The 72,089-nt window shown below is 45.8% G+C and overlaps 1 protein-coding gene across 1 annotated transcript; it reads right to left on the minus strand.

The window, feature by feature from the left end:
• Positions 1–7,375: 7,375 nt before the first annotated feature.
• LOC138525573 (histone H2A-like) lies at positions 7,376–37,016 on the minus strand. Its single transcript, XM_069635617.1, has 2 exons — positions 36,917–37,016; positions 7,376–7,852 (listed from the first exon to the last, which is right to left on the minus strand). The coding sequence occupies exon 2, from the start codon at positions 7,842–7,844 to the stop codon at positions 7,431–7,433; it is 414 nt and encodes a 137-aa protein (XP_069491718.1). The 5' UTR covers positions 7,845–7,852; positions 36,917–37,016; the 3' UTR covers positions 7,376–7,430.
• Positions 37,017–72,089: the final 35,073 nt, after the last annotated feature.

Genomic DNA, 72,089 nt, shown 5'->3' on the forward strand with positions numbered 1-72,089 from the left:
CCTTATGGCTGTCTTTTATAGACAGCTTCAAGAAATCGTTCAACAATATAACCCCATATCAAGGGGGGGGGGGGGGGGGGTGGAACCAGACATGGCCAGTAGTTGCCTGCTAGCCTGAGCCTAGGCAGGCCAGAGCAAAGCAAGTTCCTCAGTGAGGGCTGTTACTGGCCATGTCTGACCCCAGACAAGAAGTTGATCATTATGCACTCCAGGGTTCAATCAGGGTGAGCTGGTTCAGAGAGAGAAGAAAGAAAAAACAAACACCAATTTCTGCCATTGGTCATGGGCAGGAGCAGCACCAGGTCCAGAGCACAAAGCTCCTGGCCAGCAGGGCGGCGATGGGAGCTAGGTACGCCCTTAGAAACGCTTCAAGCAAGGAGCAGAAATATTCCCCACCAAGGAAATCCTGTCTGAGGCACTGAGTTTTAGGACCACCAGACACAGAGATCTATAGGTTATGTCCAGGTGCTACCTAGCCAAGTTAGTTATGGCCTAGCTTTGTGCTCAGCACAGTAACATTAGTCTAGCTCTAAGTCTATCTACAATCGCCAAAATTATAAAGCCAACAATTGCACAACTGAAAATCCTGTTGGACATTCATGTAAAAAGCCACAAGACCCTTCAGAAACATGGCAATAGTTTAATTGTATAGATATGTTGGCAACTTCTATGCAACCTTGCACATCAGCACTCTGCTACACATGTCTAATCTCCATTTCCTCCAATTGGATGGCTATTTTCAATTTTTTTTAATTTATTTTTTTAGCTGCCCTTATGTTCAACCACCTAACGTCAATACACTTATCAGGAAAACCCACTTCAAAGTGACCACTGCGGTTTTTTGGCTGCTGGCCAACTAGCCCCTCCCTCAACGCCTGCCCAAGTAATCCCAAAGTAAGCAATGCTTTCCCCAATAAGTCTTTAAACCAGTGCCCCAAGCGTGCTGCAGTACTAGGGCAATATATTCCTACATTTACGCAGATGCACCAGTGGGATGTGTGGCACATAGCCTCACAAGACTTCTTGTGCAGCATGCACAAAGCATGGCCGACTGAGCTCAGAGCAAGACAAAGGGCAGACACTCACCACAGGGCTCCTGCAGAAAGCCCCATCAAGTCAGACCCATTCTCACCACCCAAGTGAGATACTCCACAGCAGTGATCCCTGCAGACGCAATATTGAATTGCACTTACCGCTGCATATTGTACCTGGGTCACCAGACAGGTATACTTCCTACCTGCACACGTGCAGTGTTTCATTAACTGCCACTAAATATTTGGTGATGGTGTGATCAGGAACATGCCCAACTGGATCCACCCTACAAGGAACGACACCACCATTCCTACAATCCCCGGTAGGCCAGCAATCCCCATGGCCGCAATGGGAACCTTTGTTCATTACATAAGCGGTGGGCGGTTTAGGCTGCGTAGCTGGCAGGAAGAAGGCAATGCTATTTAACGTGATGGGAGTTGAAGGGCAAAGGACTCACATGCAAGGGGGTGGAGGAGGAATAATGAAATTCAAAGAGGCCAAGCACAGAATAGGAAAAAGGTTAGCCAGCAGAGAAACGAATTCTCTACAAGGAAACAGGAAAGTACAGAACTGGTCTTCAACTACATTACTCGCATGTTTGAGCTGGCTGCCGTTGGTCGACAACACCAAAGACATTTGCAACATGCTGGTTGTCCACACCAATTGCAGAAAGGTACAAGACAAGGTCATATAAAAATAACTAAACTGGACAAACCTCTTCAAAGTGCCAGGACAGAAGACGAAACAGTCAGGCACAGACAGCAGGCGTCTCTGCAACTGCCGATATACACACATTACAATGAGGGACAACAGAGGGAGTAGGAAAGAGCCCTTGAAGTGTCACACGTGCACAAGCACACTAAGCCAATGACTGAGAATGCCCATGCAAGGAGTGAGTGCTGAAACTGCAGAAAGTATGAGGATATCACAATAGCTTGCAGATGGAAGGGAAAGAAAATTGCCTACATTGAGGGGGAGGGAAGATGATGCAAAGATGAAGCAGTCGATAGACAAACAGTCATAATGGTTAACATCCCAAGAGGGAGCACAGAGAAGCCAAGTATACAAAGCTACTGCCATGAAACTCGTGGTAGATTCAGGGTCTGATCACCATAGTACCACTTCAGACTTACAAAGACATGTTAAGCGCTGAGAAATTAAGGGCCAAACAGAGGCCCACAGTATTTGGCATCAGTAGATCCATTGTGATACAAATTCAAGGGACAGTGTACCAGTGTTCATTTCTACAAACAGATGGCAGTATTGTGCTGGGACGACCAGGACAAACGATTCGACCCAAGCACAGAGGGAAGATCAGGTGCTATCAATCTTAAGAGGCAAGTCCGCCCTGAGAGATGCATTCCACACATGTTGAATCTCCAGGGAAGATAAGCAAACGCCATCCCAGGCAAGACTAAAGTGAAGCCTATGCTAGAAAGAGGAACGTTACAGAATCAAGACTTACAGAATCAATTGACCAAGATTATCAAAGAAGGGCCCATCGAGTACCGAATCCTCAGCCCTGTGGTTTTGATAAAGAGCAGCAACGATATAATTGTGAGTCGACCTGTGCAGCTTAAATCTTGGTGTTACCAACAGTCAACCCCTGCCCAGCAAAAACTAGCCAATCCTGATGAAGGAAGCCAAATATTTTTCAAAGTTAGACACGTGGGATGCACCAAATCAGCCTCCAGTCTCACAACCCCAACAGCATCCATTACACCACCTACCAGTACACTTGGATGCAGAATGGTCACCAGCAGCCTCAGCTTTCCAGAGGATAATGGACTATACTGCAAGGAGTGGGAATGTGTCATACTTCCAAGATGACAATCATATATGCCAGAGACACATGACAGAACACAGAGGTCAGCCTTGGAGAAACTTTCACAAGCCAGTGTACACCTATGAGAAGTGCATCATAGGGGCTGAAGTAGAATACATGTGGTACAAAAGGATGGAGTCAGCCCTAAAAAGAAACTTCAGGCAATACAAACCCCCACCCCAAGAGATGAACTACTCATTCCTCAGCCTAGCAGAGGAATATGCAAAGTTAATCGCTCCACTACGAGGATTTCTAAGGAACGGTGTAGAGTATGAGTTGGGCCCAGAGCAGAAGCCAGCATTCGACAAGGTTAAGGAAGGATCATGAACATGCCCGAGTCACTTATCACCAACGGGACACCTACATAACGACAGACACGACACGTGCATACAGCTTAGGCGTCACATTAATGAAGAAAAGAAATAAGAAAACACCAGTTTTCACGCCTTGAAACACTTGTGTATAGGTGCGTTACAAATGCCATATCATATCAAGTTTTTGCTTTTGGATCCAAGGCCCTCTCAGAAAAAAAAAAAACTACTCTACAGTAGAGAAGGTAGGCGATTCTTGCCTTGGTGGTGACACATTTCCGGTCATACATTATGGGGGAACGATGTTTGTACTGGTCACTGACTGCAATCCCTAATTCACATGCTTTGCCCAGGCAGCACCAGACTTCCACTCTGAGCTTGGCCAGGATAGCAACCAGTATGCATACTAAATAAACCAGGGTTGAGTAATGCACACGCGGACTGCTGTCACACCTATTGAAGCGTGCAGAACCAACTATGAATATGTGTCAGTAAATGACCTGAGAAGCACTTCCTAGAGAGGAAAGTGCCATTGAAGAGAAGAATAAGCTGATAAAGAAAATTGAATTGAGACAGAGAAAGCTGTCCCAGTGAAAGAACCTGACCTGTTTGAAAGAGTGAGGACACAGAAGAGATCAGATCCTACCCCTTTTGGAAAGCACAAGTTAATTCTGTTCAGAGCGCATGCAGGCCACCTCAGCAGCAACATGACCAATTACAAGAATTGCACTGGTGTCCGTGCATGGACCAGGACATAAGGCCAATGGTAAAAAGTGCTTGCACAGCAACAAAAGGCTCAAAACCTGATAAAGCACCATTGATTCCCCAGAGACTCCGGATGGCGTCTGGCACAAGTGGGAGTTGATTTTATAGGACTGTTGGATGTCATGTTACTCGTTCACAAGTACGGCATAGTAGTGTTAGACTACCTATCCAACTGGTGAAGTGGAATTTGTACCCAACATTACAACCTCAGCTGTAAAGTTGCTGGCATTTTCAAAGAGAAGGCCTGGTCACTAGATGGTGTTCAGAGGGATGAGTCATTACTCCAAAAATTACAATATCAAGCAGCTCAAGGAGAGCCTTTACCATCCACAAGCCAACGGACTCATGAGATTATGTTATCAAGGGACGCTGCAATTGGCAGCAGCTTCAGAAATTGACCCATAGAGGACAGCCAGAGGGGCACATTGACTGACCCCGAACACAGTAACCAATGTTTCACTGTCAGATGCGGGGGGGGGGGGGGGGGGTAATACTGCATCCATACATCCCTCTGTGGCCATCAAGTGTTAGGCAAGACAACAATTCAAAGAGTTGGCGTGGAGGATTCACAGAACAAAGATGAAGGCCCAGAGGATGCCTGCGAACAGAACTTGACGAAGGGAAGCTGCCCTACAAGGATCAGTGACGGGATCCAAATACAGTCCACCAGGAACCAACCACATATGACCCAGAGATTGAAGAAACTCGAATGTAGAAAGTTGCCTATTCAGAAGGCAGCCTCTTTGGTTCAAAAGAATGGTCTGAGGCGGTAGCCAATTGAAGAGAACCAAATACAGTCCACAAACAGGAATTTAAAGGAGAAGCCACACTAGTGACAAATAAATCTTGTTGTAAAGAACTCATGTCAAGAGGGAACTGAATCAGTCATGCCACAAGCCCAGGGCAAAAGTAACCGAGACCATGCTGCTCTTTACACTGCTGGATGAGAGGCACCCTCAACACGAGGGAAAGACCTGCGCAATATGAGTAGAACCATGCTCTGGAGCTGTAGATCTGCAAGATCTCGCAAGACTTCATGCATAGCGTGCAGCAGCAGACCGAGCCCAGAGCAAGGTAAAGCACAGCCACTCTACAGAGCTTCTGCAGAAAGCCCCAGTTAAGACTGGCACCCATTCTCACCACCCCAGTAAGATTAGTTCAGAGAAGCAATCCCCTGCATTGGCGTTGATGCCATTATTGAGTTGTGCTCACTTTTTGTAGCCGCTTATCTGACAGATGAAATACTTCCTACCTCCACATGCGCTCTCTCATTGAGCGCCACTCCAGGATGAAGTAATACTTCTTGTTCTGCCCATTTTGTCCCAATGGGCAATTGGCACACAAATGCGTTGTTCATTCTAAGAACAACTTTTGAATGTCTGGTATAGCATACCCTTTTTCTAAATCTCTTCTGAAACCGAGTTTGCAGAACTGCAACTCATGTAGCAGACATCAAGGTCGGACTGGGACATGAAATGGATTCAGGCAACAATGAAAAAGTGTCCCATCGTTGCAAATGGAAAGGATTCCTTTTGCATTAACGCAGGTACGTTTTTGGGTTACTAGTGTCGAACAGTGTGCCTAACATTTGAGTAACACCATCAAAACTACTAGCTGCACAGTGAAATGATACGTGTCACACTTTTGCCCTATGGGCCAAACTATAAAGACATCTTTTTATAGTCTATAAAATGCTCATCTGCTTGGTGGGGTGGCAGGGTATGCGTTTCATGTATCTCGTATTCTGTTTTAAGGTTTTAATTTTGGGAAAGGTTTATGTAAGACACAAGAGGGGCCCATTCCCTGATGAAATGCCCTCATTATTTGGAGGGGCACTTATCAGGCTTTAGGGGCAGCTCTTCACTAAGCAGGAGGAGTACTAGACTATAAAGGTTAACTTCAGAGAACCGGCGATCCAGTGCAGCAGAGATAAAAGTGTTGGCTAGAAAGGAGGTACTGAGCCAGATCTCCTATAATGTCTAGATGGCAGCCAATAGCCTGGAGCAAGGTCAGTGCCGAGTCATTTAAAAATATATGCGTTTATATAGCCTTTGGGTGCTCTACTCATGGAGACTATTCTGGAGCATGCAGTCCTGTTGCAATGTCATACTACTTGCATGCCAGTTTGTATATGGATAGGTGTGCATCCATCTGCGCAGAAACATCCTGTGACATGTAGTCAGGCGGTCCAACAGGAACGCAAAGATTAGTAAGGTAGAGATGCGGTGGGGGCGGTGTGGGTCTGGATGTGTTCCTACAGAAACCGCCTTCTGGGCCAGACATCCAGTGGGCCTTTTTCTAAAGTTGGGAAACATCTTTTCAGGCCATTGAGGAGAGGGGGGGGGGGGAGAAGGAGAGAGAAAAAAAAAAAAAAAAAAAAAAAAAACAAAGTCTTCAGACTGCTGTAGTAGGTGACTGGGGCCCTGCACACAGATCCCCCACCTGATCAGCCACTTACTTGGCTCCCCTAATAGCAGTCCACCACACTGCAGCAAGTCTTATTACGGGTGTGCAGAAATAGAACCAAATCACCCCAGTCCTAAAATGTACTCTCCAGGCCAGGATGAGACTTGCAGGCAATATCTACAACGATGTAACGAGTGGAACACCAGCAGACCCGGCTCCAAAACTCTGCAAATCTGGTGGAACATATTCCTCGGGGGTCGGGGGGGTGCCTCCAATTACAAATCGGCACCAAGATGATCCACAAAGAGTCTCGTCAAAAGGTAGGAATGCCTTCAGAATTCTCAAACCGTGCACCCACACCGGACCAAGGACCAATTCCAATGTATGCACACTCCCAGTACTGTTAAGAGGCCAGCCCAGACACTGGCCGACACCCTGTACAGTGCTGCTCTTCTGCTACAATCTAAACCTTGCACTTCCCCAACCCTTCTACCATGCTTCCCCCCCCCCCCCCCCCCACTCGATGAATCTGTCCCCCTGCCCGTTACAATTACTTATGGGCGGTGGTCATGGGGGACTGGAATAGGTTTGCACACACCAATATGAACTTTCCAATGTCTTCACCCATGTAAGGGAGCTATATACATGTGTTCAACGAGACAGTGGAGAGACATATGGGTTGACAAATACCCAGATGATCATGAACATCTACCCAGTATACAAATTACAACTGAGTGAAACTAGGTTTGTATAACCATTTCAATTGGTGTTTAAAAGACAATCTACACGTGTATATGCGCCCTAGGATTACACGTGTTGATCTGGTATGAATGTGGCATCCTCTGTTACCCAGCTATGTAGCGTCCCCTATACTCCTGTAGCACCTCCAAAACAAGCCCAATAGTCTTAGTGTCCTAGCTGGCATTTGTATTAATGTTACCTGTACATAATCCCTCATAATGGGCAAAGGAACCACCTACTACACTTTTTTGAACAGGCAATCCACCCTCCCTGTCGAAGGCACTGTACAAGTCAGTGAAGAAAGAACAAAAACTTTATTAGTGCAATTAAAATAGTTCTTGAACAAGCCACTAAAACTCCTGTGACAGGACATCTTTCCCTTCTTCTGCAGCACCCTTTAAAGTCCTTTTGGGCAGGAGCTGGGCCTGTATATTGGGCAATACGCCACCTTGAGCAATGGTCACTCCAGAGAAGAGTTTATTCAGTTCCTCATCATTCCTGACCGCCAGCTGTAGATGCCTTGGCACAATGCGAGATTTCTTGTTGTCACGGGCAGCATTTCCTGCCAGCTCAAGCACTTCTGCAGTCAGGTATTCCAGGACAGCAGCCAGGTAAACTGATGCACCAGAGCCAATCCTATCTGTATAGTGACCCTTCTTCAGGAGCCGATGGATGCGCCCAACTGGAAACTGCAGACCAGCTCTGGAAGACCTGCTCTTCTTGCCTACTTTAGCCTTGGCAGTCTTCTTGCCTCGTCCAGACATGGTCTAATCTAAAAGAAAAAAAAAAGAATAAGCTGTGATTAGAAGTTACAAGATCAGCCAGTTAGCAGGTCATCCGTTAAAGCAATTGCAATCAACTGCCTCTTCAAACCCTCATTGAGGGCCAATTTAGGCTGAACGCACAAACACAGAAAACAGAATATGACAAGAGCTGCTGTGTCTCCTTCTGGCCATGTGATCGGCCTTTGCCAAAGAAATACACGCAGGGTACATTTGGAAAAACCACGTGATCAAAGAAGCAGCTATTAACGAGGACATCCCGAGCATTTTCTCCTCTCCAGCCCCATCCTCCTGCCACATATCCCCCTCTGACTTGATGAGCACCGAGCCTCCTCCATACAGGTTCACCCTTTTCTTCTAGGCCCATAGAGGACATATCAGCCCTCTTGTCCCCACCACCTGCTACCGGGTCTCTTCCCTCAAGCACTCGTGCACCCCTCCTGGAAAAACCTTCCAGACCCCTCTTGCTCAGCCAATTACCACCCCATCTCCATCACTCTCTTCGTTCCACGACCAACTGACCCATGAACGGGTCGGTTGCCTACACGACCATCATTATGGATTCAGAGCATCCAGAGGCATGGAACTGTTCTCCTGAACACATGTGAACTGCTAGCATCTCTTGATTCTAACTCCAGTTCCCATTCTACTATCTCTCCTCATCATTTGATACAGTCAACTACTCCATCCTCAAAACTGCTTCGATACCCTTAGTATCTCGGAGCCGGCACTGGATGGGCTGACCTTTCTCAATGACCAGAACTCCCAGGTTATTCTGGCCTCTTCCCACCTGTGGAGTTCCCAGAATACAGAATGGGTGGAAGTTCCGTGAGGGCAGCAGCTTGCCATTTTTTAAATTTGCGATCAGCAAAAGACATTTGACCGGTTTGTCAGAGCATGGCTTAAAGGCAGGGACAGTTGGCGAGGGTGCTATCAGAGGAAAAACGATTTGGCAGCTTGCGATTTGAAACAGCAGGGGGGAAAAATCCTTTATCGGCACGCTATGCATGGATCTCAGCAGCTGGATATCAGATCAGTGGTTGAGGGAGGAGCAGGCAGTTTATGACGGGGCAGAATTGAACTATGAAGACCACAATGGAGGAGCAAATTGAAGAGAGATTAAATGAAGAATGAGTTAGAGTGAATTGGTTCCAAGGATGCATAGGAAGAACTTGGGCAGGCCAATTAAAGCCAAACTGCATAACTAAAGTTTAGCTTGTAAAACAGGTGCAGCGATTGAGTCTAAGACAAATACAAAAGCTATGATTATGGCAGGGGTGAAATGGCATGTGGTGATCATTTAATCCAGACTTTTAACCAAGGGGGTGAGATGCTCAGGTCCACAGCAATAGTAATTGTCCAACAGAAACAGTAATATGGACAAAGAAAAGCCAACTGTCCAGGCAAACCAAACCCAAAGACAGGTCCAAGGGAAGTAAGAGGCACAGAAAAGGAGCTGGGTTTTTGCCCAAACATGCAGCACATTTTTTAGGGACTTGTACTGCTGCCAATTTTTCATGGTCTCCAGATGCTCAGATTTGGAAAGTTGCTGGATTTTAGCATTAGCTAATAAGGCCGTTTTTCTCCTGTATGCTTCACCCAGAACGAAGCATGGCCAAGGAACAGAAAGCAGAGTGTTTTGAAGATTTGTTTATTTGACTGGCAACGTACTAAGCACTAATCCAGTGTGTTTTACACCCATGCTGGACTTCCCAGACATAAATCACTCGTCATTCTTGTATGCAAAGTGGCCAGCATTCAGGGCACCCCACAGCCAGCTCAGGCCTCCCCAGATTACCCCCCCCCCCCCCTCTCACACACACACACGCGCGCGCCAGTGTGTGCACAGTAAATTGTCGAGTGTCCACATGCACTACTGCTCCTCCCAAAATATACCTTTAGACTAGCTCCATCTCGTGCTGCATAGGACTTGCTAGTTGGCTTGGTTGACCTTTGGATGAGGAAAATTAATGTGCCTTCGAAGTGTCCTTGCATTGAAGTCCTGCCAAACACAGAAGTCATTTTGCCAGGCACAGACATGCCTAGCTACTCGCCATTTCTCAGCATTTTATGGTCAATTAGTCTTAGGTTACTGCATGACAAATGTCCATCCCATGCCTACAAAAGTCAACTCGTTTCTCATATGCCCCCAATAGTAGAGGGCCGCTCACCCCGCCTTTCCTCCGCTAAGCAGAAACATCACATGTGCTCAATGACATTATGGGTAACGTGCGTGCTAGAACCTGGGGTCAATTCCTGGTCGCAGCACAAGGGCAACAACCCCACCACGGCTGTCAATTGGGGAGCAAGCTCAAACCCCCCCCCCCCCCCCCAACCTCTCGTAAACGGCCCGACTCACTATAAAGGACACTCTTGATGCCATCTTTAGCTCCCACAACCGGATACATCTAAACACCGCCCCCCCCCCCTATCATCTGGTCCAATCACTTCATGATTTCTTTCTCCATTCGCTCACCTGACCTGCTTCCCGTACTCAAACCTGAACCCCCGAATTGACGCAAATGCTGGAAAAAGCTAATAATTGTCCCTGACCTAGCCGACGCACTCCTCCACCTACCTGCCAACTGAAACAACAACTAACCCGACGCCTTTGACTCCTGGCTCAACACCTCACTAATACGGCTCACACCCTCTTGCAAACCATCAGCCCACCGTGGCCCGTTCCCTAGATGGTTTACTCCCGAGTTGAAGACCAATAAGTATATAAATACCTAGAAAGCAAATGGCATGGCAGAAAGACAAAACACAAGAGAGCAGAGCCACATTGGCCCGTCACCTTCATCAGTACAAGGCCGAAATCCGGAAAGCAAAAAAAGCCCACTACAACTCCCGAATCCTAAACTGCAAAAACCCCAGCAAAGAACTTCACAATATCATCACCGAATTCACCAAACCGGCATGCACTACCACCCTCCCGACCCCCTCACAATCACTGTGCAACCTCTCCACTTTCACGCCACGGCTTTTGAAAGAACAAGTGCGTTAGCCACCAAACTGGCTCTTACATCCACCAGGCAACCCTCCCCCCATACCGGCCAACCCACCGCCTGCGACCACTTTACAACCAACGTTCGACTAACTAGTCCAATATCACCCGACCAATTTCTCAAACTTCTCTGCCCGCAAACCATCCGGCTTCCAGCTAGACCCTTGCCCGGCCACAACCCTCAAAGAAATGTTCCCTTCTACCTGCGCAGGAGAACACGCAAGAGCCAAGTAAACTACACCCTTTCCTCAGGTATTTTTCCTGAAGCATTCAAAACGGTTCATGTCAAACCTCGAATAAGAAAACCTTCCCTCCACCCTTCGAGCCCAAAAACTACCGCCCATCTCAAACATCAGGTTCCTTGCCAAACTCATTGACCGAACCGCCTACTCCCAACTAAATGCTTTTGTCGAAGCCAACAATCTCCTAGACCCCGCACAATCTGGTTTCAGAGTCTGACACGGAACTGAAACAACCCTAACCTTAATCTGGGATGAGCTTAAAATCACGGCAGACTCTGCAGGATGCGCCGCATTAATCCTTCTGGACCTATCCGCCGCTGACACAATCACTCAATCCTCCTGGAGCGCCTCCACTCCCTAGGGATCCGTGGATCTGCCCTCAATGGATAGCTTCACAGGTACCAAATAACGCTACTCTCCACCTATTCATCCAAGCCCGACCACTCGACACAGGAGTTCCACAAGGAGCATGCCCATCCACCCTCCTGTTCAATCTCTACTTGATCACCCTCCCACCAATAATTTGTTCACACAACATCCTGTGTTACAACTGCGCTGAACTCCTGAACTCAAAACCCAACTGCCGACCTGACCTTGCCTCCTGGACAGAGTTCTGGATGACCCAAAGCCACCTCTTGTTAAACCCCTCCAAAACTGAAATAATGGTATGTGGCAACTCCAAACTTCTTCCACACCCACTACCCTGGCCAACCTGCCATGGGCAACTCACCGACTCCCTCTAAATCAGTAAAAACCTTGGATGCACCCTTGACTCTGATCCAACACTCTCGCGCCAAGTCAACACAAGTCCTGCCACTACCACCTTAAAATTCTCAGGCGCATCTTTCCATATCTCTCCTTTCCCAACAGACTGCGGTCCAATCAATTGTTATATCAAGACTGGACTACGCTAACCCCCTCTACCTCGGAGTCCATGCTTACCAACTGAATAAACTTCAAAGAGCACGAAACAGCACAGCCAAACTGCTACTAGCGCTCGGCCCGAGAGACCACATCTCCCCAGCACACTCTGCACTGGCTTCCAGTGGCCGGTAGGGTGACTTTCAAAACCTTATGCATTTCTCATAGAGCATTGCATAAAACCAGACCTCAATATCTTCAAGACAAGCTAAAACCCTATCACCCTCCACGTACTCTAATATCAAGCTCAGTCGGCCTCCTAGTCATACCTAAAACAAACTCAGTCAGATCATTCTCAGCGTTGGCCCCATGCTGTGGAACACACTTCCACCCCACATCCGCCTAACTGAAGATCTAATGTCTTTCCGAAAACTTGGCTCTTCCCCAGAAACCAACCCGTACGCAAACTAACCCAAACTGAATAACACCATCTCAATGACACCAACCCAATAACCTACTTGATGCTGAACAATATGACAAACAATACAATATCAAGATGCATGCGAGAAATCCACTAATAAAGGCTAATGTAAACTAAAATGAAACAGAATAGAACGAGTAAAGTAGATCAAAGCAGTGAAGTGGATAAAAAGAATAAATTGTACGAAAACAGTAATAAGGTTTAAATTAATGAAAAAAGATGGACAAAATGAGCGAAATGAATAAAGAGAAGAGGATGGAAAATGAATACAAGAGACTGAAGAGTACACAGACAGATGACACCGACTGTATGAGTGCATGGCATAAATGGAAAGTACAGAATAGACGATTCAAGTGCGTAGAGCGGACTGGAGTGCATAGAATTACGCAACCTTCATGGAATGGTGTGGAATGCATGGAATGTTTGAAAGAGCATGTAACCGATCACATCACCACACTTACTCTTCTTTACACCAACAACTAGAACCCAGAGATACTATGACACCATTCGGTATAACTGTTCTCATACCAACATCTGCCTCATACTTCCCATCACTCTAAACACTGCTGGTTACACACCCCCAGCCAGGCGTTCTCCTCAGGCCTAACAGCCACAATCGGTCTGGATAAATTCTGCCAGAACGAACACATACTCTTGATCTCTCAACCACCACACCTACTGCTAAGAAGCAGCTATTTCACGAATGCCACAGCGGCTGCACACATATCCTGTGCTCACATGCACCTTTGATTCGCTCTTCTCTCTCTACTGACTTGAGCTCAGTTCCCAAGGGCGTTCAACCTACCAGCGCCTTCAGACCATACCAATGTTACATAAGGCGCTACATAAATGCAAAAACTAACTGATACTAATCTTCCAAGTATCACATGGACTCATGGCAAATCAGCCACGATCGACTACATATATATATCAGCCGACCTTCATAAAGAAAAGAAATAAAACAGCCAAAAGTGATCACAGGATCCTGACGACACGAGATACTGATGATTGGATTAAATGATCAAATATTACTTCCAGAACTGAATACCACGACATGCATTAGAAAAACTTCCAGAACTCTGATGCGAACGATCTTGAGAATAAAGAGAAATTGAACTACGATTTGCTCTTGCAACCATACAGAGCAATGACAACAGCATCTCAAGCCGCCAGCAAATCCCATCAACACGCCTACAATGAGGATATAAGGAGGAAAAAACTGGAGTTACGAAGAACTATTAAGCAACTAAAAAAAAATGTATCAAGTCATGAACAACTCAAAGATACAGAAATTGAATAGAGCAATTCAAGATCAGAATGATGCAGAAGCAATGATATAGGAACACTCGAAACCTATGGAATTTGTTGAATCCAACTGTAACACCCCAGAAGATGCTAACTGACGTCTCTGAAGACGCATGGACTAGGCATATAACTGACTTATACCAGACCATGGGGAAAAAAAAAAACGCCCATCATAAAGCTCAGGCCATCAAGAGCGCCCAGACCAGATGGACTCACCATACAATTAAGATCATCGCAAAAATGTCCAGAACTGTTCAAATTAATTTCTAAAACCAATAAGATCCCACGCTCTTGGCAATTAGCAGTCTTGATACCGATATTCAAACAGGGTGATCCAAAGAACCCCGTAATTACAGACAGATTGCCCCGTTAGGAAAGATATTTGCAACAATATTGCTAGAACAAATTCAATCATGGGCAAAAGTAGCAAACATCAATGCGACGAGACAAACTGGGTTAAATACAATAGCAACCTTTTTGCTAAATCTTGTAAAGCAAGAAGCGATCAGAACCTACTGGCTATTTGTTGATTTACAACAGGCGTTCGATCTTGTGAACAGAAAACTACTATGGGAAAAGTTACAAACTTGGGGTTGTCCCGTGTATGTAGTAAAACCTAGGCAACTCTAATACATCCATGAGAGTAAGGATGTCCAAGTCAGGAATGATGAGATTCTAGATCTACCTGGAATGGCCTAAAACAGGGCTGCCCTTTGGCAGCAGAAATCCAGAAAGAATGTCCACAGAGCAAAACAGTGTTGCTTACAAAAATGTATCCATTTTTATTAACCATGATACAAAAATTCACAAAATGGTCAATGACAATGCTTTAAAGACCATATTATTACATATCACAACAGCATGGGTAAACATAATGCATGGCTAAAATTATTCCATCCTCAAATCCATTCATAGTGCAGCATTCAGACCATACAACATTCAAAGTGACATTCATCCAAACAATAGCTAAAAAAAAAAAAAAAGGACAATTGATTAGCGATCAGGAGAGAGTACAATCCCCACATCCCCGTCTAGTTATTTTAATATTTAGAAGTTGAAAAACATACAATAGAAATAATTAAAACAATCTATCGGAAGGGTGGATCTAGGAGTGAAAATGTTGTGTAGATCACATCCCTGGAGGAAAAACTCAACCGGTTGCGACGTAGTAGGTGTATTGCACAACGTCTTCATCAGGAGATATGGGACGAAAGACTGCAAGAGAAGAGCATTACTGCATAAATATGCGGCAATGCCTCATCTCATAGTACAAACCCAACTAATTGAAAATGCATTGTGTACCCACCATGTGCCACCTATTAAAAACCATTAGAGAAAAAGTGGACTAAAAATCAAGCAGAGTCAAGAACACATCCCAGTAGCGGAGAAACATTTAGAAAGACCAGACGCAGAGGTGCCTGCCTCGTGGAGTGTGCAAATGAGCAAAACATTTTTTTTGGTTGGAGACCAAAAAGGAGACATACACACCAGACCAGTTAGGGTGACAGACCAAAAATATATAGAATCCAAGTAGGAGAGTAGGCTGGTTAATAAGCCAACTGACCTCAAATGATGAGCCAATCACATACATGATGAATGAGAAAGTCTATACTGGAATCTGTACCCACAAGGGGCTGCAGCTATTCAAGAACTGGAAAACAGTTCAGCCACAAGTGAGACCAAATTGTTATACATTACACAAAAGAGGCTTACTGTGAAAGATACGGTTGTTACCTTGCCAGTGCAGGAGGACTGTCCCTAGTGATGCCCAGCATTAGTGACTATGATGAGATGACCTCCTGGGTTATAGATACAGTGGAAGCGATCGTATCAGCAGAGAATTACCAGACAAGCAGTGGAGCAAATGGTAGTATGGGTATTAGCTCAAACCATATCCACAAAAATGAGGCAAACAGCATTATACTGTGACCATGGGTAATTAAAACATAGGGAATGAAGAAGCCTTCCCGAAATAAATGCCAAGTGCCCTTGTTGTGGGCTGAAAAACAAACGTCTATGTGCTAGGACAAAACACTGCCGTGACCATATGAAGTGCCACGGAGGATGGAAAAGCCTCGGGACCGACCTACATAAGGCAACGAAGCGGGTAAATTTACTATGTCAAAATGCTGGCATATACGTTATGGGCGCCCGCCCGTAGTATAAACAGTTAAGCGCCCCATGGCTATCACACGGACACAGACTTAATTGATACGTGGACAAAAGAGGCGGGCAGCTGCAGTAAATACAGACAGCCCGCTCACGAAGCACAGCAAAATCACTGCACTGCGTAGTAGACGGTCAATCCACTAGATGGGTCTCAGCCCGTGGCATAAATAACGTGAAAAAGACATCACATAGCCATACTTGACAAAGTGGGAGTGAACGGCCCACGCACGGACAGGCCCGCCCAGCATGAAAAGAGAAGAAAGGAGACTAGTGTAGAGCTCCAGGTGCCCCAATGGTGAAATAAACCCACAGCACACTGCAATTGTAGGCAATTGTCTGAATGTCTGGTACAATTGCTAAATTGCAAAAACTAAAATTGCAAGTGCAGATATTCCAAAGGATTGGAACAGAATGGCCTCAGCATGTAATTGGGGGGTGGAAAACCCCATAGCAGAAAAGGTGTCGCCAAGCACTAATTGATTAAAATGTGCCGCCACAGTATAAACAATTGCTGATGGACTGCCAAAATCGGTACAAACAGCTCATATCAGCCAGGTATATATAGATAAAATTGTGAACCTGGTAGTGGCAACCCACACCTAAAGCTAGAAATGTCGGCTGCATGGAATGGCACTGGTGTATATTAGCCGTGGAGCAAAATAAAGTCCAGCCACAAAATTATGGACTGGTGCTGAATGTACCCATGTAGCATAAAGCGTTTACTGTGAAAGTGGACCGACTATCCCACATTGGACTCCCATGTTTCCATTGAGTTAAGCCCTTTGGCAGCAACTATCTTTTTACATCCGACTTCAAAAAAAGAACAAATACCTGAAAACCAACCCTGAGATTAAATACCGCTATCCTGCGTAACCTATGCAGACGATATTGTCTTACTCGCAAAACAAGGACTACAAACTGCCTTGACAATCCTTGAAACTTATATGGAACTGTAACACTCACCTGATTCCCACGGAGGCGCAGGTCTGGATTCGAGTGCTGATGCTTCTTCAATGGTGAAGCGCAGGACTCTGAAGATGGACAGGAAGGGCCCTCTACTCTGGCTTCTCCGGCTCGCAGGAATATTCCCCTGTGCGTGAAAAGGGAGTATTACCTACTGACTGAGTTATGCTCAAGCCTCCCACTCTTCCAACCCTCCACGATACCCTTCCACGATTCCCCGTGACGTCTCACCTTAGGGTCTGAAAGGACGAGCTCTCCATCCTGCTTCTGACGCAGGGGCGCGTTGAACCCAGTTACTTCACTGGATTGAGGTTGGATGGGAGTTCAGGTAAGCTTGATTATACTGGTAAGGCGCTGTAAAAGTTCTGTTGCAAGTTCAAAAGTTCAAGCTTTAAATAATAATGTTAATTGTCTTTTTTCAGGTGATGAATGAAGAGTCGTGGAGGCTTCTTGCAACAAAGCGCTGATGTTGATGTCTTTTCCCCATAGGGGCCGGGCTTCGGAATGCTGGCGATATGGCGCCGACCCGAAGTGAAACGTGCAGTTCCAGTAAAGATCTGGTAAATCCTAGATGAGCGCTCAGGTAATGTTTTTGCATTCGCTCATCTAATGTCTTTGTCTTTTTTCCCCATAGGGGCCGGGGTCCTGCTTGGAAGCAGCAAGACCCGAAATGAAATGGGAATGACCCAACAGGTAAGTCTTAGAAGGAAACTGAGCTTTTCCTATTCCCTTCCTTCTCTCACCTCTTATTCTTGTCTTTTTCTCTAGGCTCTGGGAAGTGGCTGTGTATCCGGATGATTGCTGCTGAAGATGGAGGAACCCAGGAAAGGTGAGTGAAATGCAGCGCTGCAGCGATCGTAACGAAATGCTTTTAAAAATGATGTCTTCCCTTTCAGGATCGTCGGTGATGTCTCCGTGGTGCAGATTAGCTGGTAGGTCTCTTGTCGCCCTTTGCAGGTGACCCAGGATGCTGACAGGCGTGGCTGAAGTCCAGATGCAGGAGCTGACACGGTGAGCGTCCAGCTGCGAGGAGCAGAACAACGCGAAGCGTGAGTTGCTGATCGGGTGTGGTTTAAATAGCTTTGGAAGAAGTTCCAAGTGTGTATCCTTCCCCAACCACACCCGGGTGGAAAGTAGTCCCACAGGTAAAGTAGTTCCTATTCAGGCCTCAAGGGGGCCTGGATGTGGCAGCATGGTCTGCATCAGGTAAGTGCACATTAAAACACTTGAACACATGTCTAGCTTTATGAGCCTGGCACCCAAGGCGCCAGGACAGAGGTCCAACATGAGCCTGGCGCCTAAGGCGCCAGGACTGAGTCCAAAGGGCCCCAGCTTGGGCCCGCTGGCACTCCCCTGGGGGAAATGATGCCTGCCTCTGGGGTTGCTGGGTCGGACCTGGCTCCTTGGAGGTAGACATCATGACAGGAACTGAATAAACTGAAAGTCAACGTCCATAAAACTAAAGTAATGAATTTGACATCTAAAGTCTGTTAAATATCTAGGAATCTGGATGAACCAATCAACAGAAAATGCATGGATGTTCCTAAGAAACAAAGCCCTCTCTTGCACGACAAGGCCGAATTCTGCATTGGAAATATGGGAAATTTTCGATGAAACCAATCGTAACCTTCTATCGTCAAAAGGTAACAGCTATATTGACATATGGAGGCGAGACATGTTGAATCTAAATCTGGATACCTGGCATAAACTGGAAGGGATCTTCTGGAGGAAAGTTCTGTCCCTCCCAAATACACTACCTATAGCAAGTATACGATTTGAGCTAGCCCTACAACCAATGCAATCACTTATAACATGGAAGAAATTGTACCTATTCAGAAAAATAAATTGAGCAAAGAATTTGCTACGGATATTCAACACAGAATCTACCAATTCCAATGCAACTGTATTTGAAATATGGAAAAGTCACATCGAAACAATCCAACTTGAAGCGGATATCTCAAAGGATATGCTACTAAGAAGACCTCAAAAAGCTTAGAAGAAACCAATCAGCAACGACTGGATTGAAACAAACAAGTGTCTAATCAGGCAAACTAAACTGCAATTCCGTCAACAGACGGAATATTTTACCAAAATTTGCTAATGTTTCCAGACAGGTAAGGGACACCTATTTAAGGCTTTGTTTAAATATTCTCCCGAAGAGAGAATATATGGCAAAGAGGAAATTAATACCCAGCGATTTGAACTTCTGCTGTTTTTGCAAAGAAAAGACTTGTGGAAACAGAACATTTTTATGCAATGCCCAGCTCTAGCAGGAAAAGATCTACTTACAGAACATTTCCTATGAAAACTTTAAACACAACTATCGCCTGAAGACAGATGGGCAAAATTTCTTTTGGGCGATTTGCACATTGTGAAATTTTGGGAAAGTATTGCTGACTTGAAGTAATCCTCTTTAAGCAAGATGAAAGGTTTTGGAAACAAAACCAAATAAAAAATAAACGGCCTCATCAATTCCGATCTCGGTCATGCAGAGTCTCTGGTTGGATGTAGGTTCCATCGGAATCTCAAATTCCCTTTCCCTACCAGCTGGATATGGAAAGAAAAAGGAGCTAAAACACCCAGCGCCTTACGCTCTCCTGCTAAATGAGTTAACGAAGAATTAAGGTTTTTATTATGGGCATGGTGACCCCGCTTTTCTGTTTTAATCCAGTCCCATGATCCCAAGCTCCTTTTAGTACTTCTGGTCTACACAGGAGGTCCTCCTGACTGAACCCAGTAACTTGTAGCATAATCACATACAGAAGGATTTTAGCACACTTAGAGCCACCATTCTGCTGACTGATATTTAGGTCACCATAGAGTATCAGGTTCAGCATTCCTTTAATTCCACATCCCTACTTCAATACCCAATATATTACTGCACCAGGCAGCAGGTTTTAACACTAGTGCCACAATGCAGGTAAAATTCAGAAGAGATCTTGTATCTCCTTTAGAGCTGGTAATGGAAAAATTGCCATCCACCTTACTAATCTGGTTTGTCAAGTCATGTCTTTGATAACATAACCGCACTGGACAACTGATTCTGTTCTAACTCAAGTTCTCAAATTGGCTGCTGATGTACTGGCTCTGCTTAAATAGTTGTGGGTTGTCCTTTTGCAGCCCTGGTTCAACAATGAATTGAAGTGACAGCACTCATATTCCTCACATAATAAAGTCTTTGATCTGGGTAATTCCACCCCACACCCAGAGGGTTGAAAAACTCCCTCAATGGAACTGCATGCCATAATACAGTGTGGGTAAAGTAGCCTCTGAGGAACAGCCCTCATGTCAGTTGTAGCCTCATCCTAGGTAAGGTACTAAAGGTGCCAATTCAGCACCAGATACAACGCACACCTTTGAGAGTAGAGATGAGGGTGGGGGGACAACAACCAAGCCAAAGTCACTCAGTAAAATACCTCAATGGCAAGGGCAGGGGTAGTGAAGCATCACAAGCGTAGTCAGCCCAAGGGCTGACCACAATACAGGGAAAAATATATCTTGGTAAACACATCTAAGTCTAAGAGGGGAAACCTTGGGGGCGGGCACAAACCAGGAAAACCCAATCAACATGGGGCCAGGGACACTGAGCACAAACTGCTCATCACAGGCAGAATCGAAGCAGCTAAAAGAGCACTACAGGGTGGTCTGCCAATCCAGCAGTCAGAGTAGAGAGGAAGGTTCCATGTCATTTCATCGTGGAATGATTTTTTTGCTTGAGTTTTTAACTGCAATTTTTACAGAAAAACCCAAATTATTTTGGGGGATTCCCCCCGAACCCCCCCATTTTTTTCCCCCATTTGTATTTATTTTCCCAAACACCCACACCCCATATATAATTTACCACCCCCCCCCCCCCGCTGTATTGCTCGCCAATAGTGCATGGACAGTAATTTATCACCAGTACAGCCGCAGAGCCAATACTTTGAACGCAGGTAGACAACGCAATGACTTACAACCACACGCACACTTAAGAGTGCAAGTAGCACTTATACGGCTATACATTCATAGTTAGGCATATATACAATACAAGCATAGATCAGATAGTAAATTAGCAAGAATACATCACCATGGGCGTAACTTGACAAAACCTCATCTCGCCAGAAGCGGCTGAAAGACCCCGATAACAGCCAGGCCGAGAGCACAACAGCCCACAGGTATGTCGGACCAGAGCGTCCCCCGTCCGACTGAGGTCTTTGTGCTTATCCAGTCTGACCGTTGAGGGTTTCCGCATATATGCCCTCCTCAACAAGGGGTGGCAACTTCTCGAACCTTCTGGCAATGCGCTTGCGCATTGATGGGTGACCGTTGGTTGCCAGCTGGGTCAACCAACAGTAACCTCAAGGAGCAAAGCGCTTCCCTCTCCTAAATGCCCCGAAAAAGTCCATAACTCATCTCAAAACCTTGGCGCAAGCATAGCAAACCAAAACAAACCTCGTTATCAGGTACAAGCCGGCACCTGCGAATCTTAGCTTTCCCAGCACCGTGTCCTTGGCTGAGAAGGCCTGCATTCCAAACCCATCAGCCAATAACGTTGAAAACATGTTTCGCAAAGCAAAGTGCAGCTTTCCACTGAGGCATGGATAAATATCCATTATGGCTCTGAGTTCCCCCAGAATGCACTGCGCACCAGCGCCATGTTTTAGCTCGAGCACCACAATCCACCCTTTATTTACCTTCCATAGCCCAGTGGCAAAGGAGGCGGTCTTTGAAACCGCCGAAATATTAGAACCAAGTTGGGAATACATTGAATAAACAAGCTATTATAATAGCTAATATAATACAAATGCAAGCAAAAGCATAACGCAGTGTACCTCCAATATCAGGAATCCATGAAAATAACCAATCCCACCAATTTCCAGTATGATCCTGGGATACTTGAGAGATGAGATCTCTCAAACCTCGAATATGACTTTCAATGGATCGTGAATGGAAACACATCCCTTCAACTGCTTTACAACCTAAATTATGTTTCAGCAATAGATAAAACGGCAGCCCTGTTTTTCAAAGTCGCTTTTCTAATAACTTTGCTGTCAAGGAGTAACTCTTCTAAAGCTTGAGAAGTATGATTGAGTCCTTTTACTACTAAACATGCTAATTTGATCAAAGACTTATACCCCCCCAGCAGCTAAACCCCAAAATGCTAGAACCTCAGCTTCTGATAGCAAATGCACATGCACATGTGAATCACAATCGGGAGATAGACCCACATATTCGAAAGTTGATCTTTTGCTTCGAGATATTGCTGGGTGTAAAGGGAACATCATTAGTCCTGATCGAGTTAAGGCACATGGACCTCCAGAGATGTTAGCTGGAATGTAGTGTATGTGATGTTGCCACATGAAAAGAGCCATCCTGTTGGAAGTTTCACATGATTCAGATGACTGGCAGCTATCACGGTATGATTGCAAGACATAGTATTATTCACACTGGTACATGTGCTTGGAACTCGTGAACACAATCGTTTCTCGAACAGTTTGATTTTTGTGTTTGGCAAATCCCAACAGCTAAATTTAACCAATTTCTTTAGCATTGCAGGTCATAAATCAGCACACATAGCCTTGAGTTATATTGTAGGTTATAATACGTGTCAAGTTTCTCCATTTGCGATCCGTTTCCTGGCAAAACCAGCAGTATTCATAGACGGAAAAGGATTGTCTGATGTCGGAATCTTTAACTAACAAATCATTGTGCGTGACGCCAAAAATGTGCTTTAGAACCGGAACTGGCGTCGGCACTGCAACTAAACACGTAGTCAGTAAAGCTTCAGCATTGGGCACATCAGTTAAGCAAAAGTGCGTAATGTTGAGTACCTGTTGTGCCAGGTATGTCCACATATTCTCCGTTTGGGTAATCATCGGGGAATATATTCGCCGTCCTAAAGACGCCTCTTACATAGCTGGCATCAACGTTGTTTGCACTTGCACCTGACGTGTTCGTCGCCTTCCATGAATTCATGTTGTTGGTCTGGCTGGCTTTTCGGCATCGAGCTGCTTTCGGACATCATTGCTCCTCATCAGCGGTCTCCCATGGATCATTGGCACAGATATGACATTTTTCATCCGGCGCATCATGTCGTTTGACTCTCCCAAATGGAGTCCATTTAGTTCCACAATCACACCAGCCAGACACAGGATCTACAAGGCAAACCCAGAAAAGAGATATCAGTGTTGAAAATCACTCCCTTAGGTAACATTTGTCTGCGGGCACATACTGCCATTTGTCTTTACCAGGTTCCATTACTAAGACTACCTGGTCTTTGCCTGATGCAATAACATCTGCGGGCACTGGTGGACCACTTGGCCTTTCGACCCACACCTCTGCACCCAGTATCATGCTGTCTGAAGAGCCAAAACCACGATCCCCACGGGTAGTTAACACTGTGGGAGGCTCCCCCTTTTTAATCATGGACAATTTAACGGGGATGATAATTAGTTGAGCCACTCTATCACCCTTATGAATCGGTAACACTTGGTCCCCACTATTCATCAAGATGACTTTGATCTCACCTTGGTAATCAGCGTCAATGAACCCTCCTAACACTTCGACTCCCTTTAATGCTAGTTCAGATCTAGGGGCAATCCATCCCATATGCTCTGGAGGAATTTGTACCCCAATCCCTGTTTCAATCACAACAATCCCTCTTGGGTCCAATCTGATTTCTTCATGAGAATGCAAGTCTACCCCTGCTGACTCGGGAGTCACCCGATAGGGAGCTAAAGAGCCCGGGGTAATTTCCCAGTACAATAGAGTCTCTCTAACTAGGTTAGGTTGAATCTGTAAAGCAGGAGTCAGTCGCAACAATGGAGTCTCATGATTGTTCACCGGTCTATTATTCATTGCACGGCATCAAACACACGATCACGCCAACCTGCCAAACTGCCATCTCCAGATTTGCGTAGCTGTTCTTTCAACAACCTATTCATTCTTTCAATTAACCCCGATGCTTCCGGGTGATAGGGCACGTGGTAGAGCCACTCTATACTCTTCTCCTGGCAATAGTCCTGAATTAATTTGCCTTTGAAGTGTGACCCGTTGTCACTTTGAATTTGCAAAGGCACTCCGTAATGCAACGTGATCTGATCTAGCATCTTAAGTTGTGTGGCACGCTTGCATGGCAAAACCATCATGTATCCCGAGTATGTATCCACAATGGTGCATGCATACTGACAACCTTTGCTGATTGGCAGAGGATATAATCGATCTGCCAAATTTGACCTGGTAACTTTCCTCTTCGCAACGTGCCGTGAACAAACTGAGGGATAGGCCTGTGCTGTTGGTGTTGGCACACCAGACATTGCAAGATGACTGTTTTCACCACCTCTAAAGGAATACTAATTCCTCGATAGTAGCCTTTTCTCCAAGGTGCCCACATTTCTGGTGAGCCCACTTGGCCAAACACTCCAAATCGTCTTCCTGAGCCTCCGCATCCACAGATGAAATCTTGGTGTGTTCATCTGCAACAGAATTAAACCAACGTTCTAATGAATCTGTAGCACAATGCACATTCACATGTTACACCGTGACTTCACTTTGTGATAACATTTCCGCAACATCTTGCCACAATGCTTTTCCCCACAACCCTTTTGAATGAATCTTCCACCCATTCTTCTGCCAGGTTGGCAGCCATACCGCCAACCCATTCGCCTCCGACCATGAATCTGTGTACAAATGACATCGACCAGGGGTCTCTAGTTTCAATGCTTGGTAAACTGCGTAAAGCTCTGCAAACTGACTGCTCTTCCCTTTCCCTGACGTTGTCAAAATCTTTTTTTGTTTTGGGATTATATGACACCGCTTTCCAGTATCGCTCTGTTCCCACATATCGGGCTGAGCCATCTGTAAACCAGGCATGCTCTGTCTGCTCTACGGTCAAATCGCCGTATGGTACTCCCCATTTCACAGGAGACTTGCGTTTCTCGGACACTTCCGGTGGTATGTAATCTGAGGGCGGTATGTTTGCTACTTGCTCATGTAATTTTGCAACCCCATCCTTTCCTGATTTGGCTCTGTCTTGAATGTACCATTTCCATTTAATTATGCTGGCTTCCTGGGCATGTCCTATTCTGTGTGTTTTAGGAGAACTCAACACCCATTGCATAATCGGTATTTCTGGCCTCATCAATACATCATGGCCCACCATCATTTGCTCAGTATCAACCAGGGCCCAATAACATGCCAGCAACTGCTTCTCGAACGGAGTGTATGAGTTACCAGCATCGGGAAACTTACGACTCCAAAACCCCAATGGCACACGTTTCCTGTCTTGCTTCTGCCACACACTCGGGTTAGCATAATTGTCTTGTACAGACACATTCAATTCCACTTCTCCTTCCTTTAATGGCCATAGATCGAGCACCTGCTGCACGGTGTCTTTCGCCAACTCAAATGCTTTCTGCTGCTCTTCCCCCCCACTGAAACTCATATTTCTTTCGTGTCACTTTGTAAAGGGGGGGGGGGGGCAGTATTTGCCCTAAATGGGGAATGTGCTGTCTCCAGAACCCAAACAGCCCTATGAACTGCTGAGCTTGCTTTTTGTTCATTGGAGTGGTAAACAAAGTATTTTCTGTCAGGCCCTCGGCACCATTTCTTTGCCCATTATGCCACTGAATCCCTAGGAATATCACTGTCTCAGCTGGGCCTTGAATCTTGTTCGGGTTAATCTCCTACCCTTCCTTCTTCAATCCCTCCATAATGACTTCTAACTGGTTTTGCACACTGCGCTCATCCTTGCCCTGAATCAAAATATCAATGTAGTGAGAGATTTGTATGTCAGGTTTACACGGTATCTTGTCTAAGTGCTCTGCCACCAGCCGGTGACAGATAGTCGGGCTATGTATATACCCCATAGGTAACCTTGTGAAGGTGTATTGATGCCCGCTCCAAGAAAATGCAAACTGCTCTTGACACTCTTCAGCAATTGGCACAGAGAAAAATGCATTGGCTAAATCTACCACTGCATACCAAGTCCCCTCAAACTTTTGGACATTTTCAATCAAGGTAATGGCATCTGGGACTGCGGGCACTAAGGGAGCAGTGAGTTTATTCAACTCGCAGTAATCCACCGTCATCCTCCAAGACCCTTCCCATTTTTTGACAGGCCAGGGGGGGGGGGGGGTTGTTCCATGCGGTAGTGATAGGTCGTAACACACCAGCCTCTACATACTCTTTGATGGTGTCTGAAATTTCCTTGTGCCCCCCAGGAATGCGGTATTGCTTCATTGCTACCCGCTTGGTCGCCACAGGCACCCATACTGGGGGCATCTTCAATTTGCCTACGGTAATGGGTGTGTATGTTTTACCTCCAAGTCCCAAAGTCAACCCTTCCAGAATGTCAAAGCCAATTATGTACTCCGGTATCGGGACAAACACTTGGTATTTTTGCCTAGCCAAACTGCCTATTTTCATTTCCACTTCAGTTTGTACTGCGGGGGTCTCCTTCCCCCCATAGACCTGTAATAGTAAAGTGTCTGCCTTTGAATCGTGTCGGATTTCCGTGAATCAGAGAGGCCTTCGCCCCGGTGTCTATCAATGCTCGCATCCCTTGCGTATTTCCTGGTACCCAAACATTAACATGGGGCCGCCTATCCACTTTTATGCGAGCAGACGCTGCCGGAGCTTGGCCATAACCCTAGTCAAATTTTGACTGAGTGTAACCCGACTCTGCCTCTAGCATCGCACTCACCAACTTCCTCAAATCAGCATGTGTCGGTTGGTACGGGGAAGGTGTCCCCATAGACCCCTCTTCCTGTTCTTCCTCAAATCAGCATATGTCGGTTGGTACGGGGAAGGTGTCCCCATAGACCCCTCTTCCTGTTCTTCCTCAGGAGGGGCAGAAGGTGTGGTGTCCCTCTGTGGTTTAGTCACCACCGGTTTAACCTGTTTGTAGCGCTCCTTGGCTGCAAGCCCTCTTTTTGTATAGTTCGTACATGACCCTGGTTTCAATGCCATCAATTTCTTCCCGTGGCACACCATCTTTTAACAGGGCCAAAAACATGTCTTTTCTGGACACTCGGGAGTCTCTACTATCTTGCCCCCTGCCTTCAGTTCTTCTCTCACTACGCCCCCGTCTCCCGTGGCTTGTTATCACTCTTATCATACTACCCTAAATTTGCCAGTTGCTGAATGGCATCCACTACTTCATCTGTGGGTTCGCCCGTCATACCTACGAGCAAAGTCATAATGACACTTTTGTATGCGGGCGGTGCAGTTCTGATCACCATATTTGTAGTCGAAACTGAGAACGACACGGCCCCCCCCTCCCCCCATGTGTCCTGGAGCATCTATATGAATTGCCTCTTTCATAGCATGCTCTCTGACCTTTTGAATCGCCTCTTTCAAAGTATACCACTTTGTTTCCTCGCTAGGCCAATCTGTGGTAATGGGGTACTTGCGGTTACATGCTTGGGCTGCTAAGTTCAACAAAGACATTTGTGAAAGTTGACCATTCTCATCAGGGGGCGGCCCTGCCCTTAAGACCTCCTGTACATTAGGGTCATTGGACAAAGGCAAAAAGCGTGGTTGAGTCTGCAGCATCTACGAACAACCCTGCGGCTCCCCCGTCTAGCAACCTCACCATCCATGTCAATAAAGGTTCCCCTGACTTTTGCCTCAAACGAGTAATGATTTCTCCAACCTCCTGTTGAGTGTAATCTTCCAGCGTGGTTAAGTCCACATCCCCGCCTTCAGGGTCCTGCGGGTGGGGCCCAGCACGGCGTCTTCTGACCGGCTTGGCTGCCACTGCCTTTTGATTAATTTCTGCTTTGGAATCTGACTCATTTGCCGAGCTACTCTGGGCTTGTTGAGTCAAAGATGTCTCCATCCCATTTATCGGGATCCCAATTTACATCTGCGGTAGCGATTACCGCTGCCACTTTTCTTTGGTTGACCCCTCCCCGTCTTTTTCTATACTTATATCGGGCTACTCTGACTGCTGCCCTTTCAGCCACAGCCTGATATTTGTCAGCTCTCTTTGAAAAGTTTCATCTGAATCCGCTGCATTAACGCAATCTGTTTCTCAGCAGCTAACTTTTTCCAGTCGCAAAATATTATCCTTCATTTCCACATTTTTCTGGTATCTTTCGGTAGGCATGCAGGAGAACGCAACCCCGCCTGCCTAGCGCGGCGCATTCCTTTCCCCCTCTACTGAAATCTGTTGTGAACAAGACATTACTTCTGACGGATCAGCATCTCCCACTCCATCATCCCATGTTTCACACAGCCCTGCACCGCATGCCCATAACAGCCAATCATATGGGCTTTTCGCCCACCCTGGAATCACCACATCGGGACATTCACCGCCAGCAGGAACTCCCTTTTTCCTGAACAAACTATTCATCATTGCAATAATGTACAAAATTATATATATATATATATATATATATACACACATATTTCTTCCTACACCGCAGTCACTTGCGCAGACACGCACAAAACAGATTAACAATCCAGCACTCTCTGCCAAATGAAAACAACCTTTTGCTCGTAATGTAAGCAAAGCCTATCTGCGTTCAAACAGATTCTTTAATATTTGGAGCAATTCATCACAAATATCCCATCCGCGTCGCCAAAAATGGTTTGCTGACCAATAGTGCACAGACAGTAATTTATCACCAGTACAGCCGCAGAGCCAATACTTTGAACACAGGTAGACAACGCAATGACTTACAACCACACGCACACTTAGAGTGTAAGTAGCACTTATACGGCTATTTATTCATAGTTAGGCATATATACAATACAAGCATATATCAGATAAATCATAGGAAAGACAGTAAATTAGCAAGAATACATCACCATGGGTGTAACTTGACGAAACCTCATCTCGCCAGAAGCGGCTGAAAGACCCCGATAACAGCCAGGCTGAGAGCACAACAGCCCACAGGTATGTCGGACCGGAGCGTCCCCCATCCGACTGAAATCTTTGTGCTTATCCCGTCTGACCGTTGAGGGTTTCCGCATATATGCCCTCCTCAACAAGGGGTGGCAACTTCGCGAACCTTCTGGCAATGCGCATTGATGGGTGACCGTTGGTTGCCAGCTGGGTCAAAGGAGCAAAATGCTTCCCTCTCCTAAACGCCCCAGAAAAGAAGTCCATAACTCATCTCAAAACCTGGGCGCAAGCATAGCAAACCAAAACTCGTTATCAGGTACCAGCCGGCACCTGCGGATCTTAGCTTTCCCAGCGCCGTGTCCTTGGCTGAGAAGGCCTGCATTCCAAACCCATCAGCCAATAACGTTGAAAACATGTTTCGCAAAGCAAAGTGCAGCTTTCCACTGAGGCATGGATAAATATCCATTATGGCTCTGAGTTCCCCCAGAATGCACTGCGCACCAGCGCCATGTTTTAGCTCGAACACCAGACCCGCCCAAAAAAAAGGTTTTTTCAACAAAAACTAATTGCGGTAAGACATCCTGTGATGAAAGGACGTGTACCAGTCACATGGCCACCTGTGCCCATCAGAAGGTGGCTATGGGAAAAGGGACACTGGTAATCAGATGTTAAGTAACTGTGCTCCAAGGAGGTGGCAGAGTATCCACCACAGGGCTTGCGAAGGTCACGATCCAGCAGGTTTCATGTGAACGTCAAAGCAGGGTGTCCCGTTCAATGGTGCTGACTAATGGCAGTGTATCAAGTTGTGGGGGTCAGCACAAATGTACGTTGCCAACTGTTCTGGGGAGGACCAACAATTGATGTGGTGCCACATGGTGATGTGTTGGGATATTGTTGAACTGTTTTCTCCAATCACACTTCACTAATATACGTAGCACCAAGGATATGACATACACTAGCCAATGAAATGTTTGGAAACATCAAAAATGTGATCAAACCAGTGTTACAACCATTGGGTTTTATGGTATAACTAAGTCAACTGTTAATCTCTCAAGCAGATCTATTCCACTACTGTTTGATTTGTGCTTGCCCAGCTGTAATGTTGCTGCTTCTTGCCTGGTGTGTGCGCCTTACGCGTTTGAGGTTTGATCATATGATCAATGGACCCAGTCGCTGCCTTCTTATGCCAAAAGCATCCTCAAGTATATAGTAATGCGAGTTAATGCTGTGTACCTGGTATGGGATTAAGTCGGAGGAATAGCCAACTGAACAAACCCCCCCCCCCCCAAACACTGTAGTAAGTAACAAAGAAGCCTTCATTTCTTTTTTACCACAGAGACATCAGGTTTAGAGTCAATATCCATCAAATTTTAATCCGAAACCAACGGCAACACATGACCTAAACTCGATCCGTACATGGTGAATCAGGAAGACCAAAAGGCTCACCCAACTGGCGCTGGCCATACATTCCTTAGCTATATGCAGAGTGGCAGATAGCCTTTTGAGTAGACCTGGCTATGTTTCACACCTGCAGACCACAAATACCAGCAATGAGCACAGCATGTAATGCATTGGCTCTGGTGGTTACACGTCTTATTAACAACACTAATACTGTCTAATGTTGATGTCCACATTACGGACCACTCACATATTCACAAAGGCAAGTCTGAAGAGTATGATGACTCAGAAAAACTGGATTTCCAAAATAAAGCGGGTTCCAAGAACCCTAGGACGGTCTGGGGTGTACACCACCCCACCCAAATAAAGGTTTCATTAGGTTCAAATGGTGCATTATACAGTACATTCTGAAGAATTGGTTAAAAGGTAGACGCAAGTCACCAACAGTGCACAGGACGGTATTCCCATACAAGTAATGCCAGTAATTATATAAGAAAACGTGTCTACATACTGGGATTTACTTGGTTGGCCTTGCCATTATAAGAATAACAATAACTTTGTTTGAACTGGCTGCTCCAATGCAGGCCAGCCCAAACACTCACTTCATCATAGATCAATACAAAAAAACAAAAATAAGACGTAGTAAGATGATAGCGAGACTGGAGGCATCAAAATGCCAGTATTTTCATGTAATAATGCATATACTTGTTTTATCATAGATGCCCAGAATAAAAATATTTATGTCACAATAAGAAATGTCAAGACTTAGCAGATAGAGTATAACATTGTCACAATTTATGGTAGAATAGGTCAAACCGATCCAATAACTGAGTGGGAGGCCATGAATATGAGCTCCCAAAACCCTCATCAGGGCGTGGACTCAGCCATTATTAAATCCCAAGTGGCACCTGCCAGGACACAGTTTAGGATCTGAAGAGAACGCAAGCCAGACCGAGCAGATTGTGACTAATATGCAGGATCCGTAGATATCCCGACAATTTGACTCCAGAAGATTTAAGCCATAGGATCTCATCTGGGATAGGAGCTAAGGCAACCCGTTAAGGTCTCACGCCTTAAATCAGATGCCACATTTCAGACCAGAGAGATGTTTTCGACCCAAGTCATTACCAATGTCCCGTCACCATCAGGACCTGAACCCAGGGATGCTCTGGCTTGGTTGTGACAAAACTGGACCTGAATTGTTAGAAACTGCGAGGACAAAGGTTAAATGATGGTGCACTCAAGCTAATATGGATTGTATGATTACTGGATGTGGTGGCACCAATATTCCTAGTTTATTTAGTTGCAATCTTTATAAATAGGTCTACTGAAATGGGGATCGTTTATTTCCATAGTGGGTTTGGTTTCTGTTTATTTTGCCTTTATATTAAAATAGTCTTTATTTGTATGGTTTTTATGTGCACCGAGGCATACTGCACTATACAAGAAATAATAAAAATGGCATTCTAGCCATGTAATAACCTTCATGCATGCTTCCGCTTTCAAAGCAAGCACGATACGCGTTAGAACGTGCCTAGACTGACTTGGTGCAAGTCTAGCCATTTCTTACTGTGGCATGACTTACTTGGCATATAGGATACTGTATCAGAAATTCAATAGATCACTCAACATTTCCAAATTAGCCTTCCAGGCTGGCACAAACACACCCACATTTAAACAATCTCAAAAAGTATTCACAGAGCGTTTACTCGCTCATTCAAACACATTCAAATAGCACACTCGCTCACTCAAACAGCATTTACACCGCACATACCCCTTCAGATGCATACAAAATTACCACTGGTGACCCCCCAAATGAAGTCTAAATTGCAACGGAGCAGTGGGCCAGCGAGGCCCACTGGGGAAAAAATAAAATCAGGGGGGGGTGGTGGAGGGAGACTGCGGCAAAGATACTGAGAAGGAAGGACCGAGTATGGTCTGAGTTGGGGGCCCAGTTGGGAGTGGCAGGGACTGCGGCACAATCGGCAGGTGGGGAGCAGGTGCAAGTGGATCTAGGTCACCTGGCCTAAGCCCCCACCCACCTGGTGCCTTCCTGCTTGTCGCTCTTTTTGCCCCCACTTTAGGAGCCCTCCAGATCTACTCTTGACTGCTAACTGTTCTCTCCTCCCATTTCCCCCATCTCCTCCCCTTACTTTCTTCTATGCACTTGCTTTTTGTCCCTGGACCTAGTATGATAGGAACCTAGGCTGTCTCCTCCCCTTACTGTTTCTTTCCTCCAGCGCTATCTGAAATGTCATCAGGCCTAGTATGATAGTTGCTTGTTTTGTTCCTCCCCTACCTTTCTGAACCCCTTTCTCTCGCCGGCTCTACCAGAAATTTCGTTAGGCCTAGTATGTAGTCGCCTGTCTGTTTCCATTTCCTTCCCACTCTACCCCTTCGTTCCTTATCTACGTGTTAGCTGTTGCACTATCTGAAATGTTGTCGGGCCGAGTACGATAGTTAATTTCACATCCTTACTGTTCATGGCCTGTAAGAATGTCATTGTATTTCCCCTTGTGCCCTCTCTTGCCTTGAAGCGCTATGAAACACGTTGTGTATAGGCGCTATATAAATAAACTATCATATCAATGCTAGTGAGTAGTTGCATGACTAACAATAAGTAGCAATTGAAAATGGAGCTGTGTTGGTGACTGGGGGGGGAAGAGATGAACATTAAGATAGGATGAAATCTACAGCTTCTTAATGTATAAGCCATTGAGCTGATCACAGCTCCAGTAGCATTAAACCAGAACGATGCCATTTAGAGGACATTGAAAAAACCCAAAACAATATTGAACAGATAACCTTAGTAATATGTAGGTCATGCGCTTCAGAGTATTACAACATGCATGTCAACTGGAGTCAAATGTATTGGTACCAGGCCAGTTAATGAACATTCACCAAAATCTGTCCTGAAAAAGACAGTGGTCAAATAGTTCTTGGAATTTGCGTCAGAACTATGAGAATAAAAGGCTTCATGTATAATACAGAGTATAGGATCAGATCACAATTTTACTATAAAACAGGTAGTCAGAATATGTTCAAAGAATTATTGGCAAGATATGAGCAGGAGTACACATTGCATGTATTGAGAAAGCTGTGTGTCATACCCCAAGGGACTAAATGCCTCAGTGTAGTATTGGTCCAATGTTAATTAGATCCAATAGTACCGTTTCATTCATGCTATCGGGAACATTACATTTAGCCCAATACAGGTGGCCATTTTGAAGTAGATTTCTCCAACACTCAGATATGTTCTTATCAGGCTTAGAAATCCAGTCATAAGTCAAATATTTAATGTACATGGCTGTTAACATCTTGTGCATTTCAAAATGGCCACCTGCATTAGACTAGATGAGATTTTCCTCTAATAGCCTAATGTGACGGACACGGTTTAGTGCCATCAGTTCAAATCACTATACGATTGCCCTGGGGCATTAAGTCTCCTTAGGGGAGGACACAATCTCATGATCTAGTTAATGTCCTTGAGATACAAGATGGCTGCCACTATGTGCCTCGAACTGTGAGCATCAGTGCATCACAGGTCTAGTAATTAGTTTAAAATATAGAGTGCTGGCCAGGACACTAGTTTTCCAACTTGATGTGCCCATGGATCATCTATAATATAACCCAAGATCACAGCAAAGGCTTATGTAAGGTTAGATGTCCCTTACCTTTTTGTGAACAGAATCGTCCAAAGTGACTGAGTTCAAAAGCCTGAATGTACGATTTGGCTGAATTTCAGCTGTCGCAAATCATGCATTCGATAATGGGGGCCCCAAAAGTTAAAAAAAAGGACCCTGTGGCGCCAGTTCAAGATCACGGAAGTGAAAGGGAACAGGAGGTGCAGGGACACAGCGAGTAGGAGGCTGGGGTGTATTTTGGAATCTGTCTTTCCTCCCGCAAACATTTCTAGCTCAGGCTTTCAACCCTGATCCATTGTGAACATAGTACGTACACTGTCGTTCCTCGAACAAGGGTTGCTAAGAGTACTACTAAGCGTGCAAGTGTAACTCATGCTTGTGTCATTAGATCTCTACTGAAAAGTAGAAAACTCTTGTACACGAGTCGGAAGTTCAAGTCTCTTCAATGATTAATTACAATTTTAATGGATACTCATTATTGGTTTCGATGTGCTTTCTTTATATGCCAGATACCCTAGAAGATTCGGGTTAGTTTCGTATATCTCGTTTGAATGAGAAAGTAACTTAAGGGTTAAATGGTTAATTTAGAATTGTAGGAAGGCAGCTCCCTGAAGGATAGTATGCATATCCAAAAAGTAGTGAATACCGAAGATTGGTCATGTCTAACTAATGGAATTCGTCTGAATTCCATTGTGAAATAATTATATTTGCTGCTGCATTTTTTTTATTGAGTGGAGTATGTTCAGTGCTAGTATGCAGGAGAGAGTGCAACTGGAAACGTAACCAATTTGCAAATCTGCAAGATGACAACCACGAGTGGGGCTTTTTTTTTGGGAGAGAGTACACTTCCAACTGCATCCCTTCTATGGGCACATTTTTGGCAGGTATGGCACAGTGAGATGAAAGGGTTTGATCCTGGTTAATTCATTCATGTGGCGAGGCCAGAATTTGAGACTGGTCTGAAATGTGGGTCCTGGACCAAGCATCTTCACAGCTGAATGTGGTAGCAAACCTAAAACACCACTATTATTTACAGATGCCTTAAAGTGATCAAGTCAGATTGGAAAAAAACATGTGGATCAAAGTGCATGGAGCAATTTGGCATACTAAATGCACAAAAGGGGACCACTTCGATTTACACTTTTGGGCAAAAGGGCCCTTTATCAATTATAATGGTTTTCACCACATTTAGTAACAGTTGAAACCGCCCCACTACGTGCCAGGAAAACTAAAAGGTATGACTTTGGAAGCCATCGACAATAGATTTTTGTAATCTGCTCGCTTTTACCAGGTGCAAAAGTAAAGGGGATTCCATAAGCATCTTCGCTTTTCCGACAGCATATGAAAACATGCAGCATATGAAAACATGCTGGTTGAAAATAAAGCAAGTTTGGCAGAGGGACCTGGAAGAGCAGGCGAACATGTGAAGCTTGCTCTGCAACAACATACCAAATTGTACAAAATCCCTTGGGCCTAGTGTGGCAGTAAACGCCTTTACTGGCAGTTGACTGAGAAACTGGTCCCTATGTTTACCCCTACTCCAAATCTTCTATAGAAAGTGAAAGGCATGACAAGGTCATTATTTCACACAGCTTATGCCACCCCCATCATTTCTAATCATCCATCAATCACACAAGTTGCTTTGCTTATTAAAACATTACATAACTAAGAAAAACTACCAGGAATGGTCACTGCGATTTACCTGTACCATCACTAATCAATTACCCATGTAAATGTTCAAATGGTGAGGCACGTTAAAAAGAGAAGGCCTCACAGGAAGGCCACGTGCTGCCTTGGCTGCTGGCCTTTGATGGGTCCCTTGCCTAACCGATCTATCCACCTCTGGCGCAGTTCCAATACAGGAGCATTTACATCTGACATGCTATGTTCCTTTCGACACCTTGACAAACAAAAGAATACCATGTTTTAACGCACTATTAGAACAAGTGTACAACTTGTTGGTGGCAAATAATGGGGGAGGATGTGTACATGCAAGCCCATACTGAAAATTGGCACCCATACATCTACTCCCAGCCAATCAAGGAACCTTGCAGTTACCCATTGGCAGAAAGCAGAGGGAGCAGGGCGCCTCTTTCTAATTAAGTTTGACTACTACTATAGTTCCAGAATGGTTTAATTTCAAAATTCAAGTGTAAGATTACATACACATACATAAGTGTACATACAGCTGCATGATGGGGGCGGGGGCACAATGAATAAAGGTTATTGGGTTGTTTAACATGCATTTTTCGAGTGGTGGAGAGGAGGAAAGGCGTTACTCGGTTATGAGGTTTGTGTTGTGGTCAGGGGCAGCAGGTAAAATAGTTACACTACTAGTTTGGACACTTCCACCACTGGCAGAAAGCAGATCGCAACCCAGTCTACCTTCAGGTCACCTACCTACCTTATAATACGGAGAATCATTTTAGGTTTGGTCACTAAACCATGCAAGCATTTTTCTAAGACTGCGTATTAAGCAACTGCATGCATATAGACTGCACGTGCGTTTTTATTCTAGTTCTAGCGCCCAATAATGATTTGAACGTCATTGCCAGCGGTTATCCATTGGCAAAGTATTTCCACAGAAGGAGCAGATCGAACGCATATTAAGCCGATACTTGCAAATAAAAGTCAGAGGCCAGCAGGCTTGGCCTGGCCTATAGGGCAATAGGCCCATGGCCGCACCAAACAAAACAAAAATGCTGGTGTGGGCCACTTTGACGAGTCACTTCACTCTGCAGCTAGTAGTTTTGACCAATGTGGCTGAATAAATATTCTTTAAAAATGCGCAATTTGCATCACAAAACCTCCCCATTGGGTACTATTCTAACAGTGTCACAAAAGGAGTGAATTCCCATTTGCAACTGAGGGCCACTTTTTCATTGGTGGCCGACACCGTGAACTAGTACTAGCTAGACATCTCCGGTGATAGCTCTAGCTGAGGATATATTCAAAACAAACGGCCACGAAACTAAAGCGTGCAGGCACATACAATCCTCCACAAACACTGACTGACACGCCCACGCAGTCGTAATGCCGGATTCCTAAAACAAACACTAACGGACTAAAGTCTACAGACACTTTAAATATCCCGCGCCTCCCCCCGTCAGACCCGAACTTGGTAGTTCAGGGAAGACCAAAATGTGTGTTTTACCTGTTCCGCTTCAGCTAACTGCAACAACCTCAGCTGGAAATCCAATACTTTGCATGTGAAAGAGGGTCCTTTTAAACACTCGGCTGAAGCTTTCCCCCACTACCCCGCTCCTTCCCCGTTGTTAACTGCGGAAGGATATTCAACCATCCACTCAAGGGGCCAATTACTTTCTAATACCAAACACGTGGACCTGTAGCGCGAGAGCGCGGGGGTGGAATGGCGTGGTAAAGTAAACGCAGGTGACAATAGTTATTTCTCCGGGCCTGGCTTTTTTTTAGCCTTCTGCATGTTGGAATTTGTAGTTTTTGAATCTACGCCACACTAAAGACACTCATTTTAACGAAGTGCGACAAAAGCTCCTCTTGACGTACTAATTTCAGACAAAATTGCCTGTTTTTTTTATTTTATTCCTTGGCAAACTCTTATTTTTGCATGAATCCCCTATCCATTTATTTTCCCTTGCACTTATTTTAAAATGTGTTTTACATCCCTTCCCTGTGACCCCTTCTGTTAATTGTCAAAAATGCCCTTCGTCAAAACATTATTTGCCCGTTTTTTCATCAAACCAACTGAACATGATATTGTATCTTTTCCATTATAAATACAGCCATCCATGTGCCAGCATAAAGTCTGAATGCTCCACCTGGCAACCCTGTACTCTTTTTTTAAATGTCCGCCCCTTTAAAGCCGGACAAACAGTGTGTGGTGATTGGTACATGCAATAGAATCTGCACCTGAGCGAGTACCTCGAGTACTGTTTGCTGTCCGGACCTGCCGTCTGTTTCACTCCCTGCTGCGTGTTAGAAATTCAGCTCGATTTTCATCAGGAGGACGTCTCTCGAGGCAACACCTTGCCTGCCTGACCTCCCATCCAGGAAAGCAAAAAAGGTGACTGTTGTGGCACGTTGTGCCTGGACTGTGTATTGTACATACTCGTTCTGTGCCTCCTGCACATTGTGCTTGAATGGGTGTTTAGTAAAAGCACGTTCCGTGCCTCCTGCACGTAGCGCCAAGTGGGCGAATGAGGATAATACATCACTGTGTCCAACTGTTCTCCTCTTACCCCTTTTTTTTGTGTGTATTACTTTTTAGGACTACAGTCCAGCGATCCCTCCCCAGTGGTGGCCTCGCCCCCTCCCGCCTCCTTATTTCCAATGGCTTTAGCGTACCCGCGCTGCGCACCTGAGCGAGTACCTCGAGTACTGTTTGCTGTCCGGACCTGCCGTCTGTTTCACTCCCTGCTGCGTGTTAGAAATTCGGCTCGATTTTCATCAGGAGGACGTCTCTCGAGGCAACATCTTGCCTGCCTGACCTCCCACCCAGGAAAGCAAAAAAGGAGCGAGTACCTCAAGTACTGTTTGCTGTTTGCTGTGCGAGGTGCGCGAGGCGGGGGCCTGATACAAACTCTTTGTCACCATTTTCTGAAATTGGAATGTGCTCACATTATCCACATAACAACAATTTACGCAAGTATTGTGGTTCACGCACTCACTAAAGAGAGCCCCAGCGGCACTTGCCACGCATTCAATTACAGTTTGGTGATCTTTGTCTTGTGACTATTGTTTGTTCAATTATAAATATGGCTTATAGGCTTACGACAAATATGCCACCACATATCCCAAGTTTATATGGCATATCAACAAGTCATTTGACTCAAGCCACCCAAGACGAGGTGGGGCTCAACCACAAAACTTTTATTCCGCCCACTCCTGTATCCCAACAGGTACCTCGTTATCTACAAAACCAAAGTTTACCTTTGAAAATAACATAGACAAATCTATTGTGTCTATCTCTTCAATGTCAATTTCCCATTTAGGGAATACTAAGCAACTTAAGCATTCCAATATCCAGGAAATATCCACCTCATTAAAAACTCCATGTGTGAGAGTAAACCTGCAACCTTTATCTGACATCACAATGTTAGCCTCCACACATAATTGCCCGCGCCTCTCTTCTTCTCGCATTGCTATTTCTCCGATTACTTTTCCTTCATTAGTACAGGATCAAACTGGCTTATCTATTCATGCCAGTCAAAGTGAGTCTCCTATCCCATGGAGCACTACTTATTACCCTGCTGCTGTCCCTTCGTACAGCAAAACAACCATGTCTGATCAATCTTCAACAAAGTCTGATCATTCTATGCTACATTCCTTTGTCTTACCCACACCAAGAACATCTAAAAAAAATTATTCTGAAATAGTTTTACAACACACAACCATGATTCAACCAGCATTGACAGCCATCAACACAACTATCATGAGTCTGTGCAAATTGTTTGAATCGTTGGACAAAAAAGTGTCACATCAATCCAAGCAGTTTGATGATTTAATGAAGTGGTTGCTGGCTCATAATAATTCCTCTTTCTAAAAATGTTTCTCTGACCTCTAGGCTAAGGATGACAAAAGACACTAGTGGGGGAGGTAGAATGGAAATCATCGACGTCCAAGGTTCCCTTCTACAGTGTTGCTGAGGCGTCCAGTTTGGAGGCATGTGCATTGCCTCTGATCACTGATATCATTCGACCAATTGATCAAATACCCCACATCCAAACATCTATGAAAGGGCTTGCACCCACAGTTCAACCATCTCAAAAACTTGAGCCTGAAGCGACACGGCCACGACCGGAGCCGACTTGTGCACGAAAAAGTGGACAGGGACTAAGCCATCTAGATGCCCTGAAAGTAAGAAATCCAAAAGTCGTATAAAAAAAGCCTCTTGCATTAAAAAAAGCAAAGAACATGGCAAATCTTAAGCAAACTAAAAAGACTTTGAACTCTTTCTTTAAGGCCCTGGGTAAATCAACTGCCTTAAAAGACAAAGCAACCATTCCTCCTGAACAAGATGATGTCCCTCTGCCCCTTTATTTGCCATCATCAGTGTCGGCTGGCCTGCCCTCGATTGATCCTACATCAGCGGTGGCTTATCCAGGTTTTCTACCTCCTCCTTCCTCATCACTTTTCCTGCCTTCATTAGTCTTGGCTGACATGACAAGGGCTATCCCGGCACAAGACCCGTCCCAATCAGTCCTTTCAAAATTACTTGTTGGGCCCTCTTTCATGCCCTCGAGAATAACCAAACAGGATACTGATACACAAGCTCGTGCCCCTTTGTCTCCACTGTTGCAGCTAGTCTCATCTATAGATCGTAACATTGAGGCAGATAAACAACTGGCTGCTTTAAAAGCACAAAATGCTGCACATATGAGGGTTCTTTCGAACGCTCATACTTCTGTTTCAATGGGCCCTCTACTGTCCAATACTACACCTAACCGAGTAGCAGCAGGTGCCCATCTTGACAAATTTCCAACTCCCGTTGTTGTGGTCTCTGCCAAAATATCCAGTCCCCAGAGTCAGCAGAATTCGCCAGATACTATTGATGCTCCTTCAACCACGACTCAACTTGAGAATTTCAGAGAAAAAATAGATGAATATCTGGCGATCAGCTTAGCAAAAGCACAAAATTCCCTTGCTCCAGCTGCCTCTGGTGCCCAACCTACTCAGAAATTAATCTATGCACGGCAAGTGGAACAAGAGGCAGGTTTCCACACTCAAGTCAGTACAAATAGCGATACCCCTTACTTGCAATGGGCTCCAGAGAAAGCTCATACTCAGGCAGTCTCACGTCATTTAAACCCCCGACGTGGGCAGTTTTTCACTCTCATTTTAAAATGTAGAGAGGGAAAGTTCACATGTTATGATTTGAATCGACAAAATGTCCTAAACATATTCAGAGATATTGCTGACTTAAGAAATCTGGAATCTAATGACATAGAGCAAATTGAATTTATCTCAGAATGTACATGCTCAGTTGTCAGATTGTGGATCCCTTCTGGTCTAGTCTGAGATTCTATTTGGCAATGCAGAATGCAATTGTTCAGCATGGGCTTTCTCATAGCAGAGGAACCTGAGAAAGTGCCTCCAAAAATTCATTTACTCGGAAATCTAACATCTATCACGGAGTACAGAGGCAGTCCGGTGAGGCACAAAGTGAACCCTCCTATCATCAGTAACCATTAACAGTATGTGCTAAAGACTCTATTCTGTTTTTAAGTTGGAACACAAGGGGTCATTCTCATTTGCATTCCTCTATTGCCAATTTTGCCTACGTTCATCACCTGATAGCCTTACAAGAAACTTGGCTCATTACGTGTCCGGTCTGGGATGGTTATGAGATCTCCCTTCTCCCTGCAATCCCAAGTAGTGGCCGCCCCTCCTCGGGCCTTTTAGTGGGTGTGCATAGAGCCAGTGGCTTTTCCATTACACCCTGGGCTTCGGTAGGAGCCCAGATTCAGCTAGTTCTTATCTTGGGACATTCGCAAGAACTGGCACTGATAAATGTCTATCGCAACACTACCACCATGGCCGATGACGTTTTTTATGATGGTCTGAATGAGATCTTAGACCTTATAATTTCCAGACACTCCATCACCCATACTATTATTGCAGGAGATCTCAGCATGGACTGTCGAGACAAAGCTGATTTCTCTCGGTCCGCACAGAAATGGACAAGCATCATGTTTGATCGCAATCTACACAGGCTAAATGGTTCTGTTATGGGTGATGTTCCTTCAAACTACACGTGGCACCGTGGGTCCAGCACGAGCACTCTGGATTATATCTATATGAGTCCAAATCTGTTCCAAAACGTCCAACATCTTTCCATCAGTGCTCACCCTAATAGTGATCACTGTCTGTTAGTTGCACAGATCACATGGAATTTCGAGCATGCCCATAGTAGTCGAGTCTTACACGCTGTGGCAACAGTAAACACCGCAAGAAATCGTCTCAGATCGAATGTTGGCAACATTCAATCTCTTGCAAACATCCTAGTAGCCAATGAGTGGCATTATAATGATGCACAATATCCAGACCTTTTAAAACCCTTCACGTAAAATATCACCATCTTGCAGCATAATCGTGTTTGCCATTCACAGACCTTTGATCCTGAAATTAAGTGTATGAAAGCCGAATATAGGAAACTCAGGAAACAATTACTCTCCCTGAATGATCCATCATGCTGGCAACTCCTAAAAACTGCTAAATGCCGTTATAAATCGGAACAGTTCCAGCGTGATAGTATATCTATGCAAGCTGCCATGTCTAACAAAAATTCAGCACTTATGTGGCAGTTACTAAACAATCAAAAGTTCAATCTACAGGGTGACGCACAAATTAATGGCATCTCGGAAGCTGATTGGATCATGCATTTTTCTTCCTTATATGCTGACCTAGCTTTTGATGATTTTAAGTATATCCCCTCAACTGATTCTCCTTGGCAATTACAGCATTCCGAAACATCAATTCGGACCATCATTATGCAAATCAGCTCATCAAGAGCGCAAGGTCCCGATGGGCTTTCCAACTATATGTTTAAAGCACATCCGGACGAATGGGCACACATCCTTTACCTTATCTTCAAGGACATCATACTTACCTGCACCATTTCCAGTTCCTGGAAGACATCCATTATAATCCCGATTTTCAAGAAGGGCAATCGCTGCCTCCCAGCCAACTATCGGCCGATCGCCCTTCTCGATGCTCCGGGGAAAGTATTTGCCAAAATGATTCTAGCAGAATTTAATGACTGGACTTTGCACTCACACTTTCGTGACCCCCATCAAACGGGCTTCGTTGCAGGCATGGGTATATCAATCAATTTATTCGCATTAAATTCAATCAAGCTCCAATGCAATCTGCAGAAACAACAAGTATTTTACGCATTCATTGACCTAAACGCTGCATTTGATTCAGTGAGCCGTGTTCTCCTATTAGCAAAACTATAGAGAGATCAATGTCCTGCAACATTACTTGATGTGATATATGCTTTACATTCTAAAACATCAATCAAAGTTCGCCTGACATTAGATGGCATGTTGTCAAAACAGATTCACACATCACGAGGCCTCAAACAAGGTTGTCTCTTGGCTTCAGCGATCTTTAATTACTTCATTCAAGATGTTAGACATGACCTGTCTACTGTGATTTCAGACTCCCCAAAATTGAACGGTCATCCAATTCAAACCCTCTTATATGCCGATGATTTGGTACTTATTTCTAAAACACAAGTGGGTTTACAACGTCTGTTGAACGCCTTTTTTATTTACACCCAGACTAATGAATTGAAAATAAATCTGTCCAAAACTCAAATTGTAGTCTATTCTCCCAAAAGGCGATGCTCGCTTTCCTATGTGTGGCCCTAAACCAAACCCCTATAAATAGGGTGCCCTATTACAATTATCTCGGCATTGTTTTTGAGAGTCTAATTCATCCAACAGGCCATTTTATGCATCTTGAAATAAGGTTAACATCATTCATACCACAAGCCAGTATTTTAATGCACAAATATGGCAAATTCTCGATATTGCCAGCTTGGCATTTCTGGACCACGAAAACCATTCCACCTTTATTATATGGGATGGAAACTTTTCAATAAATTCCTTTCTCACAATTGGCAAAATGGGAGGCAAAATTTTGGCGCCGAACATTACATCTGCCGAATTTTATCCCAGTTGCCTGGATAAGGTATGAACTCAGTTTAGTCTCAGTGCAGGCAATTCACAACTGGCGCCTATGCTCCTTTTTTAGAAAATGTTTGCTGTCAACAACATCCCAAGTTTTGCTAAAACATGTTTCATCATATATTTTTTCATCAAAACAGTTGTTTATTAAATGCTGGTTGACAAGTGTCTATCGCGTGCTAATCTTGGCAGATGTCTCACTAGATTTACTACTGCAAAATCCAGACAAAGCCAAATTGAAAATATATCATACAGACTGGATTCTTACCCGAAATGTATGTCTTGCAAATCAAGATGCCGATGAATTTCGATTGCCACATAAAAAAATGCACACATTACCAGCTTACTTAATTCGCTGTCCATCACACAAATATCAGAATAACATTTTAAGATTACGGTTTAATTTATGGATTACCAGAGAGGTACAAGTTAAAAGGAGACTGCTGAGTAATTAGATTAATTTTTGCCGCTATTGCATCTCGATGGACACTGGTGAAACCTTGGTGCACCTTATCACGGAATGTAAAGTCCTTCGACCCCTGCGAGAAATTCATTTTGCGAGACATTGTAACTATTTATGTATCGCTTCCCAAGACTTGATCTGGCCTCTAATACTAGGCTCTGGATACTTACCATTACAGATTGCTACTGTAAATTTTCTATCAAGTTTAAATTTAGAGACTAATTGAAATCATCCATCATCCCTGAACTTCGCCGAAAGCTGAAGCCTAAGATTCACAATTTTTTGTGTTTTTTCTCTGATTGTTCTTTATTACTGGTTTTAAATTTCATAAAGTTTTTTATATGTATATGTATTTTGTATTTGCATTTGAAATGTTGATTTATTTCAACTAAATCAAATAATTTTTTTTTAAAAAAACAATAAAAATAGAATCTGTAGCTACTACCGACATGGGTGGTTTAAAGGGATTCTGGGATCCTCACGTAACACAGGTCACCAAGGAGCCTCGCATTCAACTTTTTAGTATCTAGTTTTAGAAACACAAGGCCTCATTACAAGTCTGTCAGCACGGCCACAAAATGGCGATCATTCCTTCACTGCCAATTTTTCAGTTAGTAACGGAATTCTATGGCAAGACAGGAGGCTCATATTATGCATTCACAATCTTTACTCCGAACCACAGCAAAGAAGTATAACTTTGTGAAAAAACGAAATTTTTGTAAACAAAACAACGTTGTCTGAACAATGCACAAGGGAAACATCCCAGTCCAACATGGTGGGCAGGTCATGTCCTGGAGGTAGCCAATGGGCTGCGAGCCAGCCCCATATAGGTCCATTCCTCTAGCACCACCTTCTCATTCTTTGCTGCTGTCCCACAGCTAAGTCACACCTCCAGTTTTGCTTACCGTGTACACTGTAACATTGTAGCATTGCTTAATATCATTGCTTAATATCTTTGTTATACTATTAGCAGCGTTTGCTTGAGAGCGTGTTTCCCTCGAATTGCTTATTTGCATATTTTCTTTCCTCATGCGAGCGTGACGTTACTTTATTTGGGCCCGCTTCGCTTCTGGTATTATTGCGTGCCGCCTGAGGGTGTCGCGTTTCCTCATATGTTTTGAAGTGTTTCTGGCAATATTGTTGCGAACGCTTTCAGCATTCCATTCAGACTCGCGTCCCTGTGCAGGGCCGCAGCGTTCTCATTTGTTTGTTGCGCGCATCGGCCAGTGTCAGGAAGTTTACCTTCTGACTGGCTGCGCGCGTCTTCACACGGAGCTCTCTGGCACACGCAGTAAGCGTGCCGTTTGCTCTGTATAAGGTTAGAGGTTTGAGCCTGCTATCCACTGTCATGACCGCAGCCTCCAAGGAGTCAGGTTTAGCCCAACTGCCTCGGAAGCTGGGTCACAACTTCATTTCCAGGCACCCATCGGCTCCCATAGGGGCCTTATGGACCTTGTCCTGGCGCCAGTGGCGCCAGGCTCATAAGGGGACTCAGTCCCGGCACAAGACGTGCCGGGCTTATGATGTAAGGAATGGTGCTTGGGTGGACCTACCTGCTGCAGACCATGCTGCTCACTCACCTGCAGGATGAAATCCTCATCCATCCATGGCTGGAACTACTTTACCTTCTGGGTGTGGCCAGCACCACTCCCTGGGACTGGATACTGGAACTATTCTGGAAGCTGGGACTTCTTACCTGGGCGAGGCTGCTGTGGAAGGAGGCACCTAAGCACTCCAGTAAGCTATTTAAACCACGCCCGATCAAAGCAACGTGCTTCGCGTTATCCTGCAATAGCAGCAGGACGCTCACCGTGTCAGCTCCAGAGAATCTTCAACTTCTGCATCTGGGGAAGAGAAATCCGCAATCTTACCTTCCGAAATACCATCTTCGTCTTCAGCAGCATCTGAAAAGGGAAAAGAACACCAGGTTAGCACGAGATAAAAACCAGCGCAGCACTTACCCAGTCCATCGGTGCATCTCAAGCCACGGGCTGCAGCTTTCCATTTTTTTTCCGGCACCCTGTGGAAGCAAAGACATTGGTTAGTAAACCTCCGTGAAACTTTCCTTACCTGCGCTGCAATCTTCTCGCCTCCGCCGACGCTGCTACTCGCATCTGCAAAACAAAAGGACATCATTAAGAAATACAAAACTCCATCTATACGAACGTGTTTTGGGCAGCGCTCATCTTTCTCACTCCTCGGTGCATTCCTCGACATCCATTTTTCGACCCAGCTGCTTCTGCGACCTGAAAAAGGAAAAGAGACATTAAGAAGTGCTTTTAACTTCGAATTGACATTTTCTACTTACTTGCCTGCAATACCTTCGCCATTCCATCGCTCTCCAGACCTCCATATTCAAGCAACCGCCGTTCGTGCTGCTAACAACGGCCTTGCTCCAAATCTTCATCCTCTGCAACCAAGAGGCTGGACAATTAACCAGTGAAGTAACTGGCTTCGGCGCCCCTGCACAGACGCAGGATGGAGAGCTCCGCTTTCACCTACATTAGGTGAGCACCTTTAGCCGACGAACTACTTGGGAGTACCAGGAAGGGGAGGCAGTTTACCCAGTCAGGCTTATATATCCATATTAACCCCTTGCTCTCATAATTGCAGACACCTCACCCTTCAGATCAAGACCTCAGTGAGGAAAGGGCCTTTCCAGGGTGGCATTCGAGGCCTGCGCGTGACCCTAGAAGACTCCGAGAACCACCAGCCCAGACCTGCGCCTCCGAGGGATTCAGGTGAGCGTTACAGAACGCTAAGCCTACCGCAATTTTGCCACCCAGGCGCAATGGAAACCTCGGACACAGATCAACTGGCTCAATTGCTTGGGGAACTAAGAGCAGAAGTACACGCATCTCGCCAAGAAACAAATGCTTTACGAAGGGAGTTGATCATTGCCAAGGAACGGACGGATGATCTGGCCAGACAGTTGCTACAGGCTCAAGCGGGACAGACGCCACTGCCTCCCTATGGAGGGGGCGGCACTCCTACAACCTCAAGTAATCCGGTGCAAATTAATCTGCCAGGGAATGTGCCTTTGGCCCCGCCCGAACGTTTTTCCGGTGATCCAAAGCGATATGCAGTATTCATCAATCAATGCCGCTTGCACTTTCTGTGTAGACCCGCCGCATTCCCAACGGACCAAGCCAAGGTAGCGTTTGTACTTTCCTATTTTAGCGGTAGTGCTGCAGATTGGTCCATTCCTCTCGTGACACAGGATGACCCGCTCCTCTATAACTTTCAAGACTTTCAGACCAGTATGGAAAAGTTGTTCGCAAGACATTCACAGGGGCAGGCCTTGGACAATGAACTTTTGTCACTCAGACAAGGTAATCAGGATCTCCTGGCTTACATAGCGTCCTTTAATAGACTGGTGGTTGAGACCAGGTGGCCTGAAGATAAGAGAATCACGCTCTTCTACAGAGGTCTACGTGGGGAACTTAAAGACGTTTTAGCACAGGTGGTTAATCCGCCGCAAGACTGTTCAGATTATATCGACCTAGTAGTCCAATTAGATCATCGGCTACAGAACAGGAAGACCGATCGATCCAGATTTGAAACCCGGGTACTTTCAAGACCTCAGAGCTCCGCTAAAGGGAATGACTCCGTGGAACCAATGCAAATAGGAGTAGTAAAAGGACCATTAACTCAGAAAGAACGGGAAAGAAGAAGGCAATTACAGCTGTGCCTATACTGTGGGAATTCTGGACATTTCCTTCGTGATTGCTCAGTGAAACCGGTCAAGAAGACCGTAGGAGTTTCTGATAAAAATGCGGAGAAACAGGAATCGGGAAACGACCTTGCCCGACAAGCGTAGAGGTCCGCTTGCCGAGCGTTAAAACCAGTTCCTTGACCTCGCATTTGGTAATGCCTATGGTCCTCATAAGTCCAAATAGACCAGATCGCATGCATGCTATCAAAGTATACATTGATAGCGGAGCAATCGGTAATTATGTGGACCAAGACTTGGCTATCAGGATGGATCTTCCCCTACGTCCCAAGATGGTAAAGGACGTAATCACTACAGTGGATGGTACTGAAATAGCTTCCGGACCAGTTTCTCATACCACCATGGAGGTAACCTTGTTATGTCAAGACGGACATCGGGAGAAGATCGTGTTTGATGTAATCAAGGCCCCGCAGTTTCAGGTGATTCTGGGAATGCCTTGGTTGGAAAAGCACAATCCTCAGATAGACTGGCCAGCCAAGGTAATTCGGTTTCCAGAATGCGCTTCAATCTGTTATCCTCAGCCTGAAATCAAGCTAGCAGCCATCACTTCCGAGGACCCCCGATTACCTCTGGAATACCAAGAGTTCAGCGACGTCTTTCAGAAAGATCAAGCCAACACCCTGCCTCCGCATCGGTCATACGACTGCCAGATAGACCTAATACCTGGTTCCACCCATCCATGCAGTAGAATATATGCCCTCACTGAACCAGAAAACCTCCATCTCAGGCAATACTTGGACCAGTACTTGGCTAACGGATTCATCCGTCCCTCGAAATCCCCGGCTTCCTCAGCTTTGTTCTTCGTCCCGAAAAAGGAAGGTGACCTAAGAACTTGTATCGATTATCGCGCCCTGAACCAGATTACAGTTAAAAACCGATACCCCTTGCCCTTGATTCCTGAATTATTGGACCAGGTAAAAGGCGCCTGCATATACACAAAGTTAGACCTCAGAGGAGCTTACCATTTGGTACGCATTAAGGAGGGCGACGAATGGAAGACGGCCTTTCGCACTAAATATGGATTATTTGAGTATCAAGTAATGCCCTTCGGACTATGTAACGCACCGGCCGCTTTCCAGTTTTTCATGAATGATGTCCTCAGAGAACTTATTGATGTGTGCGTAGTCGTTTATATTGACGACATCCTGGTATACTCAGCCTCAGAAACTGATCATCGTAGACACGTCACAGCGGTTTTACAGAGACTTCGCCAACACCGCTTGTTTGCTAAACTGGAGAAGTGCACCTTTCACGCAAAGGAAGTGGAATTTTTAGGGTTCATCTTGTCACCCAACGGAGTTCACATGGACTCAAGAAAAGTGGATGCTATCACCAAATGGCCTTCCCCAACTTCTGTGAAAGGAGTACAGAGCATGCTGGGCTTCGCTAATTTTTACCGAAGGTTCATTCCTGAATTCTCTCGGGTAGTCCAACCTATCACGGCTCTTCTGAAAAAGAATAAAACATTCGAGTGGACTCCAGAAGCCGAACAAGCCTTCCTAGAATTAAAAGCCAAATTTATCTCTGCTCCAGTCTTAAAGCATCCCCGTCCAGAACTTCCCTACATCGTCGAGACAGACGCTTCCAGTCTTGCAATGGGGGCGGTGCTGTCACAAAGAGACCCCGAAACGCACCAGTTACACCCTGCAGCCTTTTGGTCTCGCAAATTTTCGGCTCCTGAGATCAACTACACAATTACGGACAAAGAACTCTTGGCAATTAAGTCCGCCTTTAAGGCCTGGCAGCATTATCTTTTGGGAGCCCGGCACACAGTAACTGTAATCACGGATCACCGTAACCTCCAGTACCTATTGTATTTCCAAGGAAGACTATTCTTACCCTGCGTTGACTTACAAAAACAGGTCATCACCTGCTACCATGATTCTCTAATGGAAGGACATCCTGGAGTTGCCAAAACCTCAGAGAAAATTAAAAGGCATTTTTGGTGGCCATCTTGGAGGAAAGATGTTAAAGAGTTTGTGGCTTCTTGTGGTATCTGCGCACAAAACAAGAGTCAGAAGGAAAAACCAGCAGGATTGCTACGTCCAATAGACATTCCACCAGGCCCTTGGCACACGCTCACAATGGATTTTATCACGGATTTACCCCCTTGCTCCGGATACAACACAATTCTAGTGATCGTGGACCTTTTTTCAAAAATGGCTCATTTTATCCCACTGAAGGGTTTACCTACAGATTCCATTCTAGCCCGAGAATTTCTTGAAAACATTGTCCGGTTGCACGGTTTCCCGTCAGTACTAATCTCTGACCGAGGGAGCCAATTTATTTCCCATTTTTGGCGGAGTTGTTGTCGTTTAGCACAAATTGATGTACGACTTTCCACCAGCCATCACCCTCAAACCGACGGGCAGACTGAGAGAACTAACCAAACTTTAGAACAATATCTGCGCTGCATGTTGCATCAATCCGAGGGTACTTGGAAGGATGTCCTTTGGATTGCTGAATACGCTTACAATAATTCAATCCATTCTGGGACGGGAAAAACCCCTTTTTTCCTGCTGTATGGAAGTCATCCTCGAACCTCAAATCTGGACCCACCTCACGCTCTCGGAACACCTGCTGTTGACCATCTGCATTCGACGATAACTCAAGCATTTAAAGAAGCCACAGCTCATCTTCAACGAGCTAAAGAATCATACAAAAAAGGAGCAGACCAACATCGAAAAGAGGCTCCTCAATATCAAAAAGGAGATCAAGTCTGGCTGTCCACTAAACATTTATCTTTAAAAGGGCCACGCACCTTCAACCCAAGATATTTAGGACCCTACTCGATCACGGCCGTGATTAACCCAGTGGCTGTCAAACTAGAATTACCTACTCGAATGAAGATACATCCTGTCTTCCATGTTTCTCTCCTGAAACCTGTGCAACCCGGAACCCGTTTGACTAAACCTCCTGAGCCAATCCAAGTTGACGGGGAATCCGAATTTGAAATTCGAGACATCTTGGACTCCAAAATTTCCAAATCAAAACTATACTACCTGATTGATTGGAAGGGATATGGACCCCAGGAGAGATCTTGGGAACCCTCAGAATATGTACATGCACCTCGTCTAGTCCGAAAATTTCATCGGGCTTTTCCCAATAAGCCAAAACCTCCGGAAAAGACAAGCTTGGGAGGGGCCTTGAGGGGGGGTGCTGTCATGACCGCAGCCTCCAAGGAGTCAGGTTTAGCCCAACTGCCTCGGAAGCTGGGTCACAACTTCATTTCCAGGCACCCATCGGCTCCCATAGGGGCCTTATGGACCTTGTCCTGGCGCCAGTGGCGCCAGGCTCATAAGGGCACTCAGTCCCGGCACAGGACGTGCCGGGCTCATGATGTAAGGAATGGTGCTTGGGTGGACCTACCTGCTGCAGACCATGCTGCTCACTCACCTGCAGGATGAAATCCTCATCCATCCATGGCTGGAACTACTTTACCTTCTGGGTGTGGCCAGCACCACTCCCTGGGACTGGATACTGGAACTATTCTGGAAGCTGGGACTTCTTACCTGGGCGAGGCTGCTGTGGAAGGAGACACCTAAGCACTCCAGTAAGCTATTTAAACCACGCCCGATCAAAGCAACGTGCTTCGTGTTATTCTGCAATAGCAGCAGGACGCTCACCGTGTCAGCTCCAGAGAATCTTCAACTTCTGCATCTGGGGAAGAGAAATCCGCAATCTTACCTTCCGAAATACCATCTTCGTCTTCAGCAGCATCTGAAAAGGGAAAAGAACACCAGGTTAGCACGAGATAAAAACCAGCGCAGCACTTACCCAGTCCATCGGTGCATCTCAAGCCACGGGCTGCAGCTTTCCATTTTTTTTCCGGCACCCTGTGGAAGCAAAGACATTGGTTAGTAAACCTCCGTGAAACTTTCCTTACCTGCGCTGCATTCTTCTCGCCTCCGCCGACGCTGCTACTCGCATCTGCAAAACAAAAGGACATCATTAAGAAATACAAAACTCCATCTATACGCACGTGTTTTGGGCAGCGCTCATCTTTCTCACTCCTCGGTGCATTCCTCGACATCCATTTTTCGACCCAGCTGCTTCTGCGACCTGAAAAAGGAAAAGAGACATTAAGAAGTGCTTTTAACTTCGAATTGACATTTTCTACTTACTTGCCTGCAATACCTTCGCCATTCCATCGCTCTCCGGACCTCCATATTCAAGCAACCGCCGTTCGTGCTGCTAACAACGGCCTTGCTCCAAATCTTCATCCTCTGCAACCAAGAGGCTGGACAATTAACCAGTGAAGTAACTGGCTTCGGCGCCCCTGCACAGACGCAGGATGGAGAGCTCCGCTTTCACCTACATAAGGTGAGCACCTTTAGCCGACAAACTACTTGGGAGTACCAGGAAGGGGAGGCAGCTTACCCAGTCAGGCTTATATATCCATATTAACCCCTTGCTCTCATAATTGCAGACACCTCACCCTTCAGATCAAGACCTCAGTGAGGAAAGGGCCTTTCCAGGGTGGCATTCGAGGCCTGCGCGTGACCCTAGAAGACTCCGAGAACCACCAGCCCAGACCTGCGCCTCCGAGGGATTCAGGTGAGCGTTACATCCACCTTGTGAATTTATGTGTGGACATTAATTATTTTCATTATGTTATAAATAATTACAATTGTATTTTGTTGTAACAAGGGTTTTTCATATTTGTCCTCTCACGCTGCTCGCATGATTTTGTATGCCAGACTACAGGCATTGCCTGTGTACTGCCTAGGTGGCCCTTCCCTGAAAGCTTTGCACCCTGTTGGATTGAGGGGTATCAGCCTGCTTGGCTTTGAGTGGTACAGCAACTGAACCGGCTGTTTATTGATATATAATATATATATATATATATATATATATATATATATATATATATATATATATATATATATTTACCCAGGGAAATATTGTTTCATTGCTGTCATGGATAAGGGGATGCTTCTCTCCTCTGCAGATGCGGGCACTCAAGTACGTACTGCCAAAAAAAAGTGATAGGTTGGGAGACAATATGGGGGATATGGGGGATCAATCCTGTCATGCCCAGCCTTCAGTGGCGCAAGCTATTCAGACCTCTTTGGACACACCCTTAACAGGTTTAAATAACACCTTGGCGTCAGCTTTTGACAGATTAATTACCTGCATTGCGGATTTTCATCCCTCCCAAGATGCTGACCCATCTGTTGCAGTCCAGGCCCCTAAAAAGTGCACGGCCAAAACTAAACATATCCAGGGACAACTCAGTCCCCCCCATTGCCATATCACCTATTTCTTCCCCTAGGAGAAACCTAAAGCGCGGGTGGGAAGAGCCCCGTCAACCTATATCTTCCACCCCATGGCCAGTCCCCGTGCCTTTCGCGCTTGTGGAACCCCCTATTGCTGTCACATCCTCAGAGAGTTCAGATGATTCTGATTCGCCCCCAAATAGGTGGAAAAGGAAGGTGACCTCAGTTGCCCCTCCGGAGGGTCCCCTTCTTGATGTTAGTGGGGTCCCATTCTTTGATCCTGCTCTGATACAACACCCCAGGTCAGCTGAGTGGCAGCCCTCTGAGGAGGTTTCCTCTTTCCTTAAGTTCTGGATCAGACGCCCTATGCCCAGAGAGGAACATAATAAGTTAAGGTCAGAATGTCCCAGACCTATGCTCGCCGACAAGGTGGCTTTAACGCCAGAAATAGACCAATCTATGGCGGCTTTTCTTTCCCAGAAGGGGAAAGACCCAAAGAAGGGGGTCGACCAAGCGTGGCGTAGCTGTCAAGACTGTTGGACATCCTAGGTCCAGTTACACAGATTTTTGAAATGGTAGAAGAGGCGGCGTCCTCTAATACCCCGGTGGATGTTAACGTATTGAGGGGGTGGATCCAACACACGGTTTGCCTGCTCGGCAACGCTAATGCCGCCATATCTAAAGAGAGGGGAAAATCATGGTTAATGAGGTTGGATTCAAAACTGGCGAACATGTCAGAGAGGGAAGGGGGCCCTTCGGCTCAAGGTAATTTATTTGGGGATACTTTCCTCAAGCATCTATCGGCATATGTGCATACATTTACAGCGCTGGACAAAGCGCAAACTAATATAAAAAAGGTATTTGCCCCAAAGGTTTTTAACAAGGCTGGACGAGGTAGGGCCCGCTCCTCCGGCTGCTTTACCCAGGGCCCCTCCCGCCCCCGCCAGTTTGCGCCTCGGGCGCATACAATCCCTCCTCTGCTCGAGGAGCACACAACCACTTTTACCCTCAACAGAACTCGAGTTGGAGAGGACGTGCCGGCAGAGACGCCGGAAGATCAAGAGGGGCATCAGGTACTTTCTCAGGTGTTAAAAGTTTTTTCCCTCAAAAGTCTGGGGGGCAGACTAGCCAGATTTCTTCCACAGTGGGAGGCACTCACTTCGGATCCATGGGTGTTACAAACTGTTCAAGGTTATCGGATAGAATTTTACGCCCCTCCTTGCTAGTTGTCTTATCCCCTTCCTTTGGTGTTCGACGGGGTCAAACAATCCCTCATAGATGTGGAAGTCAGGGATCTCATCTCCAAGGGGGCGGTAGTCCCGGCCTCTTACAGGGCCTCTCAGTTTCTGAGTACCATTTTCCTAGTCCCGAAGCCAGACCAGGGGTTTCGCCCGGTAATCAATCTAAAATCCCTCAACTCTTTTGTGGTATACCACCACTTCAAGATGGAAGGGATTCATTTGCCCAGTGACACCCTTCTCCCGGCGGACTGGATGGTCAAATTAGACCTCAAGGACACTTACCCAGTGGTTCCCGTGTTTCCCCCGCATCAGGAGTTTCTTCAGTTTCAATGGAGGGGTCGAGTATGGCAGTTTGCATCCCTTCCTTTTCGTCTGTCCTCTGCCCCATGGTGTTTCACCAAGCTCATGAGACCTGTGATGGCTCTCCTCAGATCTAGAGGGATTCGGATCATAATTCATCGGGACGACATGCTTCTCCTAGCCCAGAATTATCAAACTCTGTGCTCTCATCTGAAATTCACTGTGACCCTTTTACAGGGTCTAGGTTTTTTGATAAATGTCAAAAAATCCATATTGAAGCCTACGCAATGTATCCAGTTTCTGGGCTTCAATATAGATTCAAAGCTTTGCATCCTTCTTCTCCCGGACAGCAGACTTTCCAAGATAAAGAAGAAGATTTGTCTGGTCCTCAGGAGAGGGAGGATCTCTCTCAGGCAGTTAGCCAGGGTTGTGGGAATGCTGTCGGCAGCCATTCAAGCTATCTTTCCTGCTTCCCTACATTACAGAGCGCCAAAGCGTCTGAAGGCCAAGCATTCGCGCAAGTGTCTCTCTTACTCGCAGATGGTGGCCAGGTTGGAACTCCTGTGGTGGCTCAGGCACATGGAAGCCTGGAATGGCAAAGCAATGTTCGGTCCATCTCCGGACGTCATTCTGGAGTCAGATGCAAGCAGAGCGGGTTGGGGAGCCAGATTGGGTCAGGTTTCCACAGGGGGGAAGTGGTCGGAGTCAGAGAAACAACTACATATCAATTGTCTACAGTTGTTAGCGGGGTCCTTTGCTGTTCAAAGTCTCCTCAAGGATCAGGGAAATTGTTGTGTTCTCCTCCGCATGGACAACATCTCTGCAGTGATGTACATCAATCATCTGGGGGGCACCAGGTCCAAAGCCCTGGCGGATTTGGCAAGAGAGTTTTGGCACTTTTGCCTCGACAGGGATATTCTTTTGAAAGCGGAATATCTCCCGGGAGTCAGCAATGAGGTTGCAGATTGGAACTCCAGGTGTGAAAACAGAAATAAAATATCGAGGCTGAGTACCCCAAAAGGAAATACACCAAACACGGGTTACAAAGGAACATACGAAGTACTTTATTCTCTACTGAATTAGATTACAAAAACAGTGCAAAATCAGATAGCTATCGGTCCTCAGTACAAAACAACGACCTCCAGCGTGGTTAAGTGTGTTCAGTGAGAGACTGTACATTAGAATGCATTCGTTTTTTATACATTTTGTGGGCACTATGTCCATCCCCACTTCGGGTTAATATTCTACTTTATACATCACCAATTCTAGGGTTCGTGCCAAGTCTCAAATAACCGCATATAACTGGTTTGCCTTTAATACATGTATCAACAAGCGTATGCATTAACTGTGTATTCTAAAGTTTCGCAAGCAGGCCTTCTTAAACATAAATACAATGTAGTAAGACAGATGTTCTTCGTTCAGTATGCAAACACATTATCTTCAATATATACTCGTGGATTAGTTTCATCGCGCGAGTGACCCTATTACACATAGGTCAACGAAGGACGAGGTCTCAGTTCATGACCTCAACAAGTGGCCTGCAGGCAGATTACACATTAGCTATGTACAGAGGTCAAGACGGCCATGTTGTATTTTGCAATGACATCGTCCACCATTTTAGCTCACAGGGTGACTTTTCCACAACGAATCCTAAAATGGCAGTTTGACCTAAAATGGCAGCCTACATAGATTAAAGGTCAGGACCTTGTAACACAGATCTCACAAGTGACTTTCGAGCAGCTTGGCGTAGGCCAATATGAATATATTTATTACAATAGGAGGCACGATATACTTTCTATTCCGACAAACCCTCCTTTTGGCCTATGCCAAGTGCCAAAAATTACTTTGGGTCTCCTTGCAAATAACTCCATGCATCATTATCCACGTACCCTGAATCACTATTTGAAATATCTATTGCCATCAGGTCTTTTGCTAAAATATCTTTCAATACGTACTCTTTGGCAGTCTTATCTGGGGCATACATTTTATTCCCTATCGAACCTATCACTTGCGCGCAACATCCCCCTAGCATCGAACACACACCAGGCAGACACTGAATACAGCAACAAAGAAACAACAGAATTCCCAAAATAATTAATAAGACCGAAAGTACCTTCCAGCTCCAAGATCGCAAGAAGTCCCAGAACCAAGCACTGAGATCCCAGTTTCCCTCGGGAACATGCACTTCAGAACTAAGGACATGCAGATTTTGTATTGCCTTGAAAATAGCTGGGGAGGAATCTGGTACGAAAACACAGCAAGCTGACCCCACTAATTTGCATACTCCACCACGCTCAGCTAGAATGACATCTAATGCCATTCGATTTTGGAGTGCTACTAATCTTATTGCTGTCTGCTCTAATGTCATATTGTAGAGTATATCCGTGGTCCGGTTGATGGTTCTCTCCAGTACTCTTGCTAGTTTTCTAATATCTTCTGAATTCGCTATCTGCCCCCAAAATGGCACAACTGATTTTGCTATGTCTCCCAATACTTGTGCCGGGGAATCACCATTCTCATCCCGTCGTGGATGAGCCTTCGAAACTTCTTTTGTACTAGCTATAAACACCCCAGGTAACAGGATCCCTAAATAACAGGTTCCCTGCCAATCCCTGGGCAACCACGGAAATGCTACATTACCGCAATGAAATAGACAGGTTCGCCTACATACAACGGTCTGTCTTCCCCAGTCAAATTTGCAACATTGGCACAACCTTTAAAATCTCCCATTGACCGAGTGCCATTCCTCTGTATGCATAAAGAAACTGAATCGGGGCTATGGTTTATTTTTTTTAATTTTTTTTTAGGGGGTACAGTCCCTCCCGAACAACCTGTGTTCAGGGGTCTCTTCATCGGAGAGCCACTTAGGCACATATTGCAGTTGCGCCGCTACATAGTAGGCCTCAAAATTAGGCAGTTTAATACCGCCTTTTTCATAAAAGTTCTGCAGCTTCCATAATGCAACTCTGTTCCGGGTACCGTGCCACAAAAATTCCCTGCACATACTGTGCAGTTTAACAAAAAACTTCTTAGGTATCATGTATGGGATATTGTTGAAGTAATGCAAAAGCCTAGGTAATACCACCATTTTAAGCATAGCACATCGGCCCATCATCGCTAAGGGCAACCTCTCCCAGAACCTCATGCATTTCCTGATTTTCCCAATGGCTATTTCAGTATTGCGCCTATGTTCTTCCTCCGTAGTGTGATACACATATATTCCAAGGTAGCGGAAAGAGCTCACTGCCCACGGAATCTGCAACACCGGCAACCTCTCTACAGGAGTTCCCACATAGCTACCCAGCGGGAATAGGGCAGATTTCTGGGGGTTCACCGCTATACCGGACAGCCTGGCATACCTCCCCATCACCTCCAAAACATACCGCAGATTTTCTTCCGGGTATTTCAGATATAGTAACAAGTCATCTGCATACAAGGATATAAGGTGACGCTTCCCTCCCACCTCAATACCGATCGGGTCATATTGTTGCCTGAGGTATATTGCTAAGGGCTCCAGGTCCAGTATGTACAGAATTGGAGACCAGGGGCACCCCTGCCTAGTGCCTCTGCCCAGCTGCCATCTTTCAGACACCACTGCACCCGTACGGACCCTGACCAGCGGTTCACTATATAACATCTCAGCCCATTTAATATAACCTGGCCCCACTCCATACCCTCCTAGGGCCGCCAACAACCACGGCCACTTCACAGAGTCGAACGCTTTAACTGCGTCCAATGCCACAATCGCCATTTCGTCGTCATTACTGCACCCCCATTCGACCACTCGGTGGAGTCGTCTATGATTGTGAGTGATGTTCCTGCTCGGGACATAGCCTGTTTGGTCTGGGTGAATTAACTTGCCGATTACTCTCCGCATTCTGTTGGCCAGGACAGCTGTCAGTATCTTGCTGTCCTGGTTCAGCATCGACAAGGGCCTGTAGGAACCGCAACTGTGTCCCGGTTTATTGGGCTTGGGGAGCGGTATTATGATCGCCTCCCTGAGTGACTCCGGCAACCGTCCCACCTCAAATGCCTCATTAAGCATTTCTAGCATGTGTGGGAGCACCTCCTCCCCATACACTTTATAAAATTCACTAGGGAACCCGTCTGCACCTGGAGCCTTGCTGGTGGGTTAACTGCCTTACAATCTCTTTCAGTTCCTCCAAAGTGATCGGAGCATCCAGCTCCTCCCTCTCCTCGTCACTGACCTTGGGCAGGCCTATATCTTCCAGTACCTCATCTATCTCCTCCTGGCTGCTCCCCTCATCATCTTCAGATAATGCCTTATAGTATTCCGCAAATGCCCTATTTACACCTTCCTGGGTGTCCACCGTCTCGCCCTCTTCATTGGTTACAATTCGAATCGGGGATCTCGGGGTTTCGCTCTTGTACAACCACGCTAGAAGTCGGCCCGTTTTATCTCCTCCTGCATGCTGTCTCTCTATATACTTTTTATAATTTAAGTTACAGAGCCTATCCCAGTATTCCGCACACTTCTGCTGTAATTTGAAGACTACCTCTGTATCAGCCCCGCCACCTTCCAACTCTCCTTCCAGCTCGATCTCAGCTCTATGTAGATAAGCTAGAACTCCACCCAACAATCCCTTCGACTTCGCAATGGCGATCCCCCGCATCACAACCTTAAAAGCCTCCCATAAAGTACCAGCCGACTTTACACTACCAGTATTCACCTCGAAGTAAGCAATAATCTCATCCCTTATGTCCTCTCTGAAGACTGGATCTTTGAGCTCCTCCGCCCGGAGGCGCCATGTTGGTATGCGCGCCATTGGGGGGCAATACTGCCACCTCAGGACCAGGGGCGAGTGATCAGAGAGAACTCTTGCTTTGTAATCTATATGGTTACTCTCAGCAACTTCGTCCAGAGTGGCATAGATATAATCAAGCCTCGTATGTAGTTGATGCGGAGCCGAATAGTGCGAGTATTGCCTCTCGTCAGGGTGTTTCTCTCTCCGCACATCTACCAAGCCAAAGTCCGCCAGCAGCGTGTGCAATACTTTAGCCGCTGGGTTGGGCTTGGGCGTCTTATCATCCGACCTGTCTACCCTAGGATTCAATACACAATTAAAATCCCCACCCCAAATCACTGCACCCCCCACACACGCACTGAGCTTGGTACACAGCGTCCTAAAGTATGCCGCCGTGTTTTGGTTGGGGGCGTATGTATTTACAATGCATACTTCTTTGTTCTCTATCAGCCCCCTCACTATAACCAACCTCCCATCCGCCTCCACAACTTCTTCAGTCAATTTAAATGGGACATGTGGCGCCACCCAGACAAGTACTCCTCTTGCATAGGCAGAGTACGATGAACCCACCGCTGTCCCTTTCCATTTCCTCCCCACCGACTCCATTTTCTCTCGCGTCAGATGCGTCTCCTGTAGCAAGGCGACGTCTATCTTCTGTCGCTTCAGATACAGCATAACCTTGTTCCGCTTCAAATAACTGTTGAGCCCTCTAACATTCCACGTTAATATCCTAAGGTCCCCCATGGTTCATCAATAGCTCCCCTTGCCCCTTCCAAGCAGCCCCCCCCACACCAAACAGATTACTGATTTTAGTTCTTCCCCCAAGGCTCATTTTTAAACTTAAACACCCCAAAACCCCAACCAACTGCCCAGCTCCATCCCTGGATCTCAGGCATCCCTGTGTTTGGTTCTCCCTTGGAAGCCCAATTTGAGAACCCGGCAGGGTGTCACCTCACTATCAGTGACCAAACTAAACTCTAAATGGGGATATAAAGATTGGCCCCAGGAGGCTCCTTCCTCTCGCAGCAGTCTCCATGCTCACGGACCATGTTTCCTACCAACTAGCGCGTACCTGCTCTCCAACTGCATCAATGACTATAATCAAGTCCCACAGTCCGCGGCCCCACCAGGCCCGCAGCTTTACTTATCTCGTCCTGCTCCGTCTTCCTTCTGAATAACTGGCTCTTGAGGGCAGCTCTGCATATCCAGCCACCCCATAGCATCTTCCGGAGTGTCGAAGAACAGCGTCTTGTTCTTATAAAAAACCTTTAGCTTGGCCGGGTAGAGTAGCATGTATTTGTACCCAGCTTCCCGCAATCTCCTCTTGACCGATCCAAAGTTCATACGGCTTTGCTGTACCTGCAGGGTATAATCAGGGTAGGCAGTTATGCTCGCCGCTCCTCTTTGTATTGTTCCCCCTTTGCGGAAGTGTTCAAGGATTCTTTCCCGGTCCCGGTAGTTGAGGATCTTGGCGATCATTGGCCTGGGCGGATTTCCCGGCGGCGGCTTTCTCGTTAAGGCCCTGTGCGCTCTTTCCACTGCAAATCCCTGAGACAGGGTTCCCCCAGTGATCTCCTGCAGCAACATATTTTCCACGAACTCCATAGGGTTGTGACCCTCAGCTCCCTCTGGCAGTCCAACAATTCAAATGTTGTTCCTCCGGGCACATCCTTCCGCCTCCTCCGCCCTACTCTCCAGGTTGCCCACACGTTGCACCAGGGCATGGAGCTCTCGCTTGTGCGCAGCGCAGTCTGCCGCAGTAGGGCCCATCTCCTTCTCCAGAGTCTCTGTGCGCTCCGCCGGAGTCCTCACGTCCTGCCTGAGGAGGTTCACGTCTTCCTGCACCACCCCAACCTGGAGTTCCATTGCCGTCTTCAATTCCGTCACAGCCAACTGGAGCTTGGTCTCCCAGGCCACCTTCAGATCCGCGATCGCAGCAAGGACCTCCTGATTCGTGCCCCCCCACGGCCATTCCCCCTGCTGGGGGTTTGTCTTTACTTATGGCTCCGTCCGGGCCAGTCGGTGTCCTGGCGTATTCGTCCAGCGTGGGCTGTTTACCCTTTGCTCTCAGGGGCTTATTAGACATTTCTCCCTTCAGGGGCAGCCTCCTGTCCACGCTTGGATTTGCAGCAAGGTGTCCCAGTGCACTTCTTTGCTTTCCCTTCGCTACCGTTGCATTTCTGTCACGAAGCAACCAAGCTCCTTTGTTCCCTGGCCCCTCTGGCCATTCTATCTTCTTTCTCCAACTCTCACAGTCCAATAATGGGTGGAACTGCGCTTCTCCTTCTTCAAAGGATTTGAAAACTTCTGAGGGCACTCCCAGCACTTTCAGAAGTGCCCATGTGTGTTTTCAGCAACCTCTGGGATCTTTAACTGCACTTTTTACCCTCGCCTGCCAACAGTTCCACAATCCAATATTGTATTGCAGGCTCTCACCTCCTGTCAAGCCCTGCCTTCACCTCATTTGGCCTCAGCTGTACGCCTATTGAAAGCCCCGGCGCTTGGGCTACAAATGTCAGGGGCCTCACTCCATGTTCGGAGTGCTCGCTACATTTGTAGCCTTCCAGGAAGACATCTGTGTTGATATCAGGGCTCAATGCCCCAGCCGTCCACTGGCCGCACTGCTGCTCCCGCAGCCGATCCTCCGTAACACGAGATACAACGTATCTCCAACCAGGCCCGGCTTCCCTTCAGTTACCTGCTGTTCCTCGCAGCAGTGAATCGGGCTTTGAAGCTGCCGCGCCCCGGAGCCGCTCGCTCGTGCAGGCTGCACACCTCCCGATCCTGATGCTCCTGCACCAGGCTGCTTCAGCGACTCCCGGGCCTCGGGGCCGCGTCGCATGGAGCCGCTTCACTACAGAGGCTGCACACCTCGCGGGCCTCGGACTGGGTGTCGGGTGCCGTTAATGTTTGTAGCACACCCGATCCATGCTACTCCAATGCCGCGCACCTCTGCTGCAATCGCGCGGGCAGACAAGTCGCCAGGCGCCCAGGCTAGCCTCTCCTTTGTTCCTTGACTATGCGGTGGCGGCCATCTTCTTCTTCGTTACGCTCTCACCTCGAGATTTTCCCCCAGCCTCTGGCAGCGCTCTTACAGTACGGGTCCGTGCCACAATGTATCCACACATGCACCCAAGCTTCGTATACACGATCCTCCTTGTCACGGCATAATTGCATCAGTCCTTGCACGGTTTTCAGTCGGATAATGTACGGATCTGCAGGAGCTCCCGTATGGACACGTCTTCTTACATGGCTTCCTGGCCACGCCCCCGAATCGGGGCTATGGTTAACAGTGTAGGAAGGAGGCATGGCATCCTTATTGCCTATTTTAAAGGAAATCAAAGATTGGAAAGGACGAGACAGTTTATCAGAAGGCCTAATAGAAGCAACATTCGGTTTACTCCTATTTGCAAAAAGGGAGCATCCCAGGGGAGTTAAAACACGTTTCTCAAAACTATTCAAATTGGTGCCAACAAAGTTCCCTGAGATGCTATCATTCCATCGGCCAAAGAATAGTGCTCTAAGAGAAGCATAGCAAGCAGTTGTCAGTGGTAAAGGATGAATATACCAACCTAGCCCCTTATCCCCGTGTTGCGGTAAATGCGAACAGACCCGGCAATTGGATTTATTAAAAATGGCATGTGTAGCATTCATGATAAGTAATAGGGTATTATTATGGTACCTTTGTCTGTGCTGGGAATCTCGTGGGGATAAAGTGTGCAAATGTACAAAGGGAGTAGGGACAATGGGTGCGTTTTCAGTAGGCAACAAAAGTTCTAAGGAATGAGTTTCCTCAAGGTATCATAGTCCTAAGGCAGTGACTATAAGAAACCCAAATATTATTACAAAAATACAGCAATACGTTTTCGGGGCCCAGCCATTTTGTCCATTGTCCCAGTTGGTCACCCCATTATTTACAAGTCCAATACAAGTGGCGGCGGTAGCGGGATTGCAGTTCTTCCGATGGAAACCCCAATGTTCGTTGCTGGCGACCCCCCGGTTGCGCGATTTCTTAGTCCTTCCACAACCCTAGCCAACAGAATCTCCTTTCTCAAATTTGGGCAAAAGCAAGCCCTTGATGACTCTTTTCCTTCCTTGAATGCACAGCCGAACCGTGCCGTATGTCTATTTTCTCCAATGTAGGTGGTACCTGGCTGTTCCAGGTACTGATTGATCCGGAAACAATGTGTCGTCACTTCCCGTTGGAACTAACGTGTCAGAGGCAAATGTGGAGGCTGAATTTGAAACAGCCGTTTCTGGGTGCAAAATTTGCGGAGAGTGTGGAGACAAAATGGCAGCTTCCCCAAGCCTCCTGGTCTTAGAGATATTCTCCGACACACTCTCAGTGCTGCTCACTGCTTTGGGATCATTAGTTGCAGTATCAGCGAGGGGTTCTGCTTCCTCTGTAGCGTGTGGCACAGGGTGAGGAAGTTTCTTGATGTGTGACGCATGGATCCAGTTCTTTCGCCCAGCTACCCGCACCGCTGTCTGGGTGACCAACAGGACCTGGAATGGCCCACGACAGCGAGGCGCGAGGCAGGAGGTGCGCTCAAATGATTTGACGAGCACCCAGCTCCCCGGTCGTATGCCGTGGCCCGGCCCTTCGTATCGCACAGGTAAGGCCTCTCGTACCTAGTGGTAAATCAAATACAGGTTTTTAGTCAATTGGCTACAATAATCTGAAAGTAGTACATTTTCAACATTCTTCAAATTTCGACATTTTGGAAGATTCCAGATGTTGGCAGGTCTCCCCATTACCACCTCAGATGGAGAGAGCCCAGTCTTAGTTTGAGGGGTTGTACGCATGGCTAGTAACACGATCGGTAAGGCGTACGGCCATTTTAATTAGGTGCCAGCACACGTCTTAGCGAGCTTGTCCTTGATGATACCGTTGTGTCTTTCTACTAGTCCGGCACTCTGAGGATGTCTGGCCGAATGGAACCGTTTGTCAATTCGTAATGCTGTACATATCTGTAGGATTACAGCGGCGACAAAATGTGGACCATTGTCCGACCAGATAACTCTCGGCAGACCGAATCGGGGAAAGTACTCCTTTAACATGGTTTTCGGAGTGGTCATGGCTGTAGCATCTTTAACAGGGAAAGCCTCAACCCACTTACTAAAGGCACAAATGACCACAAGGACATATTTTAGATTGTTGCATCGTTTCATTTCAATAAAATCAACGTGGATTACTTCAAATGGGTTACCTCAAAAACGGTAATCTCCCTCAATTTTTGTTTATGGGGGGGGTCAAAGTCTCGGAACGGGAGAACGCCTTTCAATACACTATACAAAAATAGAGACTATTGACTACCCCCTCATTATCGAACCAGGATTGGGCTAGTGATATGTACTCTCATCTTAATTAATAACTTCCCATTTACCTGGTCTGATCACACGTATCTAACCAGCATTATTGTTTTGGAATTACTCAGTACCATAAATTACCACATGCTGTTTGTGCACCACAGAAACCATCACTTATACATACTTAAACACATACTACAAAACACTCTTCATCAATGAGTCCGATATGAATTTATTGTTTAGACATATTTAGAAAAAGATTTTGTGAAAAACTTTAGAAAAGATAAAAACATGGAACATACAAATATCAATTACAATTCATCACTGCATGGTCAACTTAATCCATTTCTAAAAACAGAATCTTCTGTGCGGGGTTAATTGGATAAATCAACTGACTTCATTTACTTAAGCAGTATAACGATATCCGACTTCAATTTCTAAAGAGTCGTTTGTCAATTGTCGACATGTTTCGGCCCTTCTGGAGATTAAGGCACTATCTCTAGTGTCTCTACACCCAATAATTTCTCGGCCTTCTTCAGGACAGACAATTTCTTTTTAAGCAGATGGAAACCTCTTTCATATACCCCAACAGATTAGCACAATATCCCGGATGGACAGGAGCTTCAGAAACCGGCTACGTCTTAGCCGTGTCAAGTCTTATTTTCTTTTCTTATTTCTTTGTGCCAGGTATTCGCAGGTCACAGCACCCTGCCTCTATTAGGGGCTTCAGTCTAAGTTCTGAGAATTGTTATCCAATGTTCTTAGTTGAACATCCAATGGTGCATGCAAATAAACTTCAGCCCGCCACGTTTATTCACATCACGCGTTAAACTCGTGGCCCATCGCCTCATAAATGCCGAATCCGAGCCAAAACGAAAAACGACGTCCGAACGGTCGCGTTTCCGAATGGGACAGAGGGTGGCCCAAAACTTCCCCTTGGGGTTGCTGTCCCCTTTCCCACATTATGTTGTAGGCAAATCATACAGTTCTGGATGTAATGCTGAGCAATTTTTGAAATTTTGTTGTTTACCCAAGCCTTTTCTAACATTTTCGTCATCTGTTGGGCACACACATGCGTAGGACCGTGTGCCATTACAACCATCATCATCACATAAGCATCAGGAAGTAGCCATTTTCCATCAACCGTGTCCACCCAACACCCATCATCATCAAGTTTTCCCAAGCCTTCAGCCCACCTCTTGGATACTTCTGATGTGGCATTGGCTTGGATATCCCGTATAGACCCAACGCCCTCATCCATTACATAGTCATTTTCAGCCTCCCTTGACACATACATCTGCGTAAAGAGATCAGTGGCAGTTTGTCTAGCTATTTGATCAGCGAAAGCATTCCCTTTTCCAATATTATCTACAATCTTTCGATGTGCTGCACATTTTACAACTGCTAACTGAGTAGGGAGTGCAAGCGCTGAGAGTAGTTGCACTATTAGGGAGCCATGTTGAATGTTAGTGCCATGCGAGGTTAGGAACCCTCTTTCTGACCAAAGTCTCCCAAAGTTGTGAACCACCCCAAAGGTATACTGACTATCAGTATATATATATTTACTACAAGCCCTTCGGAAATTTCACAAGCTCGGGTTAATGCTATAATCTCTGCGGCCTGCGCAGAATTATGCGTAATTCTCTTAGTTTCCACAACCGTGCCCAATGTAGTGATTGCATAAGTGGCTGTGGATGTACCATCCGGAAGTTTTAAGCAGGAGCCGTCACAAAACAGCTCTCCTTGCGGATTATCCAAAGGGGTATCTTTCAAATCAATTCTGCCCTTTGTTTCTTGTTCAGTCGTATACAAACAATCATGTGATTCTCCATCGCCGCAAGTAGTATCTTGCGGAAAAAGTAGGAGTTCAGCCGGATTAAGGACACAACACCTCCTAATTTGAATGTGAGGGGCAAACAAGATCAATTCATATCTCGTCAATCGTGCGGAAGTGAGGTGTTGCATTTGAGTTCGGTTCAATAGAACATCTACAGAGTGAGGCACCATCAGGATCAGATCATGGCCTAGGACCATTCCCTCACTCTGTTTTACTGACGCAGCAGCAGCAGTGACAGCGTGCAAACATCTTGGCAAAGCGCATGCTACAGGATCAAGGGCGGAGGAATAGTAACCGCATGGCCTATTCTTCCCTCCATGCTCCTGCGTTAATACAGCCAAAGCACATCCATCACATTCATGCACAAACAATACAAAGGCCTTTTCATAGTTTGGTGTGCCCAAAACTGGTGCAGAGCATAATGCAGTCTTAAGCAAGTCAAACAATTGCTGGTGTTACGGGGTCCATGGCAACGGCGAAGAAATGCCCTTCTTCGTCAAGGCCAGCATCGGTTTTATCACTAGTGAAAAATTTGGGATCCACAACCTACAGTAAGAAGCCATACCTATCAAGGCCCTAACTTCCTTCTGCGTATTTGGGACAGACATGCCAGAAATGTGTTTTATTCTTTCAGGTGTCAATCTTCTTCCCTCCTTTGACAGGAGATAGCCTAAATAGGCGACCTCCTGACAACAATATTGACATTTTTTAAGTGAAGCTTTCTGACCATGCTTAGCTAGATGAATAAGTAATAACACAGTGCCCTCCTTACAGGCACTCTCAGAGTCAGCAGCCAGAAGCAAATTGTCAACGTACTGAAGCAAAGTACAAGGAGAGGGAAATTCAAGGGTATCAAGCTGTTCTTTCAAAGCCCTACTATAAATACTAGGACTCTCTGTGTACCCTTGAGGTGCACGAGTAAATGTAAACGAGCATCCCCCTAAGGTGAACACGAACAAATATCTACTATCTTTGTGTATAGGAATACTAAAGAACGCATTCTTTAAATCCACAACACTAAAGTAAGTAGCTATAGCTGGAATCATGGTTAGGATTGCCATCACGTCAGGCACAATTTGAAATTGCGGTGCCACAACTTTATTAATGGCACGTAAATCAATTACAAAACGGAATGGGATTACATTATCGCCTTTCTTGTACACGGGTAAAATCAGAGTATTACACAAACTCCCTGAAATTTCTTGAATCACACCGCGATGCAAAAAATCGGAAACAATACATTTCAAAGCTTGCTCGCCCTCAACCGAAATCTTATATTGGGGAATGCGTGGCAGCTCAATTCCATGTTTCAAAACTATCTTAACAGGCTCAATCTGTAAAACAACGACAGCATTGTCGTCGACAGCCCACAAGCTCTCTGGTACATCAATGAATTCTGGAGGCAAAGGTCTACTCAAAAATTGCGAGGCAGAAGATTGCTGTGGTGAAATCGTCAGGCGCACTCCATCAGAAGAACAATAAATCATTGCATTTAATTCTTTTAACAAATTCACCCCAGCAAGTTCTCCCCGCAATCCGAGGTCAACAGAAAAGGACATTGGTCTGTAAAGGGACCCAAAGAAATAGGTACCGGCATAGAAACTGGACAAACAACTGGTGTACCGGAAAACCCCACAGAAACATTGGTTTGCCCTGACAGTGGAACGTTTGGAACCCGTGAATGATCAATGGAACACTTCTGTGCTCCAGTGTCTATCAAAAACTGATGTTTCCTATTTCCCACCATCATTTCAACGTAGGGACCTTTCTGATTGATGGAAATAGGTGTAGGTTCCAAACCCTGCTTAGGGCAATCCTAACGAAACAGAATATTATCAAAAGGAAGCTCTTCAGATAAATATGCAGCGGAAGGATGATCAAATATATTCCTAGTGTCCGCACTCTGAGTCTGATTATCCTGTGAAAAAGGTTGTTGAGGGTCCTGTGAAAACTGACCTCTACCAGGGCCCTCTACGCCCGGCCGAACTCTGGATCGCCTACCCATATTACCAAATGTATTATTTGACCTTTGTTGAAGGACGGGGCATTGTGCTCGCCAATGACCCTCTCGATGAAAATGAGCACATTGATTAATATTCGCAGGACCCAAGGGCACATTCCCCTGTGGGACATACTGACCTCTAACCTGAGAGTTACCCCCTCTGGGGCCCCTAACAATTTGCTGCAATAGCACCTTAGTTTTTAAATCACCTTTCCATTTTTCAATTCTATCCTTTTCATTATTGACACGGTTCTCATAGTACTGAGCCATGTGCAGTACTTCTGATTGTGATTTCGCCTGCCAAGGGCTCTCAGAAGACATAATCTGTGACTGGATGTCAGGCAGTAATCCACGTACAAATTTGTCCACAAATAATCTTTTCCCAGACTCTGTGCCTAAGTCTTGTCCACTGAAATCCGAGAATACCTGTTCGAACCGATTAAAGAACTCGGTAGCACCTTCAGATTTTCCTTGGACACAGGCCATAAGTTTGTCCCAAATAATTCTTTTCCCGGGAATTATGGTTTTTAATTTAGCAATGATTCTATCAGGCAGAGTTAATATCACCTGTTGTGGTTTTTTGCCAGCTGCCCTCTCCCCATCAAGTCTAGTTATATTCTCCCAACCCGGGTACATCGTCAATAGTTCTAACTTGTTTCCATAAATCTACGGGCAGGAGTACAGGAAACAACAAATCAATGTCACCTAAGGTGAACACTGAGGATTGCAAAACAGATTCCATCTCTTTATAAAATCCTGTCGGGTTTTTCCTAATATCAGGAATTGACTGTCTAATGGTGTTCACTTCCTGTCGTGAAAACGGGACGTGAACAAACCGTGATACATAATGTGCAGGAATGTTCACAGTGACTATACCCTGTGCAGCATCGGCCGCAACCTCAACCTTCGGGACAAATGTCGGAGGAACCTCTCTCATAGGCAACTGAGATGTAGGCAACTCCGAACGCTTACTAAGCAACAGAACCAAGTCGAGCGCAAAAGCAGTCGAAGAAGTGTCAAGTGAAAAAGCTCTTTTATAAATGTTCAATAACTCTGTGGGACAACTAATCTTCCTTTTTACACATTCATCCTGCAGGTACTCTACCTGTATCACTTTCCTCTGCATTTCCAACGAATTTATTGACGATATGTGTCATACACCTCAACTGGAGTTATCGATATTTCTCAAATCTATCTAAACGCACCTTTCTTACAAATTCGCATTTCCTCCGATATCGGTTTACGACACGGAAGGAACCGTTTCTGTACATACATATTTCCATCTTCATCATCCTCATTCTGTATCCTTTCTAACGCCTTCCTATACTCAAATAACCTCTCGACATGCTCATTTACCTTCTCCACAGTGTCTCTGGAAAGTGCTAAAGTATTTAGATCCCTTAACCCTTGCAGAACATCCGCATTATTTAATCTTCCCCACATTATACATAACTGAATCCCTAAACCTTCAATAAAAACATTTTTCTCAGGAAAATTATCCGTATTAAAAAGTGTAGAAAAAACGCTAGCTTGATCATCCTTCTCCGTACAATGCTTAGCCCATGCAATTAACTCACGTTTCTTCTCCGGTGGTACAGTACTGCGAGTGACAACCTTTGACCCTGCACCACGGTCGATTACAAGCGGCCCAGAACCACTTGGAAGAGAGGGAGCAGGCAAATTCAATGGAGGTGCTATAACTGGTGCAATAAAAAGAGGCAGAGGAGCAGGTGGAGGGACAAAAACCAGAGGAGTAGGAACAGCAGGTTGAGTAGGAAGGGCAGGAATAACAGCAGGAAGAGGTACAGCAGCGGGAAGAGGAACATACGGGGGTGGTGCAGAGGCACCAGGCCTTCGTTCATTTAATATTTTATCAATAAACTCATCAGAAACATGAAGGTCTTTGGAAGGATAGATTTTCTGAATATCTTGTGAAAAAGCCCTTTCCATATTTTTAGCCGACTCAGACTGTTTATCCTGGTCATATAACAACGCTTTTCCGGCATTCGTTTTATGACGGCGCACATGTTTCTCTCTACTCTTAAGCTGTTGTAACGCTTCTTTTTACCAATTTTGCAAAACATCAAATGCTGCAGGTCTAGCCTTTTTCTTCAACAAGACTGACTCCAAATATTGAATGCGAGGGATCTCAAAACTACCATTGATTGGCCACTGAAGCTCGGAGGCATGTATAGTTTGTCTGTGCCAAATATCATTAAATACTATACTTCCACTGCCATGCTTATAGTACATAGTACATGCCAGCGACCCCTCCTGTGGTGCGGGACGGCTAAATTCCAATGGTTGTCTATCACTGCGGAATAATGCCCTAAAGCAGGTAGACAATTTCCCAGGCATATCTCAAATTCTTGGTGTTACCTGGTCAATAATTGTGTCTGCAGATACAATGCGCCAAAATTCAAATTGTCAGGGTTCAATTAAGAACCGGGTCATGACTCACCTGACCAAACCTAAGGAGGACCGATCGGTACTTCTAAGAATCTTACCTCGTGTATGGTGATTTCGACAAATCTGCCCGCCTCGATAAGTGGACCCTCGTCAAGATGCCGTCTCAGACCATAGGCTAATCGTCCAGGGATCGGGTCGTGCAGCGCTGCTGAGGTGTCGCATCTCATCCAGGGGCCCCTTTCTTTTTGTCACACCGTCCGATCCCAGTCCGATAGCATGTGTCAACCTTCAACAATCCGGCATCAATCTTGAGGGTCCCTATTCGGGTGCCAACTGTGAAAACAGAAATAAAATATTGAGGCTGAGTACCCCAAAATCTTACAACCTCTGTGATCCGACGGGGTACTCACGGCTCTTCGGGTTCTGACAGATGTGAAGAGGTAAGAGGCGTCCCCCCAGAGGTTCAGAGGCCAGACAATCTGTGCTCTGTGCTCCCCAGGGGGCCGCCCTCTGGAAAACCCTCTTGGGGAAGAAAACCCAGATCCTGCAGGTCTTGAGGAGGATGGAACTCCCAGTTCGTGGTGGCAGGTAGAAGGACGGAGAATTCCCCGATAGAAGCAATAGGGGAAGAGGATCTGTAATAGCAGTCGAAAACGTTTAGGAAGTACCAAGGGGTAAGGAGAGAGGAGAAGAAAGAGAATGAAGGAGAGAAAGAGCGGAGGACCGCCGGGACCAGGAAAAAGAGGAGAGGTAAGTAAAGGCTAGGAAGAGTGAAATGAAAGCATAGCAAAAGCCGCGAGTAGCTGCAAGTATCAGAAGCTGCTGGCTTAGGCAGACCGAAGCCGGAAGGAAAGAAAGGCCGAGGACGGCAGAGAAGGTAAGCACAAGAAGAAGCCGCGAACGGCAGAAAATAAATAAAGCCGCGGATGCGGATAAAGAAGGTAGAAAAAAAATAAGGAAGCCAAGGAAAGTGCCGAGTAACGGCTAACGAGCGACTGACCCCGAGCGGGGAAGCCAGAGGCAGAGAGGAAGAAACCAAAGGCGGTTATGCTCAAGAGAGGAAAAAAGAAGGAGGGAGCGAGGGAGGGCTCCAGAGGAGAAAAACTAGCGGAGGCAAGTTTTACGAGCGAGCAGCTACAAGGGAAAAAGCTGAAGAGCAGAGTAGCAACGCAGTTTACCTGTAAGTTTGCGGGGAATAAGTACAAACAAACGGCAGAAAGAGAAGAAGGACCAAGTGGAAGAAAAAGACTAGACCTGCATTGTTTAGTTGATAGAAACATTATCAAGGAGCCACCATCTTGGATTCCACTGAGTGTATCGTGGTTGATGTAACTTCCATTGTCTCCATAGGTTCCTATGCGTTCTTGTAACAGTAT

This window comes from Ambystoma mexicanum, chromosome 7p (assembly GCF_040938575.1).
Source record: "Ambystoma mexicanum isolate Mex_15411 chromosome 7p, UKY_AmexF1_1, whole genome shotgun sequence".
In the NCBI taxonomy this organism is placed as follows: Eukaryota; Metazoa; Chordata; class Amphibia; order Caudata; family Ambystomatidae; genus Ambystoma; species Ambystoma mexicanum.

Bases quoted from the DNA above. Each gene is read 5' to 3' on its own strand.
- LOC138525573 (XM_069635617.1), bottom strand. From the start codon at position 7,844: ATGTCTGGACGAGGCAAGAAGACTGCCAAGGCTAAAGTAGGCAAGAAG.